This window comes from Balaenoptera musculus, chromosome 11, assembly GCF_009873245.2.
Source record: "Balaenoptera musculus isolate JJ_BM4_2016_0621 chromosome 11, mBalMus1.pri.v3, whole genome shotgun sequence".
NCBI lineage: Eukaryota > Metazoa > Chordata > Mammalia > Artiodactyla > Balaenopteridae > Balaenoptera > Balaenoptera musculus.
Genome location: NC_045795.1, coordinates 2,479,249 through 2,549,536, shown reverse-complemented (window position 1 = coordinate 2,549,536; position 70,288 = coordinate 2,479,249). Strand labels below are relative to the sequence as shown.

The 70,288-nt window shown below is 53.4% G+C and overlaps 1 protein-coding gene and 1 long non-coding RNA gene across 3 annotated transcripts; one reads left to right on the top strand and one right to left on the bottom strand.

The window, feature by feature from the left end:
• Positions 1 to 7,639: 7,639 nt before the first annotated feature.
• LOC118903891 lies at positions 7,640 to 16,149 on the bottom strand. Its single transcript, XR_005021893.1, has 3 exons — positions 15,493 to 16,149; positions 8,652 to 9,018; positions 7,640 to 7,817 (listed from the first exon to the last, which is right to left on the bottom strand). It is a non-coding gene; the product is annotated as an uncharacterized LOC118903891 (long non-coding RNA).
• A 22,117-nt stretch (positions 16,150 to 38,266) lies between these two features.
• PXDC1 (PX domain containing 1) lies at positions 38,267 to 64,039 on the top strand. 2 transcript variants are annotated; one of them, XR_005021859.1, is made up of 6 exons: positions 38,267 to 38,789; positions 51,666 to 51,757; positions 52,167 to 52,284; positions 59,188 to 59,299; positions 63,022 to 63,461; positions 63,570 to 64,039. XR_005021859.1 is itself a non-coding variant. In XM_036869108.1 (5 exons), exons 1-5 carry the CDS (start codon positions 38,534 to 38,536, stop codon positions 63,137 to 63,139), a joined length of 696 nt encoding a protein of 231 aa, XP_036725003.1. In that variant the 5' UTR covers positions 38,267 to 38,533; the 3' UTR covers positions 63,140 to 64,039. The 2 variants fall into 2 exon arrangements, 1 of the variants encoding a protein (XP_036725003.1); XM_036869108.1 differs by having other exon boundaries at positions 63,022 to 64,039.
• The last annotated feature ends 6,249 nt before the right edge of the window (positions 64,040 to 70,288 follow it).

The window sequence follows — 70,288 nt, the reverse complement described above, 5'->3', positions numbered from 1 at the left end:
TTTGAGTGCCTGATATAGTCCAGGGATTACCTCTTCAACCCTCACACCAGCCCTGGAAGGTAGACATCTGTTATAGACTGAATGTTTATATCCTCCCCAAATTCCTGTGTTGAAGCCCTAACCGCCCCCCCATGGTATTCGGAGATGGGGCCTTTGGGAGGTAGTTAGGGTTACATGAGGTCATGAGGGTGGACCCTCACGATGGGCAAAGTGCTCTCTCTCTATTTCTTTCTCTCCCTCTCTCTCTCTCCCTCCCTCCCCACACAAGGGCACCCAGAGGAAAGGCCACGTGGGGACACACTGGGAAGGCGGCGGTCTGCAAGCTGAGAACAGAGCTCGCACGGGAACCCGGCCTGGCTGGCCCCCTGAGCTCAGACTTCCAGCCTCCAGGACTGTGAGAAGATACGTTTCCGCTGTCGAAGCCCCCCGGGTCGCGGTGCTTGTCCCAGCGGCTGAGCAGACGTCTGCAAACCCTTCCTCCATCTTACAGATGGGGGTGTGGAGGGCCCCAGGAGCTCAGTCACCGGACTAAGGTCAAACCCCGGAGGGGGTGGAGCCGGCCTTAGTCCGGGGGTGTGTCCCACCCGCCGGGGGCCCTGCCACACTGCTGCCTGCTTCGCAGTCACCTTGAATTCTGGACCGTTCCTCAGTGATGCCACGCTGCACATGGTTCTGAAAGTAAGGGCACAAGTCGAGGCGCGGGGAGGGCAGGGCAGCCTTTGCCGGCCTTGGACTCTGCTCGGAGGCTCCTGTTTACACCCTGCCCCCGCTGCGGGCCACAGGAGCCTCTCCGTCCCTCGCCAGCCCTGCAGGGCCCTCCGGGTGCCCTTCGTGCTCCTGCCTGTCCTTCAGGCCTTGAGAAACTGGGTTCTGCCTAAGCCGTCCTGGTTAAGGGGGAGGAAGGAGGGTGTGTAGAGTCCCGGGGATGGGAGCCGCGATGGAGTCCTTGTCAACACGCCCTCGGCAGCTGTATCTGAAGGGAGGTGCTCACCAGCGAGGAAGGAAAGCACCGGGCCTCTGTGTGTAACGACCCAAAGCTGCTCGCGGAGAATCTCACTGTAGATCCGTGCTCGGCGGGGAAGCATTTGGGAAATGCATGAATGTGCCTGTTGTCTCCCTTGTCCTGGAGGCCCCCGCACACCGCCTGCCGCAGTGGGCGAAGAGGCGGGGGTGGGCTGAGGGCCGGTAAGGCAGGGGGACCAGGTGAAAGAGGGCCTTACCGTTCACGCTGTTCTGGCCCCAAGAGGGTGTGTGACCAGCAGGACAGAGTCTCGAGGGCCAAGCTGTGCTGAGACGAAGTGATCTCACGAGGCAGGTCTGGCACTTTTCCCTCGGGGGGCTGGGTTTGTCACGTGGCTGACTTTGTACGGATATTACTCCAGCGATGAACAAATGCGAACACGTTTAATCCCCCTTATAGCCCTAGGAAGTAAGTATCGCTCGTTTCTTTATTTTAAAGATAAAGAAACCGAAGTGCCGTGAGGGCCAGAGGCAGGGACTCAGCCCGGCCGGGAGCAGAGCATCACGTGAGGCGCGCTCAGCCTCGGCGGGGGGCGGGGGTGGGGGTGGGGCGGGGGCACGGGCAGAGCGGATCTCCTTGGTGGGCGGATGCACTGGACGGCCGAGGGAGGCTGGGCAGAGGGACTTCCGCTCACCTGCCAACTCCAGCCCAAGCTCGAAGGAGCCTGCCCGGCCCATCGCCCATGTCACCAGGGAGGGCCGGGCACCCGGCTTGGCAGAAGTTACTGCCTCACTGTCCCCTCAGGCTCCTGCCGCATCCTCAGGTCCCGAATTGGCCTGCGGGGGACCCAGACGGAGCCAGGTTGAGGACCAGCCCCCTTGGTGCTGACGGTGTGGCCTGTGACAGCGGCTGCAGTGCGGACAGCCCTGGCCCGGGGCCACTGGGAGGGTGTGATGGGTCTGGTCCCCATCTGACCCAAGGGGGCAGATGGTGAGAATTCAGGAGAACAGGCAGCCCCACAGGCCATAAGAGAGAGCCAGGGCCGGGGGCAAGTAGGGGCAGCAGGGGGCTGGAGGGGCCCGGGAAAGCCTGGCCCGGGCGAAGCCGGTCCCGGGAAGGCTGCTCGGGAGAGCCGGACAAGCAGAGGGGAACACTTTCCACCCTGGGGCCGCAGAGAGGGGCAAACGTCATCAGGGCTGAGCCAATAGAACCGGTGTAAGAACCGGGCAGGACGCAGCTATGCACATCGGGGCCCGGGTTCTGAAAGGGCCCAGCATCAGGGCTGCCCTGTCCTGAGTCACGGAGCTCCTGACCTACGGCTCCTGCAGTCCCCCAGCCCGAGGTCAGACCTCAGGCTGAGACCTGCAGGGGACGTCAAGGGCAGCTGTGAGGGCTTGTGGAGGCAGTTCGGCCAAGGAGGCCCTCCGTGGCCCACTCCCGGCCCTAGACTCTGACCTCCAGCCGCCCCTCCTGCTGTGGCACGTTTGCAGTCAGCGTTGTTCCACCTGTCTCTCGCCCGCCTGGCTTCCGCATGGCTGCCGTCTGGAAACGTTTTTCTGTCACTAATACATCCCTCAGAGGTGCTGCTGCTTCCAGACTTTCTTATTATTGTAAACAATTTGAGGAATTCTTTTTTCGTTGTTTTTTTTTTTTTTATGGAACAGTTAAAAACAACAGTGTAGATTACAGATGACAGAGACTTGGAACCTTCTCCAGGACATCTTGTGAGATGAAAATTCAAGTTGCAGGAAACTATTTTTATCTAGCATGATTTCAGTGCTATTATTTTTATGTTTGTCCGTGTAAAGATATATTTCTTTTTTGTTCGACATTTGTATGTATTTGGTATTTGTGTATATTGCGAAATGATCACCACGATAAATCGAGTTAACATTCTTCACCTTACTTAGTCACACATTTTTTTCTTGGGATGAGAAACTTTCAAATGTGCCGTAAGTGTTATTTATTAGCTATAGTCACCCTGGGTGACTGTAAATCATCATTTTGGCAAACTTTAGGGGTAATCTCTGTGGTGATTTCTTCCATGAAGAAAGATCTGCTCTCACAAAGATGTATCTGAACGAGAAGAAAAATTCATGTTTTTCTTCCTTGTGAAAAGTGTCCCGTCATGGGGGTGGGGAGGGAGGGGAGCAGGTGAGAGGAGGGGCGCCTGTGAGCTGGGCCCTGAGGGGCAGGAGGAAAGATCTTCCCCACCGGGTCCCAGGGACCCTGAAACACCGCTGCTAAAACGTCCACATGAAGTCCTGGTGGATTATGTTTAAAAGTCTGTGAGGAATAGTTTGGAATTGGGAGAGCATTTTTCGGTGGAAACAGTACCATCAGTGGAGGACTCACTTTGCAAACAAATCCACACAAATGCATTTAATCCACGTGGGCCTCACTGGCTGTGTCCCGTAGGGCGCTGGTGCACGTCTGCCCATCTGTGAGGCCAGGGGTCCTGTCTCAGAGGGTCGCTGGGAGGAGACCACGGGTTTCTAGCTGTGAAGCACTTGGAACAGTGACTGGCACATAACTAGGTATAGGTGTACATCTACCTTATGTGGGTATATATATACCTATGTGTAGGTATATATATACCCCTGGGGGGGCTCAGGGCCCGGGGTGGAGCCCTCAGAGGTGAGGGCTGGGGGCTGCACTCGCTCCTGGGGTCCCACGGCGGTGCTGGGAGGAACCACAGCTGAGAGGAAGCGATGGCGGCAGCTGCTCGGCCAGGGGCCAGTGGTCCGCTGCATCCCCGGCGCTGGGCCCGGAACTAGCGAGCTCGAGGACGAGATACTCCATGACAGAAGGGTGCAGGGGTGTGGGTGAGAGCCGCTGGCAGGACGGGCTCTGAGCACAGGTGTGGGTCTGGGAGCCACTTGGGCACCTGGAAGGGGACTGTCCCCCGAGGTGGCCCAGGAGCCCCGTCCTGCCTTACAAGACCCTCGACTAAGATGTCCCCGACCCATCTCTGCGGGTTGCACTTTGTGGCAAATGCCTCTGCCCAAGGCCACCAAGTGGCGGACACAGAGCCCAGGCTTCTGGGTTCCTGAGCCCCTGGGCCCCTGGGCATCCCTTCCAGGGCCTCTGAGTCACAGAGCACCAAGGACTCGGGTGGGGATGGGAGCGGGGGGCCTGGTTTCCCGGGGGGCGAGGCGTCTCAGGACCAGGGCCCGAGGGGCCGGGGGCAGGGCTGCGCCCCACGGGGGCTGGAAGGGGGGTCAGGAGCACGTCATCAGGCCCCCAGTGCGGGGGTCCAGCTCGGGCTCCTGCACCTGGTCTTGCCTCCCAGGTGGTCCTCCTCCGACCCCATCTCAGCCCTCAGCCCCGGCCGAACGTTTCAGTGAATCTCTGCTGTCTCATGTGCTTTACAGAGCTCAGCCTCACGTCCTCATCTGTGTAGATTTATATGTCCTAATACTTTGTATTCTTTCACACATGCACACACTTCTACCCTACCGTCTGCACACATAGCAATTCACACTCATAAACGCTATTTCCACGACGTTCCGGAAATGGGGCTGGCGTCATTTCGAAGGGTTTTGAGTAATAACGGGCGAGGCCTCTGAGGTGAGGCTCTTTCTCAAAGCTCCGCCCTGCAACACCGCTTACTTCGCCCACGGGTATGTATGAAGCATGCACTGGGTCATCCCCAGTTTCACGGAACCTGGCATCATTCCAGGTGAAGTGGCGTTTCCAGAATCACACAACTTGGTGTCGTACCTTTTCTTTGCGTCGGCTCCCAGCACTGTTAGTTTTTGTTTGTGGCAGGTGCTCATTTGTAGCGGTGAGTGATCGATTGTCATGACTTAGAACAGATGTCTCTCACTTCCTGTTTCACCCAGCTTTCACCCCCTCCCTGAAGTCAAACGAACTTGCCTCGAGCCCCATCCACTACGGTGGTAAAGATCCAGGTGTCTGATGTGGGGGGACGGCAGGATGGAAGTCTGCGGGAGGTGCTGTGGGTACCACTGGGTCCCCCGGAAACCTATGCTGAAGCCTCACCATGTGGGATGTTTGTTTTAGACCAGACGACACACCTCTCTCGCGGGTGCTGTCCTGCGCCTTGTGGGATGTCTAGCGGCATCCCTGGCCTCTGCCCACGGGGTGCCCAGAGCACCACCCGCAGTCATGACAACCAAAGATGTCTCCCGATTTTCCCCCCAAGGGGAACCAAGGATTTACATAATCCATCAGGAGGTTGACACTTGTGTGTGTTTATAATAAAGTTTTTGGCTGTGAACACAAATTATGAAATTTGTGTTGAATTGCATCCCCAGAAAGGTGGGTTGATGTCCTAATCTGGGTACCTGCGAGTGTGAGCTCATTTGGAAACAGGGTTTCTGCAGGTGTAATTAAGACCAGGTCACACAGAAGTAGGCGGGGCCCCCAGTCCAGACGATGTCCTTACAAACTGAATCTGGGAGAGGAGACAGCACAGGCCTGGAGCGGCTCACCTGAGGGCGGATATTCACAGGTGTAAACCCCCAGGTTACTCATCCTGGGTGGCGAGGTCCCCGGATTCAAAGCCGGGCCTGGGGTCGGAGCCCCAGTGCTGAGTCGTGATGAGAGCTGGCGGCGAATCCTTCCCCACCGAGCTGAGGATGGGGGTTAGAGCAGTTACATAAATAAGCAGAGAACCCACAGGCACGTAAAGAAAGCAGCCTTTTGCAGTAAGCAGGACACTGGCGTCCAGGATGTAAGCATGAGGTTGTGTGGGGTTTCTCTCCCCCCACGAGAGATGCTCTTCGCCGGCTGTCTGGGGCAGCTGCACACTTGGCCTATTGCTTGTTCAGAGCAGAGCCAGAGCCCCTCCTTCTGAAGCCGCCCTTACGAACAGTTGAGGTGACCAAGGCCTTCCTTCCTGGGTGTGAGGCTGCGGGTGTGAGGGGACTTTCTAGAGGTCTGGTCGTTTTACTCAGTTGACTTTCCACAGCATGCCTGTCTCCTCATTCCTGACAGGTGGCTCAATCTGGGTTTCAATTCCTTAAAAATAAAATCTACCTGCCCAGGGTGATGACTTGTATCCACGATAATGGCTAATCAAAAGAATATGCCCCTGGGTAGGTGTCACAAGCGCTAAAAATGTTCAGACCCTTTCACCAAACACACCACTGAGGGGATATCTCGGGTCCATGTAAGGGCACTGACACAGCAGAGGATTATTTATGATCAGAAACGAGAGGAAACTACACATTCCCCTGAAATGGGGACTCTTCAGTAACGTTTGGTACATCCATACGATGAAATACTCCTGAGGCGTTAAAATTTAAGTTTTAAAAAAAGGTTATGAAACACTGACATTGTAATCCCAAATCTATTACAACAAACACTGAAAGGATACGCTTCAATACAATGAGTGAGTCTAAAGTTCTCCTTTGGGCTTTTTTGTATTATTCATGTTTTCTACAATGAATATCTATATCCTTTTGTAATAAAAAATAGAACAAATCAGGTTGACTAAGGTCTACTCAAACAACGTAGCCCACTTTAAGTGTGCAGTTCTTTGAGTTTTGATAGATGTAGACGTAGTGTAACCACCGTCACAGTCAAGAAGTAGGACCTTCCCAACCCCAGCAAGCCCCCTCCTGCTCCTTTGTAGTCAAGCCCTGTCCCAGCTCCTGGAAACTGCCGCTCTGTCTTCTGTTGCCGTAGTTTTGCCTTTTCTAGAATGTCACCTACATGGGATTACACGGCACGTAATCTTTTGGATGTGGCTTTTGTTCTCTTAGCAGTTTCTTGAGATTCATCCATTGGCCTCCGCACTTCACATGAGATAATGAACCGTCTTTAATGCTTCAGCTGCTGTCACTTGGGCTTTCCATGCCTTGAGGTTGGCATTGCTCTTAACTGATAACGGTATTGGACACCACTTTGGAAATTCCACTCATTGTTTGAGGTCCTCCTTAACACGACTTCCTCCCCGGGGAGACTTTCATGATAGTTCTGCTCCCAAACAGTTACGATTCCTGTTTTGAATCCTTATGGCATTTTATGTCCCACCCCACACCCCAGAGACAGCCGTATTCTTCTCTGTAATACAGTTAACTGTGCTCTGGTTTAATCGAACCTGGTATTTCCAATCCATTAGACGTGAGGCTTCTTAAAGCCAGGAGCTATCCTACTTGACGGCAATACCTTCCGATCTATACACATCACTCTCTGCCGGTCTGATGTGTGAGAGCATCTGCCCTCTCTGCTCTGGTCATTCCGGCCTCCTCACTGCCCCGCGCGTGCCATGCTCACCCTCACTCGTGTCCTCACGGGGTACAGCGGGCCGCAGTGTCCTCAGGCCTTCTGGTGGCATGTTCGTGATGGGTCAGAAGGCCAGGTGTCTGAGCCTGGGGACGGTCTCTGCCCGGCACGTCTCAGGACAGGCTGCCTTACAACGTGCTTCTCGGCAGAGGTGGCCACGGACCCTTTCCAATTCTCTTCTCCAGCTGTGGCCTCTCCAAGCTTTGTTTTGGACCCCTTAAGAAAACCAACAACTCAACCCACGTCCCGTATGGCTATGCCATACGGGACGTGGGTCCCAAGCCACCCCAGGCCCCCCGAATGACTCTTGTTACTCTGCTGCGGGACTTCTCAGAACCTTCAGAAAACCATGAGTTTGGTGCATCCCCAACAGAAGGATGCCGTCGCCAGCCTTTCCCAAGTGCATTTAACCACAGACCCTGCCCCATTTCAAAAATCTTCACTTGGAAATGATTCCAGGCTCTCAGCAAGCTGCAAAAATAGTCCAAAGAGGTCCTGGGTTTGCTCCCGGTTTTTATTTTTTGTTGCAGCAATCTGTCAGACTCCGAGACTTTTGGAAACTGCCTTTGAGAATTATGCGCTGCTTGTAACCTAAGGTCTCCTGTCAACAAAGACAGAGAGGATTAATGAGCTCCTGCAAGAAACCTGAGGGGTGTTCACATTTAGCCATGAACATATGTTTATTTGTGAACCGCCCACACAACTGCTCTTTTCAAGCTTAGCTCCTATATTCCAAGGGCCAGACCCATAACATGTATGTTTCAATTTTTAGCAGGAGCTGCAGGCAAATTAAAACCCAACCAAAACACTGTATTTTCAGAGTAGAATGTGTGTCAGACGGCTTATTCCTTCCTGAGAGTTCGTGGCTGGCACTGGTCATCGGCAGAGGAAAGCAAGCCCTAATCACGGAGGGGCCAGGACGTGAGCCGTCGCAATGAGAGCCAGAGTCCGGCCACGCGCAGCCCCCGCTGCCCTACAGATCGCCACTTGCTCGGGAGTAACTTCTACTCAAGGGCAGGCTAAAAGGCTGGCACTCCTGACCTGGGTTTTAGGAACGCCTCTCCTGCCAGCATTCCAAGCTCATCACACATGCTCTGGCCTCGCCCTGAGTGTTTCTCTTTCCCTGGTCCTCTCCGGCCCTCCCCACACCTCCCATCACATCAGACCTGGGCCTCCCCCCGGGCCAGCCCCGGCCGGCCGTACCTCTGCACGTGCCAGGCTGCTGCCTGGCAGGGCCCCCACCTCTGCCTGGAGACTCCCTGCTACGTCTTCAGGCCTCAGCTGGACGCCCGACCGGGAAGGCCTCCCTGGTGCCCCAGTGAGAACCAGCCCCCCCTCTACCCTGCTTCCTTGGCCACATTTTTATCAGTCTGAATTGTCCTGCTAGGCCCGGAAACCCAACTCCGACTGACTTATGCAAGAGGGGGCAATTTACCGATCTTGAAGCCAAACTGCGGGAAGGACGGGGGTGCCAGGAAGCAGAGCCTGGGCAGAGGTCGAAGCTCTCCTGGCCTCTCTCCGAGTGTCAGCAGCCCGTGTCCCAGACCCCGTCCACGGGAGACCCCGCGGCGGCCGTGTTCCGACCCAAGTCCGCAGCCTCACACCCAGGAAGGAAGGGCTTGGTCCTCTCAGCAGCAGCTCAGCACGTCCCGGGGAGGACCCTGGGATCCCCACTGGGGCTGGGGGCACGAGGCATCCGGATGGGGCCAGGGCAGGTCGGGGGTGTCAGCGTCCGCTCAAACCACTGACAGCGTGGGCGGGGGCAGGAGGCTCGCGGTGTTGGTAGAAGAACCGGGAAAGTGCTGGAAGACGGAACAGTAGCCACCGGTAACGGGACGGTTCTGCTTCTATTAAGAGCAGGTCGCATCTGAAACAGACTCACAGACATAGAGAACAGACGGGTGGTTGCCAAGGGGGCGGTGGGGGAGGGCTGGAGGGGGAGTTTGGGATGAGCATATGCAAACTAGTCTATACAGGACGGCTAAACAACAAGGTCCTACTGAAGAGCACAGGGAACTATATTCACTGTCCTATGACAAACCATAATGGAGAAGAATATGAAAAAGAATATATGTATGTATAATTGAGTCACTTTGCTGTACAGCAGACATTAACACAACATTGTAAATCAACTAGACTTTGGTAAAAAAAAAAAAAAAAAGAATAGATCACATCAGATACGTCTGGACACACAGGGAACCTCTGTGCTTTCACTCTGGTCTGAGAGCTCTTGGAGGGAAAACACCTGGTCTTTCTGATCTTTCTGGTCCCCTGAGAGCAGCACAGTGTCATGCCTTACACTCAGGGGGCCCCAATAATGTCTGCTGAGTTGAATAGTCATTAATAAGGTTATTTTGCAGGGATGGACTTAATGTAACAGGATTCATGAAGTTTGTAAGATTTAGGATCCCTGCATATTGTCACTGAACCATGGGGGGTGGTCAAGGAGGAGGCTCAAGATCGTCTCTCCCCATAGCACACTTATGTACCCACCCAGAACCTGTCCTTAATTCTCTAATTAAGGTTAAAAAAAATAAAGCAAAGATCTACTGTCAAGCGGCTACTTTGTGAAATTATTATCTGTTAAAGATTACATTGTCTGATAGGGCTTTATTCTGGGTTAGTTCAGTCATGATAAAGATTAAGAAAAACACTTTCATAGATTTTAACTTGCCAAGTTCAATATTGCTACATTTTATATAAGTGGCTGACCCCCTTTTGAGTCCTATGGTAGCATTAGATAAAGTAGTTAATATTCCAATAAACCAGTAGCTCAAAAAAGAGATGTTCATTTTAGACATATTGTCCCAGGCTCTCCAGGACAAAAGGCCACTCACATTCATTCAGGGGTGTTTTGGAAAAACATATAGTTTGCCTATTAGGTCCAGGAAATGCTAGGCCTGGCGTGTACATAAGGGCGCTTGGGCTGGGAAGGATGTCCGTCCTTCCCTCTCCGGAGAGATATCTTGGGTCTTATCCCCTGTCTTTCTCCCCTTCTTTGTCCCCATTCTGCCTTGCAAATCCCACCCCCTCAACTTCACCAGGCTCTGTGCCCTTGTCTTTATCCTGATATGAGTGCCATGGTCTAGGTCTGCATTCTCTCCTCCGAGGCCAGGGACTGGCAAACTTTTTCTGTAAAGAGCCAGAGAATAGACATTTAGGCTTTGTGGGTGTACAGCTTCTGTCCCCGCTTTTTAGCTCTGTCGCAGTAGAAACGGCCATAGACAGCGTGTCTGTGAATGGAGGTGGCCCTGGTCCAATAATCCCCAGGCTGAGGGCTGCGTGTGGCCCTCAGGCTGTAGTTTGCCAAGCCCCAGAAAGCATTCTTCAGCCACCTCATTCCGACATCAGTGGCCTGTGTGTTTTTCGTCTTTATATCTCCAGGCTCTTACAGGGTGTCTGGTACCTAAGAGACATGCAATAAAAGTTTGTAGGAAGAGTGCTGAGTGTCCCAGCCCAAGCATACATGCCGAGGATGTCGGTCTGTTACCGAGCTGTCAAATATTATTTCAGTTTCAGTAACTTAAAAGATTAGGAGCTCTTTTTAGATTTACTAAAAATTAGAAATCCATTCCCCTTCTAACAACACAATTACATGTCTATTGCTTTATGAACAGTTGTTTCAGCAACATGGCATCCAGCACCTCTAATTATAAGCCTTTTAAAACGCATTCCTCTTGGTGGTAAGTTTGACCAAGGCTTGGACAAGAGGTGTTTTGTTTTTTGTTTAAACAAGAGCATCTCAGACACAGGTGAATGATGAGATCTGCTAGCTGCCAGGAAGAATGTCGTATCATTAAACTCGTTGTTGGCTCAGGCGTGTTTTGCTTATCTTCAGGGTTAATCATTCTTGGAAGAAATTCCTCACCTTGTTCCTCTAAGTCACAGCAAAAAAGCTTTGCTCTAAGTGTTTGCTCTTAGGAGGAGGGGTTGCCAGGGGTCACGCAGCCTCTCTCTGCCCAAACACAGCTCCATGCTGGGTGTAGGCGCGCCCCTGGGGCGGCACGAAGCCATGTGTCCTGTGCTAGGCAGGCGCAACCACCACCAGAAGGAAACCCTGTGTCAGAGTGAGATTTGGGTAAATTATCCACCAGCCCCATCAGCAATCTCCTCCAAGGCATTGTGCTTTTGAGGAACTATTAGAGGATCACAGAGCCAAAATTCCTCCCAAACAAAGCAGCTTTGGGGCTATAGACACCCTGTGATCTGCCCAGGAGCCAGGGAGGTGCTACAGTCCCTTCCACAGCCCTCGAGAGCCAACGGCACCCATCTCCCCGCTGTGCCTTCACACTGGCCACTTGAAACCAGCTGGGGGGGGGGGGGGGGGCGGGGAGCACCCACATGATGGAAATAGGCAGACACGATGAATCAGGTCCAGTGCGCCGCTAGATCCCGTGTCAAGTCAAGCCTTCTCATCCTCCCTCACTGGGATGTATTTAAAGACAGAGCAACTGACCAGCCCAGCGCATTATTTCTAAAACCATGGGTTTTAGAAAGATCGATATTATTTGGTTCCTGCCTTCAAGGGGTCTGTCTGGGAGATAAAACATGGACGTATGAAAAGATGACTAATAATGTCAACCTCTCAAAGTGACCTCTGTAAGTTTCTTAACCACCCTGCATCTCGGTTTTCTCATCTGTAAAATATCTCGCAGGAAACATAGGAGGTTAAATTAGATAATATATATAAGGCATCTAGCATGTAGCATGGCTGGCAGTGTGTGCTTAATTTAAAGTGGCCATTATTATTATTATTATTATCATTATTATTATTAATTAAGGAAGAAAGAGGTTGGAAATGAGGAGGTGGCAAAAAATTAAGATTTGAAACAAGTGAGTCGGTGGCGGTAGTTTCCGTCTACAGACCACTCAGCAGTTAAAAGGTCCGTGTCAGCTATCTGGTCTACCGTCGAGGCCCACGTAGCGTTAGAACCTGAAAAGGGAGAAGCTCTTGGCTCTCACACCGATTCTGCTGGTGGCTTCAGGCTTCTCTCAGAGCCTCATCTATCACAGAACTCAAAACAGGACCAAGAGAGAAACAGCTGTTACCCAAACCTACTCAGCTGGCCCTACACCAAGGTCTCAGGAACCTCGGCAACAAGACACGGAGCTCGCAGCGAAGCTGATGTCCACGGGAGCAGGAAGGAATCACATGACCATCGGGACACGTTCTGAACTGGCTGCATCTCTGCTGTGAAAAGGAAGCTCTTGCCATGGTAACTGGGTCACCCTGGACCCTCTGAGCAACCACAAAGGCAAGAAGAGCCGATCTTGTGTTTCCTTCCAGGAAGTAAAATAATATTTCATGTGTTTTTTAGGAGGATTCTTTTAATGATTTACTTGAATTTTATACCTCCCTCACCTTGGAAATCCAAACATATAAATGGAAAATGTTTTGATTTTGTATGCACTAGGACTCAGAGATGTGTCTACTTTATATGCTCAAAAGAGGTGGCGTGTGGGCAATTTTCTAACAGAGGGCTTCTCACGGGCAGTATCACCTGTAGCTAGCACTGCCTGTGGGTTATTGTATCGGTCAGTGTCCTTAGATGTAAGCGACAGAAACCGATTTTGCTATTTTAAGCAAAATGGGAATTGATTAAAAAGGTATTGAGAAGCTCAAAACTCTCTTGGAAGGATGGAGAGGCAGGCTCGGACGCTATGCAGACAGGAATGGCCTTCTCCACCCACAACAAAAAAGGCCACCGCTGGGATAGGGCGGGGAGGATAAATTAGGAGTTTGGGATTAAGATATACACACAGCTATATATAAAGTAAGCAAACAACAAGGACCTACTGTAGAGCACAGGGAACTCTACTCAATATCTTGTAATAACCTATAATGGAAAAGGATCTGAAAAAGAATTTATGTGTATATATATATATATATATATATATATATATATATATATATATATATAAATAAATAACTGAATCACTTTGCTGTACACTTGAAACTAACACAGCATTGTAAATTAACCACACTCCAATTAAAAAAGGCCACTGTTGCCGCACCAGAAGTACTCCTGACACGGACGTCACGGGCCTAGTTCCTGCTGCAGCCAGAGCCACGGCCCTGGCCTCCGGGGACACTGGACGCAGCCTCTCGTCCCCTCCACCGCATGGATCCTGCACCATCTCTGTTCCTTCACACCACTAGCTTCTGACACAAGGTTTGGCCTGGGTGCACGATTGGTGGAGCCCAGGCAGTGTGTCCGTTCTGAACTGCACGGGAAGCTGGGAAAGTGGCCAATCAGCATACTCAGCTTCTGTGCCGGGGGCTGTGCTCTGCCATTTCAGGCGGGAGATGCCGCAAACACAGGGGAAGGGTTCAGATCAGGAAGAATGCTTTTGGCTACAGCACTAGCATATCCAACTGTAAGCGGCTTACACAAGGACTTACTGTCTCATAAGGAGGAGTCCAGAAGTGAGTGGTTCCAAATATGTTAAATTCAGCCACCAAGCACGTTATTACAGACCCAGGTGTGTCCGTCTTTCTGTCCCACTGTCCACAGAGCACTGGTCTTCACTTCCAGGCTTGGCGCCTCGTGGTTACGAGACGATGGCCACAGCTCTGGAAGTTACAGCTTCACGTAAGCGAGTTCCAAGCACAAAGAGCCGGGTTTCTCTCTGCAGATCTCTTTTTACAAGGAAGGAAAACTTCCACCAGAGCTTATACAGGCGGAATACAAATCCTTGGCCAGGATTAGGACACATACCTATGTCCTTGCTGCAGAGAAGGCTGCGAAACCAAGTACCTGATACCTTCAGCCTCCAAAATGGGGTGTGGATTCTGGTAAGAAAGAGGAAGCGGGAAGAGCAGTTAGGCAACCGACGGGGTCTGCCATCGCCACCCTCCTTAGAGATGCTGGGTGGCTCCTGGGCTGATGTTATGGTGTGGGATTTCCACTGGGCTTCACCCTGCATGAAAACTCCATCTTTCAGCAGCACATGCCTGATGGGCTTCGCTGGGAAGGGTGGTGAAGCTCTGCCCGGGCTCAGTGGGAAGGAGTGATGTCACCCCAGTGCTGCCTGCCTGCTGTCGGAAGAACCGAGGAAGCGTGGGTACACGAGCCACCATGTGCCACATCCGTTCTGGAAAGAGGCCGGCCTGTCCTGGGGACTCCACGTCCTTGCAACGCTTTTCATCCTGCTTCTGGAGAGCTCGGCGCGCCGCGGTTAGTTCCAGTGGGGCAGCCGTGGGCCCGGCGCTCCTATGCCATCTCAGCCATCCACCTGCATCGTTCTCCTCCTGAGAGCCAGGTTATTCCTTTGCTTGTCATGCCTTTCCAGATGAAATGACTGGGACGAATCCTAAAGGCTGGCAGCCACCAGTACTGGCTGGGGGACGTCGACTGTGTTAGGCCCAGGAGCCAGTGCTACTTCTGCAAATGTTTACTGCACCCATCATGGCCACTCTGGGTGAATGTTAACAAGGATGTTAACAAGCAAAAAGGGGGAAACAAACTCACCCCTGGGTAAGTGAGAACAAAAAGACACAGAACCATCCTGCCACTGCCCAGGGGAAGAAACAGGCATATTGAAATCACTCCCACTTGGGCAATTACACAGAACTTCCCTCTCATATCACATTTTCCAGAACTGTGTCGGGGGTTACCCAACTGACCAAAGTTCTACACGGATTACCCTCTCTCCTTTGCCCATGAACTCAGTCCGAGGCGGGGGTAATATGGGAGGTTGGAAACATTTTATAGATTTAATTTAGGGAGACTATTCATTCCATGAGCCTCTGCAGAGGAAGGCACTGTCAGGGGACCCCTGCCACCACTGCGCGGGGACCATGGGGCATGCGGGCGGCCTCTTCCCAAGGTTCTTTATCAAAGCCCCCAGGCTGGCCTGCGCAGAGGGGAGGGAAAGACCCCAACGGCCCCGATCCTGCCACCTGGCGACGCAGGAATGGAGCTACACTGCCGGCCCCGGTCCCACCCCAAACTTCATCCGTGGAGCTAAGATAGGGCAGTGCAGAAGAAAGCTCCCATAATCGAAGTATTGTTTTGATAAAATACTTTTATTTTGGAAAAACCGAGACTTAGGAGCACTTCCAAGGGAAGGCGTTCACTTCACACTGATTTGCCAGGACAGTAGAGAACCACATAATTTCCATGGTGACAAGAGGAGGGTCCTGCTGGGAGGGGCCCTTTGATCAATCCTACTTAGGGAGATAATCCGGGGAAAACTCAGATGAAGAAACTAGACCCTCTGTTCATAAATGCTCAGCAACGTCCCGATTTGGAATATTTAGTAATAGAACTTACGTCTGAGAGTGAACGGGTGTGAGGTCACGGTCAGGGGGTAGACCCAGCGCCATGGAGGTCTCTGGACGCCTCCTCACTGCAGAGCTGGCCAGACAGGAGCAGCTCTGCTCACACAGCTGCCCCGTATCACTGGGAGGAAATGGGTCTCGAGATAATCCCGCCCAGAGCTTCCCATCCTTCCGTGAGGAGCAGCGAAGCACTGCAGTGAAGAGCCCACGTGGATTCTGGACTCAGGCTGCCGGAGTGGCATCTTGGCTGGGCCGTCACCACCCGGCAGTTGACCGAGAACCTTGCGCCGTGTGATTCGGAAGTAACAATGCACAGAGAGCAGGGAAAACAGGGCCGGCACAAGCACAGCTCAGTAGCAGCTGTTCACAGCATGCCTTAGACCCAAGCAAGAGGGGTCCTGCCTTGGCCCCAGGCTTCACGGGTCCCCGATCTAGCCCCGTGTCCGCTGGGGTGAGGATGTGTCCACCTGGAGCCCACGACTCTTTGTCTGGACTACGTTCCGGGTCATTGGGAGCCCGAATTTCCTGCCCAAACTGCCTGTTCCCACCTTCAGGGCCTACATGGACCCGTTCCCCGGGTCTCTCCTTCCGGGGTACCATACCCCAGGCCCTAGGGGTAAAGCAGGGCAGCTGTTGGCGGGCTGTGGATGGGCTGGGAGGCCTCTCGGGTGTTGGGGAGGAGAGGAGGCAGGTCGCAGGCTGAGAGCAGGCGAGTCCCGCCCCACTGCGTGTTATTAACCTCAAAGGGCCAGAAGTCCTAAATTTGAACCTGGTCTTCAGGTCATGATGAAGGTATATGTGCAAAGGCAGGAGGACAAGAGCTTGTTTTGCTCGACCATCTGATGAGTAACTTTTAAATACTTAGGCGGACAGGGTGAGGGTCTCTGCTCGTGCCTGGCCTTAGGCCCCACGAGCGTTAGGGCAGAATGACTCCCACAGTCCGTTGCGTTTCCATCACCAGCCACTGTACCAAAGGCCCCCGATGCTCCCCTGCTGGACACGAAAGTCCACTATGTCCTGGAAGCACACGTTTAGGGCTTCATTATGACATGTATGCTTTAAGGGAAGCTCGAACCCAACGCTGAAGAAACAACAGCACGCACAGGCCGCAGCCCTCGGGCAATGGCCATCTCTGCCCCCAGAAGGGGAGTCGGGGGCCCCTGCTCCAGTGCTACCCCCTTAGCAAGGCTCAGCTCCTCCCCGTCCCAGCTTCTCTCTGTGTCTCTGACACCGTCATCCCCCTTCTAGAAACTTACGCTACGGAAACAAGCAGGATGAGACTGTGAGCCCCAAGCCCAGGGCAGTGATGTCTTCCTAACCCCAGGAGGGTGCCTGGCGCGTCGTGGGTTCACAGTGCACGGTTACCGAACGTGGCCAAGGATCTGGGAAGAAAGACACTTACTGAGACATTATTTGTAACAGTGAAAATATGGAAACAATCTAATGCCCAAAATTAGAAAAATGAGGAAATGGAATATTGAACATCTAAATGATGGATTGTTGAGCAGTCGTTAAAAGTTATCTCTTAAATTCCAGTGGGATGGGAGAATTCTCACAGTAGAATTTTAAGCAAAAAAGCAGGATTTAAAACCATATATAGAATATAAAGCATAAATCTAATTGTGTGTGAAGAAACACACATACACACACACAAATACACACACACATCGACTAAATCAAGGTGTTAACAGAGTTGCTTTCTATAGTTGTGGAATTCTGAGCAATTTTTAATTTTCAATTCATTCTTTTGGTTATTTTCAAAGTTTTCTACAATGTCCATATGTGCATACATTACTAAATTAATTTTTAAAATAGAAAACCCCATAAACACAATTAAAAGTGAAAAAGGGTAGCAAAGAAAAATTCTGCAATATATGTGTGTCATAAAATTCCTATCATTAATTTATAAAGAACTCACATGCATCAAATAGCAAAAGATGAACATACTCTCATAGAAAAATGGGGTAAAGCCTATTGTGGCAGAGATGAGCTTTCCACCTGAATCCCTCACCCACACCCCGAGGTCCTGGTTTCAAGCTGGGTGTCTGCCCAGCTGCACTGCACGTCCTGGCATCCCCCGGAGGAAGGTGTGGTCCTGCGACCAGGTTCTCTCCAGAAGAGAATGATGAAAGTGGCATGTACCGATTTTATGACTGGCCCCAAAACCCTAGGGGTAGTTTATAAAACAATAGAACCCCATTTCTAAACTTAACGTATACTGAGCTATTAACGAGAGCTCAGCACTTCACACACATGATCACATTTAGTCCCATCAACAACCCCTTGGAGAAGTATTATTATTCTCCGCACTTTAGAGATGAGAAAACTGACACCAGAGACTGTTTATACTGTGGCATGTGGTATATGTATGTACAGAAATGGCCTGAAGAGTATATTCAAACATTTTAGTGGTTATTTCTGGATGTTCAGATTGTAAGTACCATATGTTCATGTTTTCTCAACAAACATATATTACTTGTATAATTTTTAAATGGTAGAAAACTTTTAAGTGACAATAATTCATTAGAATTTTATGGACAATAGGCTGCACAGCTAAGACATTAGCCAAAGAACTTTCAGAGGAGTATAAATTATCCTTCCTCTCTCTCTCTTTTATTTTTAGTACCTTCTCTGCACAAAAAACAATTTTCACTTCCACAATTGTAAACCAAATCTGAAAGCTTCAAAAGGAGGTCAGACGATCTAATAATTACTGCGACTTAAAAATGTACCTTGCCCCTCTGAGGGAGGGAGACCCTCTGAGTCACCATCATCTTATAATGATCATGACCTACAGCCTGGGTCATTGAGTTCATAACAGATATACCAGCATTAATTAGCACGCTTTAAACCAGGGGTTGGCATGCTTTTTCTGTAGAGAGCCAGATAGTAAATATTTTAGGCTTTCAGGTCATATGGTCTGTTATAACTACCCAGCTGGGCATGGCTGTGCCCCAATAAAACTATTTACAAAAATAGGCATCTGAGGGACTTCCCTGGTGGTCCAGTGGTAAAGAATCTGCCTTACAATGCAGGGGACGCGTGGGTTCGATGCCTCGTCAGGGAACTAAGATCCCACATGCGGCAGGGCAACTAAGCCCGTGAGCCTCAACTAGAGAGCCCGGGTGCTGCAAACTACAGAGCCCACGTGCCCTGGAGCCTGCACGCCACAACTAGAGAGAAAAAACCTGCACGCCACAGCTAGAGAGAAGCCCGCGCGCCATAACGAAATACCCCGTGGGCCACAACGAAGATCCCACGTGCCACAACTAAGACCTGATGCAGCCAAAAAACTTCTTTAAAAAAAGCATCTGGCCTCTGAGCCACGCCTTGCCAAGCCCTGTTTCAGACTCGCTATTCAAAGTGTGGACCAGCAGAACTGCATCACTGGAGAGCAGGCCAGAAATGCAGGATCCCAGGCCCCTCACAGACCTGCTCTTCAGAATTTGCATCTTTAGTAGGATGCCCTGGTGATTTGCATGTTCATTCAAGTTTAGAAGCTGATTCTCAAGCATGTCTGCTCACTGGTGTCACCTGGGGAGTGTCTGTAAAAAGCACTGATGCCCAGAGATGATCCTGATTTCTTTGGTAGGGGATAGAGCCCGGGCACGGGGATCTTTAAAAGCTCCAAGGGGATTCTAATGTGCAGCCGCAATTGCAGACCCACAGACCTGGTCACCTGAGCATCCCTAATCGTGACTCAGACCCAAAGGACACCGCCCATGAGAAAGACAGAACATTCAGAATCCCTGGCTCAGCCATTGAGAACGAAATGCGCCTTGTTTGCCCCTAACCCTGAGGATGAGTCCTGGGAGGACCCTTCCACCAAAAGGCGGAGCTGCCACTGCCGGTTCTCGTTATCTCTAGCAGGTTCCTGCGTGGCTTTCACAGACTTGGCCACGGAGTACGCCGGGCCCTGGGAGCTGGGCCAGCCACACACAGCGAGAATCCGGCCGCCATGATTCAGCTCCAGGAGAACACGGAAATGCCTACATGTCACTAATCCAGAAAGGACGGATGACCGCGGGAGTCGGGAAGAATCACGTGATCAGAAAGCCTAACCTTAATTTCACTGCAGAACATATTTACAAGAAGAACAAACGTAAAGATGCTGAATGCCAGATGGAGTCCTTCGGAAGTTTCTTGGGGGCTGGGGAGGGGGGGCGTGATAGCATGAGTTGCACCGCTCAGATCTGTTGGGGGACCACCCAAGGCAAGGCACCAGTGAGAGTTTACAGTTTATTAGAAAATCGGAAGCTGCTTGTGCAGAAACTCCAACTGGGTCAAGAACAGCAGTGCTACCTGGAAGTGATGCTCAAACCTGATCCACGGGACCCGAGACTGCATTGCTGTTTGGAACAAACCAACAGGCCAAGGTTCAAAGCCTCAGAACGACCCCTGCTGAGGTGTTCAGGGGCCAGGTGTCATAGGGGCTGCGACTTGTACTCAGTAACTGAGTCTGGGTGCTGCAGCTACTCTTTCAACTCTTCTGTGCCCTAGTAAATTAATAAATAAAATGGGCGGAGTTTAAAAGTCTTTGTACTAGTTATCAGGAAAATGCAAATCAAAGCCACAACGAGATACCACCTCACACCTGTTAGGATGTCCACAATCAAAAACCAGAAAATAACTTGTGTTGGTGAGGATTTGGAGAAATTGTGACCCTTGTGCACTGCTGTTTGGGACAGAAAATGGTGCAGCCACTTGGGATAACAGTATGGAGGTTCCTTAAAAAATAAGCAAAGAATTCCCGTATGATCCAGCAATTCCACTTCCAGGCATATGTGTCCCAAAGAAGTGGAAGCAGCGTCTTGAGTAGGTATTTGTGCACCGGAGTTCACAGCAGCGTCATTCTCAACAGCTGTAAAACACGACCCAGCGACCTTGGCCCCCGGTCAGCTCGTGCTGTGTGAGTGAGGCCTGCCCCTCCACTTACCTGTGCGTGCAGGTGAGGGCGTGTTCATTCATATTTGCACCTTCTATCTCTGTGCAGAGCTCCTGGATCAATTCAGTTGCTTGGAAGACATCTTAGATGGGAAGGGGTCAGGGAGTGAAGGGGACAGAAGCTTGGTTAACATCAATGTGGAAGTTTCCCACCACGTTCCAGGAAGGCCACAGAGACTGCTATGCATTGCAAAGCTTCCAGACTGGCGGGTAATTAGCCATGGGCCCCCTTGGTGCCCTGGCCTCCCTGGCCCCCCACCAGCACCCCCAGATCGCTCCATGAGCTGCATCTAAGGGGTCACCCGGCACAGCTGAGAGCCGCTGGAACCCTCCTCAGCCCACGCCCAAGCTGACCCTTGGGTGCCCCTGCCTTGCATGTTGTGGTATATTTTGCGGTAAAAGTTCCATTTGTGTTGATGGTTTCAGGTAAGAACAAACAGAAGAGAAAATAATGTCAGCTAGGAGATCCACAGGTGCAGAGTACACTGGCCTGAGCCTCTCAGGGCCCTTCCACCACGACCCAGCGGAGCCCTGGGCCCCGGCAGATGAGTTTCAGATGCTCACCCGCCGTGCAGAAGTGAGACCACCCTGGCAATAAGCAAACGGGGCGGCAGACTCCTGGCACGGAAGTGCTCTTGGCTCTGTGCCAGTGGGGTGAATCACACAGGGCTTTGGAAAGCTCCTGGAGAAACATGCACCTAGGACGGATGGTTCGTGACAAGTGCCGGCTGGAACCGGAACGACCAAGCGTTGGAGGGAGCTCACCGCTTGGCCAAGGGCAGGCTTGTCCCGCCTGAGCGGACCCTGCAGAGCGGCAGCTCCGTCGCCGCAGTGCACTTCAGGTCGTATCAACGTGGTGAGCACAAAAATAATGCATACTTAGCATTTTAAGAAGGAGAGCCATCGCTGTTTACCATCAAATGCAGACACCCGGAGTAACCTCAGGCTGGTTTGGACATGCAGGATGGGAGGCAAGAACCGAAAAGGTGGTTTACAGGATTAATTAAGACACAAATTAGTGCAATTTGTCAGATACTGCAATACTGCCTTGCACAGCACGTTTTCCAGGGCAGAGGCGATTAGGGGCTGGAAACCATGGCTGGAGTGAGGGGAACGTCGTACCCGAGGACCCACTCCACACCCACCGGGGGACGCAGTCCTAGGCCTTGTACTGGTACCCAAAGCTCAGCTCGTCCAGCAGGACGGGGCTGCTGGTGTCCAGAGCTGTGGGCAGTGTGAGAGATAAAGTGTCCCCCCCTCACTCACACACACACCTAGACACACACACACACTCACATACACACTTATATACACACACTCACTGTGAGGCCACGAGAGGTTCATGCCTGGATGGCGTATAGAAATAATAAGTTAACGTGAATGTGGTTTCAAACACAGACACCGATTTCAGTTATGAGTGAGGGATGAAAGTCGGCTGAACTGGGTTAACTCAGACTCAGACAGCCTTTCTGGTGCAGAAAGGCTCTGTTTTCGTGCCAAGCGGGCGGCCGGGGCAGGACGAGCTTCCTGAGGCTTTGGCGGCTCCCCCTGCCCCCCCACCCCCACGTCTGCAAGCGTCGAGCTGCGTGTACTCACACGTCTTGCTGACTCCACCTCATTCTGTTCTCTCAGAAGGAACTTCAAGCTGCTGCATGAAAATTACATGTTGGTGACGGGAAAATGAAGCAAACCCCCAAAGCCGCTTTCCCGACCAGCTTTCCGTGGTGGAGGGGGTCCTAGCGGGAGGCTGGGAGGCTGCGGAAGCTTTCTTCCTGCCCTGCTGGCAATCGTCACTTACTGATCTATTTACTTGGAGGAGAAAAGAGCTGACAAAAGAGGCTGTCTCCCGAATTCTGTGTTGAATAAATCAGCAGAGTGCACCCCTCCGGAGAAGAGGGGCGGCCCTCAGGGCATCAGGGCCATCACCCCCAGGCCCTTGAGGGAAGCTGCTGCTGGGGGGGGGCACCTCGAGGGCCCTGATGTGGGTCCCCCCGAGGCACAGAGCCGGAGAAACCCCAGCAGGCCCCGCAGGCGCTGACCCGCAGCCCCTGCTGTCCTGGGGGTCTTCAGGGCAGCTCTGCACCTTCCCTTACTTTCTCGGCCGGTTCAGGGGCCTGACTACTCCCCCCATCACATCCAAAAGACAGTGAGCTGGCCCGACGGGGCCCCAGAGCCGGACCCGCTGCCCTGGGCAGCTCCCCCTCAGGCCCCTCCTGCTCCTCGCGTTTCCCCCCCGTCCTGTCCTCTCTCTTAGACGATGTCTGAACTAGTGTCCGGAGCTCCAATTTCCCTTGAGCCGAAAGTTCGCCATCTCAGACTCAACCAAGCCCCACCTGAGCTCAGGGGCTCTCCCACCCCCTCGGGTGCCTCTCCCCCATCAGAGGTACCATCAGGCAGGAGCACAGCTCACGGCCCTGCTACCCTCCCCCAGGCCCCGCGTCTGGTCGGTGCCAAACCTGACATCAGTCCCTTTTCCACGTTCCCTCTCCCGCCCCTTTCCTTCTGTTTCCAAGCGGACTTTCTGACTCAATGGACTCCTACCTGCCCGCCCTGCCCCACCAGAGACTGTCCCCCAATAGTGTAGAGCACAGCTGCTGCCGGGGGTCCCCCAGGATAGGTCTGCTCATGTCACACATGCTCTCAACACACGTGCCTGGGCATGCACACACACACACCACATGCCACTCACCCACACGACATACACCCGACACACCCATACACAACCACCCTCCCCCAGCACACGTGCACACACACTCACCCACACAACATACACCTGACACACACACACAACCACCCTCCCCCAGCGCATGTGTACACACACTCACCCACACGACATACACCCGACACACCCATACACTTCCACCCTCCCCCAGCGCACGTGTACACACACTCACCCACACGACATACACCCGACACACCCATACACAACCACCCTCCCCCAGCGCACGTGTACACACACTCACCCACACGACATACACCTGACACACCCATACACAACCACCCTCCCCCAGCGCACGTGTACACACACTCACCCACACGACATACACCCGACACACCCATACACAACCACTCTCCCCCAGCGCACGTGTACACACACTCACCCACACGACATACACCTGACACACCCATACACAACCACCCTCCCCCAGCGCATGTGTACACACATGCGTGCACACACTGCTCTTCATAACATTCAGAATAACCCCTCCAAACAATGCCCAGCCTGGCATGGAAAGCTCCCACGTTAGCTCCAACCCACTTACCCAGCCTCCTCTCCCACGAGCCCCCGGTCCAAAGATGACACGTTTAGGCACCATTTGAAATAAGCCCATTACTTGCAGTGGAAGGAAGTTTTCCATGGAATACTTTGCGGTTGTTCATCTGTTCTGTAGACAACAACAAAAGCTGTATATATACACACCCACACAGGTCCACATACACAGACATGCACGAAATAGATGTGTTATAGATACTTTAATGTATTCTATAGGTTTCTATAGAATATATCTGAATGTACAAAGAAGGTGAAATTGCGCAAATGCCGGCTCCGCACCTTGTCACCTCTGGGACGGTGGCAGGGGTGAGGATGCCGTCGGCACCCCCGTCTCGGCTCTCAGCACGGCGGCTGTAACCCCTGATCTGCGCCTCTGTCCCCGACTGGATGGAGGCCCTTGGGGCAGGGCCACAGCTTCACCTGCGTGTTGTCAGTGGTCAGTGTGAGGCCGGGCACAGAGCCAGCGCTCAGGAACGCGTGTGGGTGGAGCTTGCGTCTCCTGTAAGGCACTGTCCTCAGGCAGGACCTGGGGAGCACTCTGTACTGGCGGGGGTGGGGGGCGTGGGGGTGACAGTGATGTGGGCGTGGCCTCCAAAACCTGCATTTGCAAGGGTGTCAGCTTTCACAGTAACTTGCAGGCAAGTTTCAAAATCCTTCAGGCAGAATGCTTTTTTGGGCGTGTGCGCTTTCCTTAAGCCGCTGTGGACTCCTTGAAGACACGGCGCATCGGGGAGAAGGCCAGGATCCTGATGGGGTTTCAGGCCTTAGGCCTAATTGCCCCCAAACTCCTTCCCCCGCTAAGCCTGTCACAGTGTCCGATTCAGCCCCTTGGGCTGCTGGCTCACGGCCACACTTTAGAATCACCTGCGGAGATTGATCCTGACACTGGAAGCTTCCACCAAAGAGTCTGGTTAACGGGCTGCGCTGGGCCTGGGCATCCATTTTTTAAAAGTTGCTCCGATGACTCTGATGGGCGGTCGGGACTGAGAACCTCGCTGAGGTACCAGGAGCCGCAGAGCCTCCCAACCCCCTCCCGGTCCCAGGAGCATCTCTGAACCTGTTCCAGAGGGTCACGTCATGGAGGTACTGCCAGCACCTGCTGCTACTTTCCTTTTAAAATCATAAATGAACCAAACAGCTATTCAGAGATTTCCCCTTTACTACTGGGCAGCTTGCGGCTCTGAGAACTCAGGAGGGAGGCCCCGTGGCGGGCGTGGAGGAGGGATGGGACTTTGTCACCCAGTTCGCTGAGAACAGCTGGCCGCGCTGCCTCTCCTGACAGCATTTACGTGAATTTTCATCTTAGTTTTGCACTGTGTGATTCATGCCCGCAATGGGCCATTGGTGAAATCAACAAAGCATTTGGAATACGGACATTTAAGTCCAAGTTTATGAAGAAAATAACAATCATTCCTCACATAAGCTTCCAAAATTTTACCAGTTATGTTCAATAAATTGAAATTCTTACAGGATGTCAGTTCAGTATCTCCAAACCATTGTCTAAAAGAGAAAAAACAGTAATCATTGTATCCAATTGCTTTTCCATTTATTGAAATTAAAGTTTAACAAAAGAAACACCCTCTCCCTTATCTTATCATATTGAAACAAAATATGAAAATTCTTTAAAAATTAAGTCCATGGTCCACTTTTGATGCCCTTAACGTGGTTAAATTTCAAGCTGCATTGTAATATTTGTTGTTTGCCCAAACCAAACACAATATAAAAATCATTTAATCATTGGTTTGCCAAAAACTGTGTGTTTTTTTGGTATAAAATTACAGTATGTTACATATCACAAGCCACTCGTGAAGGGAGAAAAAGTAAAAATGCATCTTACAAATTATGATCATCATTAATATTACATTAGAAATACTTTATGACATCCTTTGATATATTGATCTGAAATAAGATACTAAAATTAAAATGACTTTTGGCTAACATCATGTAAAAATTTTTTTTAATTTTGAAGGACTTTTTTAATTTTGAAGGAATTTTCAGATTATATATTACATGAAAAGGGTGCTTGGGTCAAAAACTTTGGGGAAATGGCATCTCTTCCCCAACTTGATTATTTATCAGAATTACACAAAGAAACTTCTGGGCCCCTGACCAACCCCCCTCCATGAATCAGAGTCTCCAAGAGATGCTGGGGCACCTCTATTTTTGGGGGGGGCACTTCTATTTTTAATAAGCACCCCAGACGATTCTGGTGATGAGCCTGGTGTAGAAAACGCCCATCTTGTCAGAAAGCAGGTCCCGAGGCAAAAAAAAGCCATAAAAGGAAGTGTCAGCTGGCAAAGCACATAGTTGGCAGAAGGAGGTTTGATGTGAGTGTGGTCTTGCCCTGGAAGGTCTTAGAAAACCGGCCTGAAGACACTGAGGGGATGGATAGACCCAGGATTGGGTGACAGTTGAACCTGCACATTACTGCAAACCCACAGACCCAGTGACTTGACTCTGATCCGTCCCTTACCATGGAACCTAGAGAAACTCATTTGCCTCTGGCTCCTCATCTGTATAATGAGGATAAAAAAAAAAAAAAAAAAAAATCAACCTCCAAGGATTGTGCTAAGGGTTAAACGAAATCATTTGGGCAAAGCATTTGGCCCCAAAGCAGCTAACCCTAAGTGAGAACGCAAAGAAATGGAAATGACTTGGAAGAGGGATTTTGGCTCTGCCTTTGACCTACCTCAGCGAAATTCTGATTGTAGTTTTTGCAACTGCAACCTGTCTGTTGTCCTATTCTTTTAGGGATGGACGGTTTCTTCATCGATCCCAGCTATCTGGGGTCCCATGCTGTTTCAGTCGGCTGGCACTTCAATCACTGAACTCTGTCTCCAAGGCTGCGAAATGGTTATTCTCTGGGCTGATCAAATGAGAGCGTCTCGGTGAAGGGGGCTAAACAATGCTGTATTAAGAGCGTAGTTCCTGCAAGGTTCTCTGGGCGAAGATGAATGTTCGAGAGAAAGGGGAGTTTATTCTCCAGCCTCCACTGAGCAAGCAGAGACGTTGGGCTGGAGGTAGGGGGCCACTCATGCTGAGATCTTTGATTTATTCTCCCCACAAGGCATGCTTTCATTTAACATCTTTCAGAGATGAAAATGTAATCGTTAGCTCAGCTTACAAATTGGAGGTGCGGTTCTAAAGCCTGGAGAAAAACTCAGCGGAAGCACACAGGCTGGTAATGAGATCAGAGGTGCAACATTCAGACATCACACAGAGTAAAATGCATATTCAGGAAGCCGGAGGTGGGGTCCCATGCGGACCAAAAATATGTTATGCAAATACAGTGTGTCTGTATTAGTCAGGGAAGTGATGCAAAATAGAAAGAAAGCAATCTCGAGGTCTTTGTGTTCCTTAAAGAGGAGGTGTGGCTGCTCCAGAACTGTCCCCCTGAGGGGATGCCTGGCTGTGCAGAACATGGACGGCTGGCTCTGGGGAGGCACCTGGGAAAGACCCCCGCCTGGCATTGAAGATGCAAACAAACGGCACACTAGGGTGAAAGGGGGGGAAAGAAGGAGACGGTTATTTTCATCTTTATCCTCGTCGTTCGCACGGTTACTCTCAATCTATTGTGAGAGCTGACTGTGTTTTCCTATCTCTTCCTTTCTTTCAGACACAATGCTCTTGACTGCTGAAAATTAGTGGTGCATTTCAGCAAAACTCTTACAGCAAAAGTTTACCATGCGGTGATCATTCTTTTCATCAGAAGATTGAAATTGGAAGATTGGGGACATTCCTGTTCATAAAGTGACATATCCATAGCTTCTCTCCTTGATGAGTGTTTCCCCTAGTCAACAAGCTAACTAAATCCAGGACAAGACATGTGTATGTGAATTTTATAAAGAGAACAGGAGGTATTTGCTATGACAAATTGAATGTGCTGCTCTAAATTTACTACACAGGTCCCACACGGGGGCCCCTAGAGATATCAATCTGTAAGTGAGCTCATTACCACAGAGAAAGGTCCCTTAAAATGGGGGAGAAAAATTGGTGCAGAAATGAATGGTCTGATGTCTGGGTGTGCAGCAAATACCCCAAGCCTTATCTCCAGGGTGCATTCTAGAAAAGGAATAGACAGCACGACCATCTACTAAAAATGAAACAGGGCTCTAAAGAGCTCACACCGATTACAGTCAGGGATGCGGCAGCTACTGCTTCCAGTCTGCCACAAATTTCTTCCACTTTGAAATTAAACCCTGGTGGCATTAAAAATTGATAGATGAACTCATCAGAGGTACCTGACCAGCTTCTGGAATATCATCTTCCCTCTCTCCCAGTCCTCAAGAGCCAGGAATTCCTGATCTCTTGGGCTAACAAATCTAAATTAAAAAAACATAAAGGAAGACTCACAGACATAGAGAACAGACTTGTGGTTGCCAAGGGGGTGGGGCTGGGGGAGGCAAGGACTGGGAGTTTGTGATTAGCAGATGCAAACTAGTATATATAAGATGGATAAACAACAAGGTCCTACTGTATAGCACGGGGAACTATATTCAATATCCTGTGATAAACCATAATGGAAAAGAATATGAAAAAGAATATACATATATATGTATAACTGAGTCACTTCACTGTACAGCAGAAATTAACACATTGTAAATCAACTACATTTCAAGAAAATTTTAAAATAAATAAATAAATAAAAATGAAAAACATAAAGGAAAACCCAGACCACCTGGTTACTTCTCAAGATCCAGAGGGATTGTTTACCTTTTCTGAAGAAGCACCAAAAGTTCAGACAAATTCCTGCTAATTTTGGTGCTGTTCTCACTAGATTTATGACCTGGCAATAAAAAATCTGTTGAATCAGTGAAGGAGTGAGTGGTGAAGATAGATGGACATGTGACAAAGAGGGACTTTTACAAGGAAAGAGAGATTGTGTTGATGAATATTTTAAAAAATTAAATTAGAGGGGTGAAAAAAATGACACGTAAAAAAAATAACTGCTTAATTGAGTAAAGAGTCATAAGTTTTGAACCTGGATTTGTAATCAGTGAACTGAAAAGAAAAAAACAAAAAACCAACCAAACAAAAAAAGCCTTCTCTTGAGATCACCAATAAAGTCACAGAAAATTTTAGGAGTTTCATTTCCTTAGGAAGTGTGCTCATTCATACCACGTTGTCATAGAAACATTTTTTAAAGTGTTTTCCGGCCATTTTGTTGTTTCACTAAAGAAGCAGGGGACCACCAAGTACTGGATACAGAGGAGACAGAAAAGTTCCCTCCTGCCCACTCCCCACAACTGAAAGAATTCTGGACTAGTTCTTTGACTTAAGAGTTCCTGGAAGTGCCTTTTGTTTGAAAACACTGACTGTTGCTCCCAGCTGGGAGCCAATTCAGAGGAAAAGTCCAGCTATTAAGGAACAAACCGTGGAGGCAGAAGGAGGTGGACGGTGCAAGCTTCCTGTACGACGGAGCATCTAATGCGTGATCATTTCGAATATGTGTAAATATTTTTACCCACCTTATTAAAATGCTTTTAATTCTAGATTTGTATATAACAGTTAAATGGTGTAAAAAATGGTCTAAATAACACACTTTAGGCCTATTTGTTTTCCTGTGAGCCTATGACTTAAACAGGGTATTCCCAGATTCCATGTCATTTTCCCCGGATGGTCATCCTTCCTCATTTCTTATGCCTCTTGGGGTGAAATGAACAGCCAGAGCAATGGGAAAATGAGGTGATTTAGGTATGCTCGGTTTCTGCCCCAAATCCTTAGCTGTCAATTTCATTCTTTTATTCGTTGTTTTGGAAGCCACTTCGAACACTTTTTGGAATGAAGTGGTTATAATAAGTAATTGAACCCTTGGTATGTGTTTGTATTCCAGGAAGAATTGCATTTTTCTAACATGGGACTTTAAATTGTTAGGATAAATTGGAAAAGAGTCTCCTCAATTCCATTTGCTCTCAATTTGAAAGATACTGACTACATGTCAAAACCCGTTTCCCTGAAAGCGACCAAAAGCAGCAAAATTAGTCACCAAGAGCTATTGTCATTGAAGACTAGACAGTGCCTAACTCTAGGAGGTCATGGTTACGGGGGTGAAGTATGTGGAGATCACGCAGACCTTGGCCGTTTGCCTGGAACAGGTCCATACCACCACGCAGGTAGACCAGTTCTCCCAGGGAGACGGCCTTTAATAACACCATCCTGCAAGGGACAGTGTGGGCTCCACCACGGCAGCTGCTTTGGGTGGAGTCTGTCTTTCAAACGTGTACACTTAGCAAACCCAGAAAGCAGCCTCACTTACTGTCAGATCTGGATCTGCTGACATTGAACTTGGAGGGTTACGAGTATAATCAGACTCAAAGGAGGTGCCGGTGGGCTGAACTTTAAATAGATTATTAACAAAGAGCAAAGCTTGACAGAGCAGTCTGCAATTGCTTGCCTTCTAAACTGCAGCTCAGCCCAGAGTTGGTCATCAGACTAGCACTGGTTTTCTAGAATATATGTATATATATCTGGGGAGGTGATGGTGGAGAGAAAGTCCCTCAAGCATGAACTTTCCACACACACACTCTCTTCTCACTCAGAGGGTCAATATAAGCAACTTAAGCAATTTTAAGTAAGGAGGAAGCAAACGTTCCACATATCCTGAGCTCATCTTCAATCACTGGCCCGAATCGGATGTTTTTGGAAAGCAGTGGTTCCTCCATCTCTTTAAAAATTTTTACTTATTTTTTCAATCTTATGACTTCTGCTCTGGGCCAGCTGAGGCCAGGTCATTTGGAATGTTTGAGTTCGGGAGCACTTGGGAAAAGAAACTTCCATTATTTTCCTGTCTGGGTGAGTGTCAGAACAATTCATCGTAACAACTAATGCAAATGTACTTACTTCTATAAAAGTCAACTCCTTGAACCGCGAGGTGGGCATTTGTGCCGTTGCCCTGAGCCTTTTTTCTGGTTTCAGATCACTGAATGCTTTGTGCCTGTTTAAGCCCCATTGGTGAGGTACTCACGGTCCTGAGATAACGGATAGCAGAAAGTTGGCAATTAGCTGAAATACTTGGGATGTGCAGACAACCGAGTGAAGTCACTGGGGCTGCCACGTGGAAGTCAACATCCAGGCTGATCAGAGAGTCAGAGAGAAGACTGAAATCAGAGGCTCTATGAACACAGCCTTGCCTGCACTGAGCCCATGTGGGAATGAAAATACAAATGCCCACAAAAGCCAAAGAGGAAATCAGGATGTGGGAATCTGCCTCAGAAAGGAGGGTCACCTGTGACTCCTGTGTATGATAACTTCAAACATGATCTTGATGGACATTTCCTCCCATTTCCTTAGACTCACCCTCAGGAAGAACTAGAATTGTCGTGTCGAGACGGCAAAGGGAAATGAACAAGGGTCTCCCGCCCCAGAAGGATGTTCTTGAGATTCCAAAAGGAAGGACACAGTGGGGCAGGAGAAAGAGTTTATGCCTTGGAAAGAGGGGAAAGGAAGAGGCTGTCACCTGGGGGGTGTGGCCGGGAGCGTGGCAGTAGGGATGCTCTGGAAGGTGGGTGCGAAGTGGGAATCCGGAGGACAAATGGCAGCCGGCACGCGCTGCCCGTGGAAGCCACGCCACGTGGGATTGCAGGTGGTGAGGAGCTGCTCGTTCTGTCCTCACCGGCTCAGGAGCCTCATGGACCCCTGCCTGCCCTCTGCTGTGGACAGGATGCCCACCTCTCCAAACACCTGCTGAGCCCCAGGACTGCCCCATATTTCCTTTCTTAAATGGCCCAAATCATATAATTTCCCCCCAAAGTAGGTCCTTGCTACTCAGCAATGCCGTTGGGGACAAATCAAGCCCCTCTATGTGGGTGAGACTGAGTGGCCAAATACATCCCCCCTTTACAAATTTCTGCTCCTTTTAATCAAATTTATAGACACTTACTTAGTCCACATCTTTTCAGAAACATCTACTGCATAAAGTGAGGGGCAGTGGGTTTCAGCCTTGGTCTTCTTACCTAGGAATTCTCGCTCACCTCGTGCTAAGTGGCCGATGGCGCGAGTGGATATGTAAGCTGCACAAAATTGACGGGAGGCTGGGGCATATAGACGTGAGCGGATGTCAAAGGACGTGAACATCGACCCAAACCTCCCCCGTTGATTTCTTGAACAAGCCGGAAGTACCTCCGTCTCCTTTTCATTCACTCATAGAAAGCAATGTGCCCAGGGTACCAGTCTAGACTCTGGGTTGTGAGACGCAACCGACACAGATACATCCAGGACAACATCGCTACCCCCAGGAGCATGAATAACTTTACAACCAACATTCACTACAGGTAAGTGATCACTATTTACTGTAACGTAATGTTTTACACTATGTAAATGTAAAAAAAAATTTTACACTGAAAAGTGTAAAACTCCAGCAGCCCTTCCCAACAGGATTATTTCGTGCTGTGACTAAGACAGATAGTCTTAAACAGTCTTGGGTTTTCATTGAGTTTTTTCAGTATCATGTTAAAAAATGGTGACTTAAGTTTATGTAAACACCTCAGCTGCAGCGGGGAAGTCTGTTCCTCAGGCCTTAAGCAACAAATTCCATCCTCAGAAAAGGGGTATAGTGGAACGGTATTCCGGGTGGCAAGAGCCCACAGAGGTGAGGTCAGCAGATATGAGATTAGGATTCCTTGCAAGTAACAGGGATGAGAAGGAATACATGGATGAAAAGACAGATTCAGAGAGAATTCACGCCCCAGTGAGGCACCGCGGTCATCCGCAGCCCAACCTTACTTTACAGTCTGGAAACTGAGACGCTGAACACAGTGACTGATCAGTACAGCCAGCTCAGCGTCTGTGGTGATAAAGCAGAAGTGACCAAGACAGAATCTGCTTAGATGAACTTTTAAATTTCCTTTGAATTACTGCAGCAATGCTCGCTTGTTGCATTAAATTTGGAAAACGTGAAAAGTGCGCAAAGGAAAATAGAAAGTCTGTAATCCCATTCCTAAGAGATGATCACCATGAACCCCTTTTAGATGGTTTGATGCCTGGGATTTGGGTCCCCAGGAAAATATGGATTTGATGATAAGACTCTGAAACCCTCCCACATGTCTCATTGCTGGGAATCGGGGGACGGCGTCGTTTTGGTGGGAGGAACAGGGTGGCTCAGTCATTCGTTTCCCTCACTCACTTTATTCATTCAACAGATATTTAGTGAGCATTTACCACGTGCCAGGCACTGTGTCAGGCATTGTCCCTGTCCTCATGGAGATGACATTCCAGCCAGGAAAACATAATTAACACTTAGTTACAATCATGAACCGATGAGGACACCATGAGATGGGACAACAGGTTGCCTGACACCAGACTTGCTCTGTCTGGTTGAGGCTAGAATCAGCCTTGCTACTCAGAGCGGCCTGCAGAAAATGAGCTCTGGGGCCTCCTGGGAACTTGTCAGAAATGCAGACTCTCAGGCCCCAGCCACTGAATCAGGATCTGCTTTTTCACAAGCTCCCAGGGGATTCACAGGCCTATTAGGGCTTGAGAATCACTGGTCTAAAGGATGTGGGACTCCGCAGTCCACGGGGGCGTTGCGGCAGGTAAGGCCCGCCAGGCCTGCGAGCCTGACACCCACCGTCCGCACGGGAGATGCTTTGGACCCAGCAGAGGAAGCCAGTGCGGCTGGACCACAGCCGGAGGAGGCTGTGGGATCAGCCGGGAGGCCTGGGTCTGGGGCCAGCCCTGGGTCTGGGAGCACTTCAGCCCCTTTTGGAGCCCCAGTTTCCTCATCTGCAGGGGCCGTTCTCCTCCCCATCCCTGAGGGCTGTCATGAGAGTCAGACCGGTCACTGTGCCGAAAACATTCACAGCGCTGAGGCCTCACCACTGCTCCTCATTTGAAGAGGGACGAAGAAGAGCTATGTTTGCAGGGCCTTCACTGACCCGCCTCCCTGTGGGCGGAACTCAAAGCGAATTATTACTCAGCCATAAAAAGGAACGAACTAATGCCTTCTGTAGCGACATGGACGGACCTAGAGACTGTCCTACTGAGTGAAGTAAGTCAGACAGAGAAAGACAAATGTATGATATCGCTTATATGTGGAATCTTAAAAAATGGTACAAATGAACTTATTTGCAAAAGAGAAACAGAGTCACAGATGTAGAAGACAAACTTATGGTTACGGTGCGGGAGGAGATAAATTGGGAGATTGGGATTGACATATACACACTGCTATATATAAAACAGATAACTAATAAGGATCTATTGTAGAGCACAGGGAACTCTACCCAACACTATGTAATGACCTATGTGGGAAAAGAATCTAAAATAGAGTGGATATATGTATATGTATAACTGAATCACTTTGCTGTATGGCAGAAAGTAACACAACATTGTAAATCAACTATATTCCAATAAAAAATTTTTAAAAATCACGGTGCCCCTGTAACTAGTTTACCCAACTCATCACAAGCACAGGCAGTGATGGAAAAGACGTTTTAGCTCCAACTTAGCATATGGCGGAGGTACCATGGGGGTGGGGTGGTTACGAATTGTGGAACCGGTGGGGTTAGGGCCCCGCTGCGGCCAGGAATGCCTCCCCACCCCCGTCTAACCTCCTGGCTTGAGCCCCCAGCTTCCTACCATGTTTTCCGATGCAGAACGAGGGGGACGTGGAGGGTGACCTGGAGTGACCACCAACCTTTGCTCTTTCTTTTCTTAACTGTGAGGGTTAGGGAGCAAGGACAAAGCTTACAAAATCGTCTAAGCCCAAACAAAACATCCACAGAAGAAAAGTAAACAGAAAAATGATCATCCCTTCAAAAGTAAAGGCCTTGAATTTCATGAAGTCTTTCTTTTATTCCCATTTGTTACTCTTAAGAATCAGATTAAAGTATCTGGTTTCCCAAGCGCTTGCCTACAACCAGGGCCCCTCCTCGGACATACCTTTGTAATTCTACCCACCTTGGCAGACAGGCAGGTGACCCAGAGAGCTTTGTTCCCCGGTTTCACATTGTATTATGTAACCTCAGGCACCGAGCTACCCAGTCAGCCCGACTTACAACCTGAAACCACCCGTCTCTTCTGTGTCTGTTCCTGACGTTTATGCAACACAGGTTCTCAGAGGTGTAACGGCACACTGCCTGCCCTCTATCATTTTATTTGTCCTCACAGCAGACATGGGCTTCTTATATTTTTGTGTTCAATTCCCGATACGTGGAGAGGCAAATCCAGGCAAAGAGAGTTCAGGTGTGCCGTGTGAGATGATACATTGGATTTGGTGGCTGGGCTGGACCAGAAGTCAGAAGTTCTAGTACTTATGTCAGAGATTCTTTCATCATCATCATCATCTAATATTTAAGTAACAGAAAAAGCCTGAGAAGAAAACCTCACTAGGACCTAATCCCACTTCCCAGAGTCAAGCACTGGGCACACTCTGGCTCTTGACTTCCAAACTCTCACAGCGCCGAGATACCCCCTTAAGACGTTACACAAGTAATACGTGCATCCGTTTAATTCAGAAATGTATACAGGAACACTACAGATAAAGCAAAAGTCCCTGTTGACATCTTCCCATCTTGACTTTGTTCACTACCCCATAGGCACCTTGATGGACTTGGCAGGTATCTTTCCATTTAGTATTGTTTTGTCATATATATCCATATAACTGTGCTGTACCCATAGTCATTTTCATTGACAGTTTTTTTTCCACTGACATTTTGTTTTTGAGATCTATCCATACTTTTAGGACTGATTCATCTTCTGTGGCTGTATAGTATTCTATCACATGTATGTGCCACTAATTTATTCATTCCACTTTTTTCAAGTATTTTTTTAATTGAAGTATAGTTGATTTACAATGTTAATTTCTGCAGTACAGTACAGCAAAGTGACTCAGTTATACACACATATATACATTCTTTTTTATATTCTTTTCCATTATGGTTTATCCCAGGATATTGAATATAGTTCCCCGTGCTACACACTAGGACCTTGTTGTTCATCCAGTCTATATTCCATTCTACTTTTGATGACCACTGAAGTCCTTTCCACTTTCTCACTGCGGCAAACACTGCGCATTTCTCTCAGTGCCCGTGTGGAAATGTTTCTCTGGACTTACTCCTAGAAGAGGAATTGTTGGGTCACAAGGGCTGTGCACTTTCAGTTTCAACAACAACGGCCAAACTGCCTTCCAAAGAGCCTTTTCCAACCCGGACGCCCCGAATCAGTGCGCGAGGATACGTGTCTCTCCATAAGCCGGCAAAAATTCCTGTTCTTGTCAGCCTTGCCCAAGTATAATTTTCCAAAGTTGCGTATGACTCTCAAATCTTTCTACAAATATGGCATGCACATGGGCCAAAAGTTTACTCACCTCATTAACTAATGAGGACATTTGTAAGATGAAAAAGCTGATTCAAAGACCATTTGGGGAAATGGGTTTACAGAGTCCTTAACCTATATTAAAATAAGATTGCTAGGCTAGATATAAACATGGTTCATGTCCTACAGGGAAATCATTATAACCTTTGAAGTTACCTTTTCTTTGGGACAAAAATTATTTGCATCTCTACCAGGCACAAATCTACAAGTCGGTACATAACCTTATAGAGACTCAGCTTTTCATTAATAGTAAATAGCAACATCAAACAACAGTACATTCTCCTAGAAAAGTAAGTAATCCTTGGGCTTTTAAACAACGCTTCAATACGAGGTTGAAAGGAGCACTGTCCTTTTGGTCTTATTTCCAGATTTTGGATAATTTCTCTTAATAGATTTTTAGAAATCTGTATCAATGCAATGGATTAAAAAGTGGCAGTTGTGTTTTACTCGGAATTTCTGTAATGATTAGTGACTTTTGGGCAGTTGTTATTTTTACTCTCTAGTTCCAGGTCTCTTTAACAAACAAATATTGTGGACAGGAAAAAGCTTCCTTCTCTTTAGTGACCAGAGTGCCTGGCACAACTTTAGAGCAGCCTCACAAAGTTAGGTCTCCTAGGCAACAGGGAAAAGAAGACCTGATTGCTTCTAGGACAGATTTATTGGATGCATAAAAACACCTTCACTCTGGTCGCAGAGGTTCTGCTCAGCCCAGTGGCAGTGGGAGAGGGGGTGTGTGCCCAGGGAGGATGCGAGTGGGGGAAGACCTCAATGGGGCTTTGTGGGGGACGGCAGAACTCAGCTCTGCCCGCTCCCTCAGCCTCTACCCTCAGGTCCCTCCTGCGGACTAGGTGGTGAGTCCATCAGTTACCAGCATTTACTGACTGTCGCCACGTTGGGGGGTCTCCAGGTTGTGGAAAACACCTTCTCTTCCCAGTTCACAAGGCAAATGGGAGGTAAAGATAAACTTGGATGAACTTTGAAGGTCTGATATGGGCAAGTCACTGGAGCAGTCTGAGTAAAACCTGGAGGCGGTGATGTGCGTGTGCGTGTGTGTGTGTATGTGTGTGTGTGTAGCAGTGAGACACACCTCTCGGTCTGGATCGAGTCACGTGACCGACAACCTGCCCTCAGTCTGGACCGAGTCACGTGACCGACAACCCCCGGGTCTGGATCGAGTCACGTGACCGACAACCTGCCCTCGGTCCCCATCGTTTCTGCGCCCTAACTGGGCTTTCGATACTTTCCAGGAGCGCAGAGCGCTGACGGGCCTCGCCCTGGCTCTGCCTCCCCAGCCTGGGGCGATGCGAGGTCACCCGAGACCCTCTAGAACCAACTTCCAATACTTGAACTAACCGGATTCTTTAATTATCGCTCGAAATTACCTCCCAATTAGGAGCAGCCTAAGGAGCAGGCGGCCGTGAATCCCGGTTCTCCACGGGGCAGCTTCCCCGGGTCCACTTCGAAATCTCTCCGGCTCACCAAGCGCCCCAGCTCACGCGGGGACGCTCTTTCCTAGGGGGCCCTTTCCCACCGCCGGCCCGTCCCACTTCTTAGCAGGGGGTCCACTCTCCTTTTGGGGGGACCCTGTGGCTGGCTGGCCCGGGCCTGCCGCGTCGTCTGTCCCGCCTCGTCCCCATCTGTCCCCAGCCGCGTCCGCGCCGTGGCCGGGCGGTGGCGCGACTGGAATGCGCGGGGGACGCGGGGCGGGCGGCTTCGGCCTCCGGCCCGGCCCAGGGTGGATGGGCGGGCGGCGCGCAGACGAGAACCTGGCCGACAGCACCGGCGCCGGGTCCCCGGAGCGGGTGCGCCCCGCCCTCGCCCCCCTCCCGGCACACGTGCAGCTTCCACCCCCGCGGGTCGGGTGGGGCGCGCAGCCCCCCGACCCGACAGTTTCCGAGGATCGAGAAACGGAAAGAGAGAAGTCTCCCCGGGAGCCCGCCCTCCCTGCCCAGTCTCGTCCGGTCCCGGCCGGCGGCTCGGGGCCCGGAGGGGAGGGAGGGGGCGGGCGGGGCGGGGCCGGCGCCCGGGTTTCCGCCCCTCCAGGCGGCCGGGGGGCCCCGCGGCCCCCGCAGCGCGGGCTCGGTAGGCGGCGCGGGGTGCTGAGGCCAGGCCCCCCCCCACCTCCGCTTGGCGCGTCCTCTCGCCCGGAGGCGGGGAAGGCGGACGCGGCCGCGGCCTCGACGTCGGCGACCGCGCCGCCCGCGAAGGGAAGCGCCTTATAAGCCGCCGCTCGGCCAGCCCCGCGGCTCTTCGCCGCCCCATCCCGGAGAGCGCGCGGAGGCCGGGCCGACCCCGGACAGACCCCGCCCGACTCCGCACAGACCCCGGCGCCGGGCAGGCCCCCGACCAGCGCCGGCTCCGGACAGATTCTGGATCTGTCCGACTCTGGACAGACCTCGGACGGACCCCGGCCCCGGACAGACACCCCGGCTCCAGACGGACTCCCCGCCGAGCCAGGCCCGGGCGGGCGCGCCCCCTGCCGGCCGGGGCATGCTCGGCCCGCGGCATGGCCTCGGCGGTGTTTGAGGGCACGTCGCTCGTGAACATGTTCGTGCGGGGCTGCTGGGTGAACGGCATCCGCCGGCTCATCGTCAGCCGGCGCGGCGACGAGGAGGAGTTCTTCGAGATCCGCACCGAGTGGTCGGACCGCAGCGTGCTCTACCTGCACCGCAGCCTGGCCGACCTGGGCCGCCTGTGGCAGCGCCTCCGCGACGCCTTCCCCGAGGACCGGCCCGAGCTGGCGCTCGCGCCGCTGCGCGAAGGTGGGCGCGGGCCCGGCCTGGGGGCAGGGGGGCGGGGCGGCTCCTTTGAAGTGCAGGGAGGGGGGCGCAGGGGCGGTTATTAAGCGGGGTTGGCGACATCCCGGCCCCCGGCACGGGACAGGGACCCTCAGACCTCCGCCCGCCCCCGGGCGGTGAAGTGCAGTGGCGGGAGCGCAGGAGTCGGCGCACGGGGCCCGAGGCCGGCCAGACGGGCGTCCTGACCGTCCCCAAGGCGAGCCACCGGCCAGCGCCAGTGTCGGGCGGCCCCTGCGACCCCCTCCGCGGCCGCGGCCGGAGAGGCCGGGGGAACGTTTGGGAAGAGTTAAGGACAGCGTCCAGCTGGGGCCGCGTCGTGTCTGGCAGCCCCCTCCGAGGCCTCCCCCGGCAGGGCCGCGCCTCTTGTCCCCGGTGACCGACAGCCCGAGTGCGAGGTGCCACGCGGCCTCCGTCCCTCCTCGGGAGGGGCCACCAGGGTGGGTCCGCATTCGAGTTTGATGAGCCCGGAGGCCTCCTCCCCGGCCTTGTGACTTTCCTGGCTCGCAGGGACTGCGTGGCTTCCCGTTTCCTCTCCTTGGCCCGCGGGCTGGACTTTGGAGGCTGCGCAGAGGAAGCGAGAGGCTGAAGCCGAGGCGCGAGGACTGGGGTCCCCCCTGCCCCCTCCCACACACACGCGTGACCACCTGCAGCGCTGAGAATCTGGTGACACTTCCCAGCGCCTTCCTCTAAGCAGATCCCTGGGGCCCTTTTGGGGGCATTTACTGAAGCTGCCCATCTGCCTGAGGTCTTGGGATGATCTCCACTCCGCCCCACGCCCCCCCTCCCCGGGACAGCTCCCACCCCAGTGTGTGAATTATATGGATAATTAGCTCATTCTCATGACACATTCTCGGGCAGACGCGTCACTTGGAAAGGCTCCCAAAGCCAGCAAGTTTGCAGGCCCTGCTCCCCAGAGTCTCACTGTGATGGCTGTTCTGGAGGGAGTTTAGTATTATTTCAAGCATGGCAGCAGTTTACCTTGATCTACTGTTTGGGTGTGTGTGTTGTTATATTTTTAATTTATCAAATGGATGCCCAAATCCGGAAAGCTTAGATGAAGGAACAGCTGTTTATTCAGTGACTTACATCCTTTCTGGAACAAGGCGGGCCATAAACAAACAGGAGCCCCTGAGAGCTGGTGGAGGGCCTGCCCCCCCCCACCTCCCCCTCCCCCCCCCCCCCCCCCCCTCCCCCCCCCTCCCCCGCCCCCCCCCTACCCTCCCCCTGCCCTCTCCCTTGCCCGCCCCCTGCCCACCCTCCCCTGCCCTCCCCCCGCCCCTCCCCACGCCCTCCCCTGCCCTCTCCCTGCCGCCCTGCCCTCCCCCCCATACCCTCCCCTGCCCTCTCCCTTGCCCGCCCCTGCCCTCCCCCATGCCCTCCCCTGCCCTCTCCCTTGCCCGCCCCCTGCCCTCCCCACACCCTCCCCCTGCCCTCTCCCTTGCCCGCCCCCTGCCCTCCCCATACCCTCCCCCTGCCCTCTCCCTTGCCCGCCCCCTGCCCTCCCCCATGCCCTCCCCCTGCCCTCTCCCTTGCCCGCCCCCTGCCCTCCCCCATACCCTCCCCCTGCCCTCCCCCCGCCCTCCCCCCATACCCTCCCCCTGCCCTCCCTTCTGCCCCCCGCCTGCCCTCCAGGTCTCACTCTGTCAGAGGACCCAGCTCAGCTGGGACTCCAGGCTGCCCACGTGGTTCCGCCCCTGTAACAGAGGACCTGACACTCACTTTTCTTGTGCGCACGGGAGTGCACGCTCAGTGTCCAGCAGTAGTAAGCCCTCCACAAATGTGGCTTTTGTTGTCACCCTCAGCGGCTTCTGGTGAGGGTCACAGAAGGTGGGGAGGAGGGCGGAGCTTCGGTCGCCTTGGGATCTGGGGAGGAAACCACCTTGCGGGAGCAGGAGGGTTAGGCTGCGCCGTGCACGCGCGCGCGCCCTGGGCTCTGCCCCCCCACCCCCGTGCAGGTTGTGCCTGGTTGGTTCTGGGTTTGCGAGGTGTCAGTGCACTGAGTGCCTCCACAGGGTGGGCCATCCGCAAGGAGACAGGAAGAGGGTGACCGCCAGAGAGAAAACAAGGCTTAGAAGGGGTGTGATAGCTGCTTTCAAGTGTCTAAAGGGAGAAAAATCAGCAAGAAATGGGTATTAGGCTTGGTGGGGGGCATGCGGGGGGGCAGTCAGATGAGGACCAGGTTGGGTGTGAAGGCCTTTCGAACAGCCCACGATGGACTGTGGGAACGTCTTCTCGGCTGGAGTCCTGGCCAGAGGGCCTCCTGCAAGGCCAGCTCAGCGCCCCTGGAGGAGAGGAGGTGGAGGCCCCGGGGCCGGAGGAGAGGCGACATTAACCCTCTGGTTCCTGGTTCTCTGCCTGGAGGCAAGCTGACCCCTCCCCCAGCACCACCTGAGTTTGTTGTACACCCAAGGGAAGGCCTTTTCCTTCCTTAGAAGGAAGGAAAGTCCAGGGAAGTTGTTTGCCAAGTAAAATACATCGCCATAATGCAAAAGAAGAGTTCACCTTATTTCCAGGTGGATTTACTATTTGCACAAACAGATCGTCTGGAGATACAAACCGTACACACAGAAGGCATCCAGATGTGTGCGCTGTTTTAGAGATGCCAGGTCTTCTCAGTGTAATTCCCATCAGATTCCCTCAGTTTAAATCTATTGCATATTTCTGGGCTCGGTTACATTGGCCCGCTCATCTCTTTAAAAAGCTTTGCAAGTCTAGGTTTGAGAGCTCGTGCTGGCAGTAGGCTGGTAGCTCTTGTAAATGTAGGACTGAACACCTCCAGAGGGTGGGAAAGCCTTGGGTCCGACTTGCATCTTTGACTCTGCGTGCAGTGAAGGGGATGCTGAGCGCTTTGTCTTGGTCCCTGGACTACTGCAGTGGGAGAGTGTTTCTGTGCAGAGAGTACTGTTCCTTGATTCCGCACATACACTGGTGCTAGCCTTGGCTGTCTGTCCGTGGAACGTGTATGTTTCCTGGTGACACGTGCGCAGAGATGTTTAAACCCCTGCGTGGAGTGGCGGCACGGGGCTCACTAGCCCACCTCTCTGGTCTTCTGTTTGGGCGAGGCTGCCCTCAGGACTAGTCTTGCTTCTTCTATCCTTTTCCTTGGTTGGCATCTTGGCCTCTCACCTTATGCTCTTCTGCGTCTGGATCTGATATACCCGTCCTTCCTTTCTTGTCCCCCTGCCTGGGGGAGGGAGGTAGCTGCTTTCCGTGCATATTATCTCTGGGTGACCAAGGTGTCTCCTTCTGCTCTTTCCACACTCTGACACAGGTGTGGCCGAGTCTTTGCCTTAAATCCCCTTTACGTAATACTTACCATGGTTCAGGGCTCCTGACCAGATGTGGCAAGGTCTCTTGCCTGTTGCGTCTCTCGTCTGGGAAGGTTCACACTTTAAAAGACAAGCATGCAGAATTTCCCCAATGACTGTTTGGGGCTCTTGGATTATTTTGATCCTTTTTTAAAAATAACACCCGTTTTAGGCCTTATGAAGTCATCACTGTAGAAACAGATTCTATTTCCAAAGTAGTCAGGTGACCTTTGATCCCTGATTACTGTCAAATCAACACTTTGGTTTTATATTCACTCAGCAAGTATCTACCAGATGCCTCCCCAGCACCAACATCTTCTAGGTGCTGGGGATGCAGCAGTGAACAAAACAGACAAACCCTGCCCTCATGATTCTATATTCGGGGTGGGGGAAATCCAATAATAAACAAGATAAGTTAAAAAAAAAATGTTAGAAGGTTCTACACCTTCAGAAGAAAAGAAAAGGGAGGAAGGAGAGGAGCTGTGACTTGCAGGGGCAGGGAGGGGTTCACTTTCAGATGGGCTGGTCCGGAAGGGCTCAAAGGAAGTGACCTGTGAGGAGAGACTGGGAGGAAGTGGGGAGGAAGCGATGTGGGTGCCTGGGGAAGAGCTTCCAGGCAGTGGCCAGAGCAAGTGCAAAGGCCTTGGGGCCGGCGTGTGCCCGGTGGCCCGGAGTCCTGAGGGGGCCCTTGTGGTTGGAGGGGAGAGAAGGGGGTGGAAGCAGCGGGAGATCAGGGGTAGGGAGTGGGCAGACCACGCTCCGCGTGGGGCTCTTGTCGGAGGTGGAGAGCTTGGAACGCGAGCGACCTGGTGTGAAGGGCACTCTGGCTGCTGCGCTGAGCATGGCTGGAGAAGGGCCGGGGGAGCCGGGGAGACCGGGAAGGTGTGAGAAGTGGTCAAGCACGGACGCGTTCGGGAGGGAGAGTGCAGGGTCTGCGGAGAGACCAGATGTGGGTGTGGGGAGCCTTGGGCGATGCAGAAAGCCCGCAGGGGGAGCTGACGGAGGGCCCAGCTTTGAACACGGTATTTAGCGTTTTCTCCAAATAAGGCCCCTCCTTGAGATCCTGTGCGTGGTGCTGGGGTAACGTCTGTTCACCCCGTCACCGGGGACGTGGGTCTGCCTGCGTCTTTGTAGACCTTCTGTTAGACGTGAGATGGAGGAGCAGAGGCGAAGGCGTCCGGCACCGACCAGAGAGGCCTGGGCGCAGGTCCGCCAGCCGGGACACCCCGCCTCCCCGCGGCTGCAGGGGACAGTGCTCTGCTCCCAGGCCCTGCTCTCACGTGGACGGGGAGAAGCTCTGCGCTTCCCCGAAACAGGCGGGGGTAGATCGCCGTCTGGTCTGGGGGTGAAGTGCAGAGCCCCGAGTCTCCTTTCTTAGTGAAAGTGGCTGAAAAAGAGCAGAGGCCGCCCACAGGTCGGGGCAGCAGATCAGGGGGACAGAGGCCGCCTCTGTCCGGCCTGACGGGCCCTGCAGTGGGCTGGGGTCCTGTCCTCCCCCCTCACAGCCCAGCCCCCATGCATGGCTTCCCTGGAGGGGGTCCTGCCCCTTCTAATGGGGAGAGGGGCAGTTTTCACTTCTCTGGGGCATTTTGGGTGACCTCTCTGACTCACACACCTATTCTTGAATCTCTTCCGTATACAGGGCTGCCGGGCTCTGCCGTCCGCCCGGGTCAGGTGCTGGCACCGTCCTCCTCCCGGGAGCCGGCTGTCTCCTCTCTTCCTAAGGTTTTATGTTTCTTTCCCAGACCCGCACCCTGCTGTCGCTCAGGCTTTGTTCCGAGTTCCCTGTCCGGACTCTCCTTCCTCCGTGAGTGACGGCGTGCTCCGTGGTCCCCTGGTCTCATCCGTCAGAGCTCAGGCCGTGCCGTGGGCCCAGGTGACTCAGGCTAACACCCAGTCAGAGAAGGAACGGCCAGAAACTCACAGAGGTTGTTCGTTCTGGAGCTTCTAGGCCTCGCTTACTTCCCACCAGATTTCCAAGGGGAAGCTTGGTTCTGCATCTCAGCACCGGGACCCGCTGGTAGCATCTGGCTGCCCTCAGGCTGACCCCCAGGGACGCCATCCTTTTCTCTTTTTAAAACAAGTCTGGGCCTGGTGTGCCTCCACTGTGTGTTTTTATACACACTTTTCCAAACGGCAGGAGGTGTTTCTGGTCGGGAGCAGTCAAAGCTAGGGAAGATGGGCGTGCAGCGAAAGGGGGCAGCAGAGCCACTGAGGTACGAAGCAGCGTCGGGTCGGAGTGCCCGCTCCGTGAGGCTCGGTGTGGAGCTGCAGGGCGGGCTGTGGAGAGCTGGCCGGGAGTGATGAGCCCCACAGGCGACCATGGGCGCCCCAGGACCGGCCCCTTGGTGCAGGGCGTCCTGCAGGGGCAGCGGCCGTCAGCAGAGTCGATAGGGGACAGCGAGTGAGGACGTGGCGTTACCAGGGGTTGACGTTGTCCCACTGAAATCGTTTTTATTGGTGTTTCTGTTCACTTTCACTTCCTTGGGTGACAGTAGACATCCACCAGCCCTTTCGGTCATCACCACCGAAAAGACGGTCCCCCTGTCCCTGAACGGGCCTGAGAAGCTTCCCCCCACCCCACCCCCCGCCGGGCCCTGGATCCAAATCCTCCCCGTGACGGGGGCAGGGAGGGGGCCAAGGTGAAGGGCCGGGCGCCTTTCTCTTCTGGTTGGGCCTGGGCTCCCTTGAACCGTGGCAGCACAGACAGGACGTGTCCTGTGTCCCACAGAAGCACAGACCATGTGCCGCGACGCTGTCCTCCAGGCAGACCCCGCGGGGCCCCGCTCCTCCCGCCCCGACGTGAGTCCTGCTGGTGAACACGACGGCCCTGCTCCGTTGCCGACTTACACTGCAGGTCGTGCTGCACGTTGAGGAAGAGACACCTCCGTCGTCCTCTGCTGGTGTGTGACTTACAGTCAGCAGGAAACACGACGAGCAGCATTTGGACCGAGGGTGGGGGGAGGGAAGGAGCGGACGTGGGATTAAGGCTCTTACTACGGTGCCTGCTCGCCACCAGAACCCGCCTGCTTCCCGCAGGGGAAAACCCAGGCCCTGCGAGACTGGCTGACCCACCTGGGGACACGAGGTCACGGCGGGAGGAGGTTGGGCTAAGCGGCCGAAAGCACCGAGCACTGAGCACCGGCTTTGGGACCAGGCAGGTGAGGATGCAGTTTCGGGCTTTGTCTCCTGCTCCCTCCCACGTGACTTCAGGCAGGTGGTTCAGCTCAAGCCACTGCTGCAGGATTGAGAAGCTGGCAGGGGTGGCGTTGCATGGCCGGCCGCCGTGAGCGCTGAAGCCGCGACAGCCTTGCTGGGCGTGTGAGCACCGTGTGATGCAGAGCTTCTGCCCTTTGCCCTGGATAGGCGGCGTCCCCTCACCCAGAGCCCTCCCGGTGGGGATGCGGTGCCAGCCCCCGGGTTGTGGCCTCAGCCTCCCGTCCTAGGGAGTGGGGACGGCGATGGCGCCTGAGAGCCTGGGCAGGGCGTCACCCCTGATACCTCAGTGGGACCCCCACCGACCCGGCCTGGGGCTTTGCTGGTCCAGAAATTGTGATTTGGTGCTTGGCGTGGGGTCAGGCTCGGGGCAGTTTCCGGGGCAGATGCTCTCTGTGTATATTTTCTGTGAGAAATAGAGCTGCCACGGGGGCAGAGCCTGGGTGGAGAGCCGGGCCCCCCTTGGCCCCCAGGGGTGTGTAAGGGCTTGTCTCAGCCCTCCCGCCCCGCTCTCGCCCTCACCCCTGCGCTGCTCCCTCCTCGGGCTCCTGCCTGGAGAGGCAGGTTCCCTGCTGGTTTTCCTGGTGACACCTCCCTGTGGTCAGTTTTGGCCTCATGTCCATCATGCTGGCCAGCATGTGGAGGCAGGTCTTGTCGCCCTGGTGCCCCCTTCGGGATCGAGTGCTTCCTGTTTTGAGAGCCTGGGACGGCTTGTGTTTATTCCCTAAATTCCTTCCAAGTTTTAAGACAGACTAAGGCGGAGTGAAGTGACTCCTTAGCCGTGTTGAGTCGAAGCTTAGTAAGGAATTCTGCTTGTGGTGGGAGAAGAGCGAGGCGGCGGGACCCGGAGAAGGAGGAACTCGGGGAGGGAGGGTGGTGCGAGGGCGGGCATCTCACAGGCCTGGGAAGAAGCGGAGGACAGAAGTCTTCCCGCAGCCCCTTCCCGGGGCCTCCGGACCCGTTATCTTGTCTCTGCTCTTCTTTCTCCTCCGCCTGCTTTCCCTGCCCTGCCTGCTTCTCGTCCTTGGCGAGCCGGCGGGGAGAAGTTCCTGTCCATCAGTGTCGCCTTGGGCATCACTGGGCCTGGGGAGGGCGATGGGGGCAGGACCGAGCCTTGTGTGCAGCGGGCCGGGCATGGGGGCAGAGGGTGGGACCCCCATGGATGGAGCCTGTGAGGTCAGAGTCGCCACGGGTTCCCAGGGAGGGCCGCGTCGCGATGCCTGAGTTCAGCAGAGAATAACCCCCTCGGTTACGCTCTCAAGCTCATCGCTGAGTGAGTCCTTGCTGGTTTTATGTTGACTACCTATTTAGAGAACAAGTATTTGGGAAGTAATCATTGAGGGTTTTCCTGGAAATTTTGAAATATTTTATTTCCAAAATTTGAATGATGCTCAGCGTTTAAAGAATATATATCTCGTGACAGTGCCTTCCTCACCTCGCCCGAGCTGTCTGCTTCTCTGGGCTCTGCGTGGATGGACTTTTGAACTATGCCTTCTTTGGCTCAGTTGGAAAGTCCACATCACAGAAGCTTTCCCTGGGCTCTGCCATGGGAGTCTCCTCTTAAGGGACCGGCATCCTCTGGGTAACGGACACTCCTTCCCAATTGACCCGAGAAGCCTCTGTCTTCACTCCCAGAATTACAGCGGCAGAAGGCGTTCAGCCAGATTCAGCCCTGGGTCTGTCCCTGGAGGTGGGGACGGTCACCAGAGATGTTCAGTCCGAAGCCTCCAGCCACGGAAGTAGGACGTGGGACCAGGTGTCTGAGGTCAGGACAATGGTCTGTGTCTGCTCTCTCAGCCTGACCTTTGTGCTGATACAGTTTGGGTTCGGTTTGGGTTCCGAGAATGAGTCCGGTGTTTGTGTTTGTATAAAGACCTAACCCTGGAACTGACAGAAGCTCGTTTGGAGTTCTCCATTTTCAAGGGTAAACTAGTTTAGACGGAAGGGGTACCCTGGCTGCTCAAGGCTGAATTTCAACCCCCAAAGGGAGGTGAAATTGACATACTGAAATTTACGTAGTCGTGTTATCAATCTTATGGTTTCAAATTTTTGACAGTTTTGGGCTATATCTGGATAAATTTCTCACCTCACAAATTGTGTAGAGTGAAATTTTTTAAAATTGACATTATATTAGTGATGACGCTTTATCAGAAATTCGAAAATTTCCTGGGGCTGTGAAGTCTTCTGAGTCAGTTTCCTTAGAACTTGGGTGTGGCAGGTGGACCGCATCCCTTCCCGCCGTCCTCGCTGGACTGCGTCCCGAGCCTTCCATGGACTGCTGGCGCCTCCTGCTGGCCGGCCCTGGAACGGCAGCCTCATAACCAAGGGGGGGGGGGGGGGGGTCTGAGTTTTTCTGTCCAACTGTGCAAATTTACAACCATTTTATCCGCTTGCAGTTTTTAGAATCACGATCTCAGATAGTAAAACTGAGTCAAACAAGATCCCCACAGTTTTCGTTCAATCAACAATATTTGGAATACAAAAGCTAAAAGTTCTAGATAATCCTAAATATTGTACGTAAGCCATTTTGAAAGTGAAGTTTAAAATAGTTACTGTAAGCAAGTGACATTTGGAAAGCTCTGCCGGTCATCAAAGCCAAAGCTCTTGGGTCACCAAGGAAGATACAGCAGGTAGAACAGAAAGCCCTCCGACTACCTGTACGTCGTTGGGGGTCTCCATACGCCGTCTCCTGGGCAATGATACAGGCCCCAGATGTCGGCTCTGCTCACACCACGCCTGGTGCCGTGTCATTTTGAGAATTGATCCTGGTCTTGGGTGTTGCCATCAGGTGTCTCGGCTTCCAACAGTTGTGAACTTGAGAACCTGATGGGGGCGGACCTCAGTGGGTTTTGAGACATGAAATTTTAAAGGAAGATTTATTTCATTTCTGCACTGTTTTGGGTTTGTGTGTTTGTTTGAATGTTTTCCTTCCGCATTTAGTACACCTCCCTGTTTAATGGGAAACACCTTTAAAACACCTGAAGGAGGGTGATTTCCAGGCCCAGGAGAGGCGGGAAATGTGGGTGCTGGCGTTTGAAGAGGGCCAGGCCACTGGAAGCCCCGTAGCCAGTGGTGACCCCTTCCTGCCCTGATGTGGGGTGAGGGAGGGGCTCTTTGGGGGCCAGGTAGCCTTGGGGGCCGCCCGTAGGTGGATGCCAGTCAGCCTAGCTGAATCCATAGCTTCACGAGTCTCCACCATTGATTCCCTCCCCAGGGAAGAGGTGAGTGTCCTTGTCATTCACGTGGACGGGTTTCCTTGGGGAAAGGAGGACGCACCGTGGGAACGCTGATCCCGTTCGCCTTGGTTGTCACCCAGAAGCCACTATGCCACGGGGAAATAAATTATGAAGAAGGGCCCCGAACCAAAAGCCAAAGCTTAAAAAACTATCCCCTGTCACTCTGTTCTTGCAGGAGGGATTCCAGCATGTTCTTTCGCCATTGAAATGTTTTCAGCCCCTCTTGTTTTGAAGCATGTTTTCATTTCCAGAGAGCACCATTTGGCTTCTCCTCAGAAGCATAAAGGCAGCGATAAGGTTGCAGCTTCCACAGACAGAACCAAACAGGGTGGCCGGCAACTCAGTGGGTTTGATGCCACCTTGGTCTTGGGCAGCTCTCCTGTGAGGCCTGTGACCTTGAGCCTGCTGGCCGGGATCCGGCTGGGGTGACGCCGAGAAGCATGGGATGCAGTTGGCACCCATAGGCTGGTGGACACACACAGATGATAACTTGTCCTTGACTCTGTTCTCTTGTGCAACTTTATTCCATCAACAGACGGCCAGCGACCAGTGAATCCCCTGCGGGTGTCGGTGTCAGGCCCTGTGCTGACGGCTGACCGTGGGCACCTCCTACACTCAGCTTCCCAGGTGGGCTGGGGGAGGCCACAGGGGAGGGAGCAGCTCTGCTGCAGAGCGGTGAGTGCTGCAGAGGTGGGGTGGATGGAGCTCTCCCAGAGCTCAGAGCAGACCGAGTCCCGCCTGGTGGGTGGGGGGCTTCACAGAGCCGAAGGCGTGTCCCACGCAGCCTTTAAGGGATGCTGGGATTTTCCCACTCGAGCCTGGAGGTGGGGGAAGGCCAGTGGGAATGGGTCCCCCAGAGGCAGTGCTGTGGGCGTGGGGGCCATGTTTTGGTGGCTTGGACCCGTTCCTCGGGGTTGGGATGAGGATGTGGTAGTCACAGAGCAACGGAGCTGGTGAGGTGGGCGAGGCTGGGATCGTCAGGGTCTGTGCGCTGAGCCTAAACACTTACGTGTTCCCAGAGGCCTGACCAGGTACTTCTTGCCTTTCTCTGCTTCATTCTGGAAAGCAGGTCACCAAGAAGATAGGGTTGCCAGGTAAAGTACAGGACGCCAAGTAAGTTTGAGTTTCAGATAAACACTGAATAATTTTTTAGTGTGTCTATCCATACTATTGCATTATTCATGGTTTATCTGAAACGCACCTTGAACTAGGTGTCCTGCTTTTTACTTGCTAATTCTGGCAACCCTAAAAGAAGATCAGCATAGAGCAGAATGTATTTATTTGACTGAATGGTACCCTTGGTGGTTATAAACCCAACCGTGGGCTAAACATGCTTTACGTCCTAGAAAATGGGTATAAATATGCTATATGCCTTGACCAGACAAGAGGCTAATCCTATAAATTGTCCTTACAGAATACAAAAACACAACTACTGTGTCATAAACTCGAGTGATTTAACACCAGTATGCTAGATGTAGTAAAAATTGAAACATGACAGTAGTTTTGCTTGTCTTAGAATAAAGAAGCTCTTTGTGGGGATGATTTACATAATTGTCCTGTCTCTAAAAACAACTTTTCAGAGTCCCTCTTTTCCTCTGTAGACTTGTCCATAGCAAGCAAGAGGTCACAGAGGGGTGTGTGTGCGTGTGTGCGTGTGTGTGTGTGTGTGTAATTCTAAACAAGGAACTCAGGGCTGAGACTCTGGCACCCTGGTGTTTTCCTTCTCCCTTCTAGCTGCCCCCAGCCTGCAGGGTGGTGGGTGGGCCAGGCAGCCTCGGTGAGAGGGGAGGAGGTGGCCCGGGACCCTCTCTCCGGCGACGGCTGGGGAGTCGTGCTGAGGTTGCTGGTGCAGGCTGTGTGGACCGAGGCTTGGGGTCTTTGGCTAGCTGCCTGGGCCCGTGTGGCTTGGGGTAGGGTGGGCAGGGCCAGATAGCCCACTGAGAAGCAGGCCCCCAGGTGGCCAGGTGAAGGTGCACCCAGCCTGTGCTCCAGGAAGTCCAGGGACCGACTCCTGGCCTTGACTGGACGTTCTGACCCCAGCTAATGCGAGGGACCCCCTGCTCAGCCCAGGTCTTCAGAAGTGCCCTCGCCCTATGTCTGGGGCGCCCCTGGTTTCCATGGACCACGTGTTCTGGGGCCTCTTAATTTCAATCACGTAGTTTAGGAGGTTAATTTTAACACTACGTGGACTTAGTGAGCTGCCTGCAAAATGAACAACCCTTTCACCTGTAAAACAAAACCAGAACTTCTGAAAACTGGGATTCAGTGACTGAAAATAGTTCTGGGATTTCAGCCTCTGTGGTTTGGTCGTAGCTCGCCGGGACCAACATCCTGGGTCACGTGAAATGCCCTTGGGAATCTGACTTGCTCCATCCCTGGGAAGCTGATGTGTAGAAGCTGTGCTGGGAAGGTCTGTGCTCTGCACTGCTCAAAGGAAGGCAGAAACGCACCCCGAGTCTCCGTGCCTCTAGCTCTCGTGTTTTAGAGACAGAATACTGCGCTTTTTAGTAGCCAGTCGAGACTTCCGGTAACCGGAACGCGGGTAGAAGCCGATTCCTGGAAGGTGCTGAGTCATGCCCACGCTGGTTTTCTCTGGGTAAAGATGTGATTTTTTCCCTTCCAAAGCCGGTATCTAAATGACTTGTCTAAACACAGGCTCCGTTTCCAGGGGGCCTGTGGTCATCTCAGCTGGGTCACTGGGGGCTGGTGGGTCCAGCCTCCCCCAGCTACGGCCACCACGCTGGCGGGGGCTGAGCTCTGGCCTTGTCCAGGGTGTGGATGGAGCGTCCCGCTCGGAGAGGCCTCTGATGGTGTCCCTGTGGCTTTCAGACGGACAGCGTCCACTGCAGCACACGCGTTAATCACTCGTTGGGTCGTTGAAACTTAAAACGAGGTTGAGAGCCGGGCTTTCAGGGCAGGGCTGCACGCACGTGAGGCCGAGTAAACCCCCCAGGTGTCTTTCGTGGAGGGCGACGTCGGGGTGGCGTCCCCGTCGCGGGATGCCTGTTGTCCTGTATTTAATTCGGGAGCACACTTCTTGGTCTGTTTTTCTGACGGAGGCGTTTCTGTCTCAATCCCAGGGCTGGTCGCCATAAAGGACGCCCACGACATCGAGACCAGGCTTAACGAAGTGGAGAAGCTGCTCAAGGCCGCCATCAGCATGCCGCGCAAGGTGGGTGTGCAAGGTGGGTGTGCAAGGTGGGTGCGGGCGGACGGGCGGGGCCGGGGCGCGCTTCCTGGAAGCGTCAGGTGGGGTCAGGTGTAAGCCCAGGGAGGGAAGGCTCCTTGGGCTCTGGGGGCTCCGGTGCTTTCTCCCTGGGGAGGAAGCGGAAGTGACGGGCTCGCGGTTTACTGGAAAGTGAGGGGAGACGGACGCGCGTGAACGCTGGCGCAGACCAGGCGCGAACTGTTCCCACTGTCCCCGTCCTGTGGGCCTCGAGCCGCCGGAGCACCTGACAGGTGAGTGGGGAAGCGGCCCCGTCCGCGCTCAGTCCCGCAGTCTGAGCAGTGCGGGGCCACCAGCGTCAGACGGGCTGCCTCGCGGGAGGAAAATGTCTAGGAATGAACGTGTTTCTTCCCAGTATTCCAGGTCAGAAGTTGTGCTCACCTTCTTTGAAAGATCTCCCCTGGATCAGGTGTTAAAAAATGACAACGTCCATAAAATTCAACCCAGCTTTCAAAGTCCGGTGAAAATATCAGGTGAGAGCCACAGGGCCACCAGAAACCTTCCCAGCCCACTGTCCACGTGCTGGACACACCTCCCGCCTTGGGACCCAGAAAGACAGCCCAACAGAAGGGTGGAAGGAGCAGGGGAGGGCCCGTTTCCTGATTTTTAGGAAACGGTGTGTTTCTACCTACTGACCTGCAGTTTACACTCTTCCTACTTCCAAAGCGAGTTATCTGGCGTATAAATGGGAACGTACTTAAATGGTCTATGATGAAAGCATCAGTGAGGCATTTTGAAGTGAATTACTGGAATGCGTCATCCAGCCTGCAAAAATAAGAGTCCACCTAGCACAACACTGACTTTGTTCTTGGCTTTAGGGCGGGGGCACAGAAAGGGACACACGGTGTAGGTCTCCTTAGCGTGGACGCTGGGTTGAGCCTTCTGGCAAATGTCAGCAGCGCTAAGAGGGGATGGCCAGCCGTCCTGCGGGTCAGGGGGGAGCGAGGGAAGCCTGGGTTCAGCCCGGTGGCAGCTTCCTCAGATCTGGGCCGTACGTGTTGTTACAACATTAGACTCTGTTTTTGCAGTGCTGTTGGCAAAGCCTCTGAGGGGCATTTTGTAGGAGAAGAGGTCCGTCTTGGAAGTCTCAGGTACCGGGCTTCCCCAGGCAACTTGTCTGGCCTGAGTGAGGTTGTGTGGGCGTTTGCCGGGCGCAGAGGGGATACAGCTCGGCCAGCGGTGACATCCCACAGGCCACCTTGATGTGAGGGGAGGTGGGGGGGGGTCCCTGTGTCCAGCACCTGAGTTCTGAGTGGAAGGAAGGAAAGAGGAGGGAGTGGAGGAGGGGGACTCAGAGGGAGGTGATGGGGAAGAGTCAGCAGGTGAGGGGACCTGAGCCCAGAGCCGTCACCTGAAAAGGAACTGGGTCCCGGTGATGGGAAGATGGAGGGGGCACGTTGGGGTGACGGCTGACGTCACTGGTATAAAAGTGTCCTTACTGAGTGATGTACCACGGCAAGGATGAGATTCCTGAATTGTGTGCTGGGGCGAGGCGGACGGGGCTGGCAGGTTCTGGGAACCCGGGACGGAAAAGTTACTTTTCGCTCTGACCGTGTGTGAGCAGGACAGGGTTCGGCCTGGGTTTGCGTGTCTGCCACTTTTGTCATCTTCCCAGGAGAGCTTCGTGTGTGTCCTTAGGAAGATGAGCAGTGGGCTGGGGGCCCCTTCTTAGCTAGCGCCTGGCGTCCAGAACCTTCTCTACAGGAGGGTGAAAATGGCGGTCATCCCTCCTGACCGGATGTCCGGGGACCCCAGTGTCCAAGGCTCAGAGAGGCTTCAGAGCGTGTCAGGCTCCGTGTGCTGTCACCTGGAGCGTGGGCACCTCTGCCCTTTAGTCTTGCACGGAAGAGCCCCAGCACTGGCATCTCCATCTTGCTTTATTTCTTTCTGTTTTGCGCAAACAGGAGAACCGAGAGCCGCAGAATCCTTTCAGGGCCTGGGGTTGGTGGCAGGCGCAGGTTGACCCCAAAGGCCCCAGGGCGTGAGAGGGACAGCCGGCGCTGCACGCAGGTGCTTCTGATGGCGACAGCCTGGCGTCCCCAGCCTCTTAGTGCCTTGTCTTTACTGCTGATGCGGGTAAACGCACGACCCAGGTTTACCCCAACGCGCTGAAAGGAAGGAGACAGGATTGAACAGGGGTAGCGCTGGGGTCCCACGTCGGGGTTTTAACTATGTTCTTGTGTTGTTTCGAGGACTGAGGACAGAGGTTTGGGGTCCCTCCTGCCCACGAGCCCAGGAGGCCTGGCACGCGGGTCTGGGAAGGCAGGGCCTTGGCCTCCCCGCGCAGGCCGGGAGCCCAGGTCCTGGGGACATCGCAGGGGGCAGTCCCTGCAGCCACCGCGGCTCAGCACGGAACACTTGGTGACACGGGGCTGCCTGACAGTGGGGTTGGTAAACAGCTATCGCGAGTCAGCTGCAGAGAGCCTGAAGCCTCGCGCCAAGACCACGGCCTGAAGGCAGCCCTGCGGGGAAGCTGGCGGGGTCGCCCCTTCCAGAGCTGAGAGTCTCCCATGCCTGGGGTCCCTCCTCCTCGTCCGCTCTAATCAGTCGAAGGGGTTCTCCCTCTGCTCTTCGCCCCCAACCTCGCTGGCTCTCCCTCTGCCTGAGCGCGTGTTTCCCGTGTACGGGAGCGTGGGGCTGGGCGGGGGAGTTCCCACGGCGTGTGAGACGTGCTTTCGTTGTGCACTGAGCGAGGAAGTAAGGATACTGAGACAAGGATGTGGCAAATTCAGAAACACTTCTAAAGGAACCGTTCCTTACAGGAGCGCTGCCAGCCCCGGAGGGCCTGGTCCCGCGTGGGCAAGCCCTGCTCCTCCGTCTGGGCCCGTACTTGCGCTGCGTATGGACTCGGGAGCCCCCGGGCGCTGGGCCTCAGGACCCGGAGAGCCGGGCGCCCCGAGGGCCGAGGCTCCAGCAGCCCAGCCTCCCCCCGGGATGTGTCCTCAGTACCGACATGGGCCACCCGGACCTGACTTCCTGGCTCATTCATTTATGAATTTCCTGTCATCCTGGGCATGTCAGGCTGTGGTCACTCTGGCTTTCCATGTCACCGTCGACCCCTCTGCTCCAGGCCCTGGGCCTCCTGCTGGCTGGGCCCTGTCTCCTCCCTCCCCACAAGCCCTGCCGTCCACGTCCACTGCTGTCCAGCTAAATTCCACTCGTGCGTGGAAACGGCCGTGCCCGCTGTCACCCCCTCCCCCAGACTTCTCAGCACCTTCTCAAGCCTCTGATGTGGCATCCTGGGAGGTGGTGCCGTGGCGGACAGCCCTGACCTTGGCCCACCCTCAGGCCTCCTGCGGTGACCTCTAGGTTGACCGGCTAGGGGTCAGGGGCTCCACTAGATGGCGCCAGACGCCCATGGTGTGAGAACCAGCCGCCCCCGGGGCCACGATTCCGGCGAGTGCTCTGGCCTCTTAGGTGATGCTTTGGACCAATGCAACCTTAAACATTCTTCATCCCGTGTTAATCTAAAAGTTTATTACCAGGTCTAGGAAAACTTAAATTTAGTTTTCTACGCCATGGCTGTGTCCGTGCAGCTTAAAAGAAAGCATAACCCTCAGCCTCGGTCTGGCTGCTTGGATTAATCGATATTGGCCCCCAAAATCATAGTACTCAGGTTTGGGAAGGCTGGAAATACAATTTCAGTTTTTAGTAACCAGGCATCTGTACGGTCTTAACCTTAATTTTCACCACACGGGGAGAGTCCTGGTCTCCAATTAATGAAAAGGCATGGCTTTGGGTTTTGTTCCGTTGCCGGAGACATTGAAAGTAAAATAGGAAAGGGGATCAGAGAGCGTGTGAATGCTTTCAGGGCTGAGACTGTCCGCAGAAAAAAAAGAATAGATGAATTAATGAACTGAGTTATGGTGGCATATGGGGCATGTGAAAACAGGGCTGCAAGTAAAAAAATAGCAAATCACCACCAGCCAGACACTGGTCATTGTTGCAGCAATGACCACTGGTAGAGGCTGAGATTAGTGGGTGAAAGTTTAAGGAGAAGCAGGATTTGCCCTTGCATCTCCACCAGGATAGTTCTTAACTACACAGAGAGAGATAGTACCCTCATTTTGGAGAAAACCTCCTGACCCGAGAGATCCAGACGACATCCCAGGAATAAGTAAGGCCTGTGGGTATCGCACTCCTGATCTGATGCCCGAGGGAAGGCAGCGTCCCTGCAGGTTCCTGCCGGACCGTCCACCTCTGTCCAAGCACGGAAGCGCCAGGCAAATTGAGGCACAGTCAATGAAAGACTCACCAGTCCGCGTCCCAAGTGTTGCAGCCAGGAGAGATGAGGCAAGACCGAGGCCCTCGAGGCCGTCAGGGGTCATAGGAGGCTGAACCACCGCCTCTTCCTGCCCCGAGGGATCCGGGCCGGGCCCAGGACAGACAGAGGGACATGGGTGAAACTCAAGTGCAGGAGGTTTTAGTTTAGAGTATTGTGCCGATGTTCATTTCCTGGATTTGCTTGTCGTACCATGGTTATGTAAAACGTTAACCAAAGGACAAGCTGCTGTGCAATCTGTGAAAGCTCTATACTGTTTTTGCAACTTTTCCGTAATTCTAAAATTAGCTCCGAAAAAGTTTTAAGAAATAAGAAATGGCAAAGCAGGACTCTTCTTCATGTGAAAAAAATTCTGTACGCAAAAAAATGGCTTGAAAAGGAACTATTTCATGGAACTGGCCATGTATGTGATTAAAGTCATTAAATGGACCAGTGATTTTGGCTGTAGGTACTAAGCTGACTTCTAAGACATTCCCATTTTCAGTATATTTGAAGGTAGGCTTCAGATGCTGAAGTTTTTCAGTAAGCGTAACATTTCCTTTGGTTCTTTTTATTTGGGTGACCCAACAGATATGAGGACATTTGGAACAACGACAGCAATAACTACCATTTACGAGCCCCAGCATTTGTTAGATTCTTTATAAAAACCGTCTCATTTAATCCACACCTGTGCCCCTTAGGATAGCTGGATACTGTTATTCCCATTTTACAGACTAAAAAGCTAAGCAAGGGGTAACCTGCTTCCCACGCTTAAGTGGCAGAAGTGGAGTTTCCTGGAGGGCCCAGCTGGCCTTGCAGACAATTGGCTTCTCTGCACAGACAATTAAGGAATGATTTGTAACAAATTTGTTTTGGGGGCTGGTTCCATTTTCTAGATTCCACTTTCTAGAGCTCCAAATGTCACATTTAAGAAAGATTAGGAAGTTCCTATACAAGGTGACTCCTGGCGACATTCACAAATGTTTTGCAGCACTGACGTTTTTTCACTTGTGGGGTCCTCCCCTCCAAATTCCCTTGGGAGGCGGTGGGAGAGAGGATCTGGGGGCTCTCAGCTGGCTGTCCTGAGGTCCCTGAGGTTTTACGTGCTTCCTGGGACAGGTTTGAGTCAGTTAATAAAAGCAGTAAAGAAAGTGGTTCTGTGCCGTTGTGCGTTTTAAATCGTGAAGCAGGGGGATCTTAATCTCTCTTATTGGGGTGTCGTCCTCTGCAGTGTCTTGTCTGCTCACTCAGGCTTTGGTCAACATCTTCGTGCTGTTTTTGCACCTGGTGGTGTAGTTGACCCCAGAGGTTCCAAGCACTGACTTTTCGCTGGTTTTCAGCTCCTTCTCATGACTTACAGGCTGTCCGAGGCGGGTGGGCTCCGGGTGGGCTCAGCCGGGGAGAGGAGGTCGGGAAAGAGCCACGTGCTGATGCCACGTGGAGTGTGACCGACCTCGAAAGGCCGGTGAAACGAGCGCTGTCACTTCTCCAGAAAGTCAATTGGAAATTTTAGCCATTACTTGGCAAATCCGATTGATGAATAGTCATTTTATCCTGGGGGGCAGAGGTAAGGAGGAAATCTTCTACTTTTTCTTCTTCTTTTTTTTTTGTGTAGTTCCCCTAAGTGTCTTCACATAGAGAGAAATTCAAAGAACTGAGAATCAAATACCCAGAAAGATGAAAAGTAAATAGGAAGTTACAGTTTCACTTATTAAAAAAAAGCAAATCTGTACATGGGGATAAAATAATCTAAATTATGGTACGATGTAAGCAATAAAACAACCCCGCAAACAACAATAGCATCAGATGCCCGATGGGACGGGGCAGCACGGGACATCCTTGTGGCCTGTGCCAGGGCCAGAGGAAGGGCTGTTTTGAGCCGTTTCCGTGCATCAGGCCCCAAGTGGGAAGATGACGATTATTGGATGTGAGAACCCGGCAGGAGCTTAGAGTCTGTTTGGAGCACGTTTTTAAGGTGAGGTAAGTGAAGGCCCTGATTTGACGGGACAAACGCGGCCCTGAGCGCGGAGTTCGATGACCGGGGGCTGAGGTTGGGGATGAGACAGCACACGGGGAGCGGGAGCCCTGGTGACCCTCCAGGTCTATCCTTGGAGAGTCTGTGATCCACTGAGGGAAGGGAAGGACGCACAGTCCCCGGGAAATGTCAGTAAGAGCTTCCCCAGGTCGGAGAGGGGAGTCAAGTGCACTTACGTTTAAATGGACCAGATGACCTGATGGAGCCTGGGAGCTGATAGGCTCTTAGAGCTGGAAGGGTCCTTGGAGATCATCCAGGACAGTTTTGAAATTTCCAGTTAGGACACTGCGTCCAGTGTCTCGGGGTTCCCTGCTGGGCTGCGCCAGGGAGTCCCAGCTCCCAGCCCGGTGCTGTTTCAGCTGCCCACGCCTCCGCACACACGTGCACACACACACACACACACACACACACACACACACACCCACAACCCCGCCACCACCACCACCACCGATGCCCGGGCTTCCCCGTCCCCCCTCGCCTTCTAGAGCTGGTGAGCACCAGACTTTACACTTGGAATCTAACCGCACAGCCAATGTAGACACACAAAGATGATCTCTTTGTTGCCCTTTTAAAATTACCCCAAGTTGTACTCGTTGGTGAGAAGTCAGTTTCTATATAGGATTATATAAAGTAAAAGGTGAAGTCACCCGTTTGGTTGAAAACGCACACGGATCGCGCTGGATCCTCACGGTGACCCTGGGCCGTGTTATCTTCACCTGAGACACAGGTGAGAGCTTAGAGAGATCGGGTGACCTGGGCAGAGCCCACGTCGTGTGCGGTGGTCTTGGCCCGAAACCCAGCCTCTTTCTGCTCCAGCTTCAAACCCACAGGGCGGGCGTATGGCGAGAGCGCTCGGACTGCCAGAGCGCCTTTCTGCGGGGGAGAGATGCCCCTCTTGACTGGTGTAGGGTCGGCAGGTGTGGCCCCTGGGTCTGGGCGGCGGAGCATCCTCTAAAGTGTGAGAAAGGAGGGGGCGCAGCAGGAGGAGGGGGCTGTGAGGAGATCAGTGTGAGCCCCAGACCTCAAAACTTCAAAATCTGATCCCCTTCTGAATATTTCCCTTACTGCTTTCGCTTTCAGAAATCATGAGGTCCAATGGATTTTGCTTAGCAAATACGGAAACAATCGTTATTGACCACAGTATACCAAACGGAAAAGACCAGCACGCAGCTGTGGACCCCTCGGAGCACCTGTAAGTGCACTGATTCGAGTGTCGTTTTACACACGAGGTCCCGAGCCGTCAGCCAGCGCCCGGACCAGGTTCCCTGCCCGCTTGGGGCTCTAGGAAGGGGACAGAGTTTGACCATGCGGCTGGCAGTGGGGAGGGGGGACGTTCAGCAGGAGTTGCCTGGCTTCAGGTCTGGGCTGTGCTGGGCCCTGGGGGGTCCGGGGCCACGAGCCTCCTCATGGGGGCCCGGTCTCCTGGGGTGGGGGGGGGGGGGGGCGTCAGCTGCATGTTGGCCTCTCGTCGCCTCCCAGGTGGCTTCTGTGGCTCACGGGCCTGCCCTGAGCGGGGGAGGATGCGTTGGCTTAGAGGAGGTGGGCGGCTGAAGACCCCCCGCCCTCCGTTCTTCCTTCCTCGGGCGACAGAACTTGGACCACGATGGGGGCTCTAGGAGAGCCACCTCGGGCGCTGCCAGCCGTCTCGGGATTATCGGGCAGGACCCGGCCCTGGTGACGGTCCAGGCCACGCCCGGGGCTGTCCCTGCTGTGCGAGCTCAGGGGGTTCACGCCCGGGGCTGTCCCTGCTGTGCGAGCTCAGGGGGTTCACGCCCGGGGCTGTCCTGCTGTGCGAGCTCAGGGGGTTCGTTCCCGTCTCCTGGCTCCTCTTCGCCCCGGGTGGGACCGCCGTGCTCTCGCAGGGTCTCCTGAAGGCTCAGGTGACGAGAGTGGACGCCTGACTCTGGGACCCCCAGGCAGCTCTGGAAGCGCAGGGTCTCCTGTGGGCACTTGACCGGCACAAGCCTGGAACCAGGGGGCCTCTCAGAGTCCGGGGGTCCCTCCGCACCCCGTCAGCCCCACGTGAAAGCGGACCAGGACCGACCCAACTGCCGCCATGCCTCGCGCTCAGCCGGGACCACGCACGTCGTACGCACCGTGTGTGTGCAGACAGCTCCCAGCCCGAGGGTCCCCCGAGCCAACTCGGAGCTGGCATCGTGGGTCCGAGCATCTGCCGACGTGGATTACGCGGTGACGGAAGGAGGTTCTGCTTCATGGGAAGAGCTTCTGGCCGGGCCTGTCCTGGTGGAGTGGTTGGTGGACCACCAGGGGCTGCAGGATCCCGGCTCTGGCTCTGCATCCCAGGGACCCTTTCTGTCTCTGAGAGGCCCCGAGAGGCCCTCTGCCCCTGGCATGAGGCCAGCTCTGAGAAGGAAGTTCAACCATGAATCGTTTTGGAGGAGAAACATGGAGAGAAAGCAAGGGCTGTAATGTCACTTTTCCAGCCAGCCCGGGGCCCTGCGTGGCCAGGGCGACCCACCCTCAATCTGCAGCGCCGGGTTGGTGGGAGAGAAAGATCGTGCGGAAACCTCTGCGATCCCAGGATAGCTTAACAAGGAGATGTCGGCCTCTGAGCGGCCCAGGAGCGTCTCCAGGGAACTTGGGCTTGCCGGGCATTTCTCCAGGTGCCTGACCTCGGGCAGCCCCGCAGTGATGGTCTGCTGCGGTCTGTCTCTCGGGAGGGTCTGAACAAACACTCCAGGGGACAGGAGGTCACAGAGAGAAGCCTCTCCTGGCCACAGCTGTCCTCAGTGGTCCTCGACAGCGACTGTGTGGCCCCAAGGCTGTGGAGCAATGCTGCCGGGCCCGCTGTTAGGACCTGTCGGTCCCCACACTGTCCCTGGGGGAGAGCAGCTACAGTACTCAGACCAGAGACCCCCCTGCACTCAGGGACCAAGTGTGTGTGCCTGGTGGCGGTGTGAGAGCGGGACGGCTGGGCCTCCGCCTTGTGACCACCCTGGTTGGCTGGAGGGGTTGCCAGGCTCCGGGAGATTCTGCCCAGGCCTGGGGCGAGCCCCGACCCTGTCCTCACTGGTTAGAAACGGGGATTTGCCAGGCCCGCTGAGGACCACGGGGGCTGATGGGGACCCTGACTCGGCCGAGCATCCCAGGTCCCCTTCCTTCCCCAGTTCTCAGGGGATCTGAGGGCAGGAGGGGTAGCAGGGGCAGGAAGCAGCTGGGCAGGGCTGTGTCGTGGCCGCCACCGGGCCCGTCCCTCACCTGCCCGGAGCCTTTCCCTGCACCTAAGGGCCCCCTCTTGGCCTCGCTGCCTGCGCGGATGCAGGGCTCCACACATCTCCACACACGCCCGTCAGCATGGACTTAGAGGGAAACCCGCCTCCATGCCTTTCCTGTCTGATTTCGAAGCTGCCGTCGCCGCCTCCTCCGCTTCCCCCTTGAAACTTAGAGGCGGCAGGCCTCCCTGGGACCCCATTCACCCCACGTGCCCCGGATGCTGGAGGGGGGCCCCCTCTCCGCCCTCCCGCTCCCCCCTCCCGGCTGGCTCCTCAGCCAGTGTAGCCGGGCCGGCGGCTGTGTGGTTTGGGCGCCTCGTGCCCTGCCCGTCGCTGCCCGGCTTCCCGCTGTAGTTGAACCCCTGTGAGGCCTCAGGGCAGGGGCAGTGTGGACAGTGTGCTCGGTGGCCCCAGGCCCTCTCCGCTGCCCTGGGCAGGGCCTGCGTCCGCCCCCTCTGCCACTCCCCTTTGTTTGGACTGGTTCTTAGCTGGGGACAATGGAAAAGGTTCAGGCAGCATCTGTTTCCCCTCCTGGGGAGAAGGTCCTCCGTGCACTGTTTTCTCTGTGAGGCAACTTTTAAAATTTGTAGTCCTTTTTTTCCAGCTTAAGCAAGTGTGCTTAAGCCGAGGCTGGGTTAGGCAGGGCGTGGAAATGGTTTCCATTCCTGGGGAATCCATGTTGAGAAGGTATTTAGGTCACCTCACATTTGGGGCACAAATCCTTCCTTGAGTTCTTCCCGTGCGCGCCATGTAACGCCCCACATTGAATGCAGGACCCAAATGAAGGACCCTTCCCTCCGCTAACCTCCTCTGCCCTCACCCAGCTCCTCCCTGGACGACTCCTGCCTCCTTGGTTGTGTGTGCATGTGGCCCAGGAAGCAGTCAGGCTGGGAGCTGGGACCACACAGCCTTCTTCACCCGTCTTTGCCATGGTCCACAGCCCCAGCACGTGGCAGGTTCCTGTGCCTGGTCCACTCTGTGTCCCCAGAGCCTGACCCAGAATAATCCCCAGATGGAGAGAGAAATACTCACTGTGTGAATGGATGGATGAATGGATGGATGGATGGATGGATGGATGGATAGATGGATAAATGGATGGATGGATGGATGGATGGGTGGGTGGATGGATGGATGGGTGGGTGGATGGATGGATGGGTGGATGGATGGATAGATGGATGGATGGATGGATGGATAAATGGATGGATGGATGGATGGATGGATGGATGGATGGATGGATGGATGGGTGGATGGGTGGATGGATGGATGGGTGGATGGATGGATGGGTGGATGGATGGATGGATGGATGGATGGATGGATGGATGGATGGATGGATAAATGGATGGATGGATGGGTGGGTGGATGGATGGGTGGGTGGATGGATAAATGGATGGATGCCTCAGTATTGGTCAGTGAGAGTAAATCACAGTCTCTAAGGCAGTGAAAACCAAAGCTGTGATGGCTTTGGAGTCAGGCCCATGTGACTGATCAATTTGCAATCACGGTTCCTTCCACACTCGCTCCACACGCAGCCTGGTGGTGGATGGGCCGGTGTGGTGGAGAGCCCTTCCGTGCTGTTTGATCCAGAGACCCTCCTGCCAGTGACCGTCTGCCCTCTGTCCACTTCAGCGGGGCCGGGGGTCAGTGAGCCAGCCCCGGCCTCACCTCTGCTTTCCCGTTTCAGGTTTGAGAACGGCGGTGAGTTTGCCTCCGAGTTGGAGGATGGGGATGACCCAGGAGCTTATGTCACCAACCTGTCCTATTACCACCTGGTGCCTTTCGAGACGGACATTCTGGACTGAGTCTCCACTGGGCCCCTCCTCCCCCAGCTGGTGACCGTGGCTCCGCTGAAGTCCATCATGCCAGGGACCAGGCCTGCCCAGCCGCCCGCGCCCATGGAGACCCCAAGTCTCCGACAACCAGGAGTCAGGTTACGGGGGTCCGGTGCCCCTGCTGCTTCTAGGGGTCTTCGCGGCCTGTGTATGCATCCCCGGGGCACGCCCCCTCCACGCCTGGAGGGGCCACAAGTGCCTGCAGGACGTCCCGGGCCGGGTCTGGACAGCTGCTCCTCCCCCCGCGTTCCCTCCCTCCACAAGCGCACAGAACATTTTGCGTGGCATCTTGGTGAGCCACCAAGTTCTGGACAACGCAGCCGGGTGTGTTCTGTCATCCAGGATTTCCCTGGAAACCAGGATGTGCAGCTTCCATTCCTGTTTTTTATCTTCTATCCAGAAACTGTGGGCTTCACGTCAGCCAAGGGAGTGTTTGCGGAAGGTTGGTCGTGAATGGGGTTTTGGCTGCGGGCACAGGGGAACCACTGACTGGTGCCCGTGTGATGAACTCTGCGTGGTGACGATTCTCCCGAGAGGAAGGAGTTCCCCCCTGGGCTCCTACGAGGGGTGACAGCGCAGTGGCCCCCGGGTGGCTGAAGGTCCCCCTTCCTGCCGGTCACCAAGATCTCAGTGATATACTCGCCATATCCACCTGAGTGGACGGGAATCGGGAGGTCACCGAGTGTCCCCAGCGAGCCTCCCTCTGCCTTCGGGGAGGGTCTGGGTTCTGCGTGTTCATCTCCTCACAGAGAATACTAACGACCAGAATTTCTCGTGTAAATAATAGTAAATTATTGAGAATCCTAATTCTTTTACACAGTCTGTTTTTTAATCTATTTTAATTAAATAAAACACATTACCCTACGTTTATTGGTTTAAGGTGTGGCTCTTGTTATCCCTGCCCTACACGCTGCGCCTCCGGGCTGCCCCCAGCACTCCCGTCTCGTTGTCCTTTAGGAAATGTGCTGTTCTCGCCCTGGGGAATGATCTGTCCAAACTGGAAAGTAAACAGAGTGTTCTTTTGAGTTAGGGTTTCCCCGTCTCCATGCTCCTCGCTGGCAGCCACGGGAAGCCTCCTGGAACCCAGCTGCGCAGCAGATGGGCTCCCCGTGGCCTTTGCATCCCCCTCTGCTCCCGGCTGTGCTCGGCTGGGTGCAGCCTGCTTCCAAACAGGCTGTCAGGCGGCCAGTGGGGTCGACCAGTTGCCCTCTGCTCTTGGGGGTAAAATTCAGGTCTGTACAGGACGGGGCCCCTTGCCTGGCAGGGTTAGAATAGATCACAGCTAACCACCTTCCAAGTTCCAATCATTGATTCCTGGGTTTTCCTCGTTACCCACATTCTGCAGGGGACTTCTCCCCAGCTCTGGGACCACAGTGATGGCAGCTCCCTGAGCGCATCTGCTCGCGGGGGCTGTGTTACCCCCTCACGGCCCAGCTTGGCTCCCCAAGCCACACTCCCCCCCCAGCTTTCATGCAAGAAGCTTCACTGTTTCCAGTCAATGCACAGTGAGATCTCAGATGTTGGGATATTTATTTTCCTATAAAACACATCAGAGTGTTCTCTGGCTTCTTTTTTTTTTTTTTTCTGGAAAAACATGATCTTCTAGACCCATTTGTTATGTCCCCGCACTTGAAAGATGTCGCCAACTTTTCTTCCAGAGAAGTCTTACCCACCACCAGGGCCTATGCCGCGGCCTCTATTGATAGAAATTGAGGTCGTTTCAAGTATTTCACAAAACAAGAAGCAAAGGATATATCTGAACACACACAAAACTCCTCATGAATAAGAATGAATTTGTAGAATAAGGTGCCTATTGATTTGTGGGAGTTTTTTTACATGTGAAAGATACGTAGGAGTTCTTTTTATGAAGGAAATTGGCCTTTATGTCACTTAGCTTCTGCAGCCTCATACAAGGTCCAGACTTAGCGACCGAACAGTTCTGGGGTCGGCAGTGTGGATTGGGCTTAACCAGGTGGTTGGGGCTCAGGCTTGGTGATGCTGGCCGGGCTCACTGAGGGAGAGCTGGTGTAGGAGGGCCTGGCGGGCGGACCGTCATCTCTGCATCCCCTGCCCTCCATCCTCCAGCTGGCTAGCTCGGGTTTTTCACACTGCGACTCACCATTCCAGGGCAGACAGAGGTCACGCCCCAAAGCGCAGGTGCTTTTCAAGTCTGTTTCCATCCCATTTGTTACCTTCCCAGAGGCTTAAGCCCAGAGTCAGTGTGGGAAGTCAGTGGGCACAGGGAGGTGTCGACAAGTTGGGGCCATGTTGCAATCAATTCACCTCATCCCGTAAAGGCCTGATCTTAAGTCTCTGCTTTAACAATCTGGGTTTATCACTCTAGTCCCTCTTGGTGGTAAAGCCAGGTGCAGTGTAGGATGGGGGTAGGAGAGTTATGGTCTCCAGGCCCCCGGTTGGGTTTGGAGCAGCTGGTCACACAGCTTCAGGTCTAGAATACAAGCTTCTTTCCACTAAAGTTCATTTTTTCTGAAGAGAAGTAGGTCTGGCTAGAGCGATGGGGCCCTTGAGACCCAGGGACAGGGCTGCTGAATGCAGGACACACCTCCTTTTGGTGGCTTTGAAAATATATTCTTATTTTCTGAACAGTTTGCTTTCCTTCTCTCTTTTTTTTTTAAATTTATTTATTTATTTATTTATTTTTGGCTGTGTTGGGTCTTCGTTTCTGTGCGAGGGCTTTCTCCAGTTGTGGCGAGTGGGGGCCACTCTTCATCGCGGTGCGTGGGCCTCTCACTATCGCGGCCTCTCTTGTTGCGGAGCACAGGCTCCAGACGCGCAGGCTCAGTAGTTGTGGCTCACGGGCCCAGTTGCTCCGTGGCATGTGGGATCTTCCCAGACCAGGGCTCGAACCCGTGTCCCCTGCATTGGCAGGCAGATTCTCAACCACTGCGCCACTAGGGAAGCCCTGCTTTCTTTCTCTTTAAGGGAGCTTAATGACCAGGTATCCCTCTGGTGTTCCACCCCAACCAGCAGGAAGGGTTTGATTTTTGCCTATTTCAGCTGCAAATGTGTTTAATGGAAATGGACAACATCAAAACTGGGGCTTTGAGAAACTGTAACAGCTGGATGAGGGGGTTAAAAAGTCCTCCAGTGACTTGAAATGTTGACTCATTGACAACATTCTGATCGACCCTTATCCTCCACCCATTGTATTTTTTTTTTTTTCATTTCATGAGTGGAGGTGATTTGACTGAGTCAGCCCGGGAGCCTGCTGTTCTGGGGAGAGAAACTTGCAATAAAATCCACGACATTAGTCTTCTGAGCACTTAGGCAGAGCTGCCGTGACTTCCCAGCCCTGAGGCAGGAGTGTTGCTGGGATGGGACTGGTGTCACCAGTGCCCAAGCCTGGAGACCAGGCACGGGGAGCAGGAGGGGGAGAAGGAAGAGAAGTGACACTCGCCGAGCATCCCCAACGCCCCAGGTACTGCGAGGGGCGATGCGTGTACAGGTGTGTGTGAAGGGCCGTCTCGTTTCTGAGCAGACGTCAGCCAGCAGGTGGAAACACACAAAACAGACAGAGTGTGAAGGAGGACGAGGAGGAGGTGGGTAAGCAGGAAGGACAGCAGTTACAGGGAAGTAAGGCCAGTGGCAAGAGCTGCCCGGGGGCACCGGCGGGTCCTCTTGGACTCTGTGGACAGGAGGGCTGACTGCTTCGGTCTCTGGGGAGCTTCACACGACAGTCAGCTCACAGGACAGTCTAAGTCCACTCCTATTTTGGGGCAGGTTGCCATCCAGTCTGGTCCCAGCTCGGACTTGAGTTAGAGCTGCTTTCTTCAGAGCTGGACTCCCCGGGTCTGGGCTCAGCCTCCAGACAGGAGCTGAGCAGCTTGTGGGGACCAGGAGCTCCTCCAGGGCCCCGGGAATCTGGTCAGATGAGCTCAGAGACCTGGCATGGTGTGGTCACCCCCGTCATCCCAGCCCCACAAAGACGCCGCACAGGGCCTCTGTCTCCCCAGTGGCTGGACAGGTTAGTACCGTCCCCCCAGCACCCCCGGGCTGGGCAGTATTTGCTCTCTCCGGAACCTGGCTCCACTGGGTGGTCAGGTGCAGGGTGGTAATGGGGGATGCTCGTACCGGTCCCTCCCCGGGAAGAAAATGAGAAAAAAATGAGGAAGTGTCATTGACGGTTTGTGTTTGGCACAAAGGAAGACAGTTGGGCCTGGGCCCTGAGGATACCAGGGCCCTGGCCGTGCTCTCCGGGGTCCCTGGGGATGGGTCTTTCGGCTTCCTGGGTCACCAGCAGCAAGGGGGAAGTTTGGATTCGGAAGATCCCAGTTTGTCGGTGGGGGGGGCAGCCGGATTTGGGGGAGCCCTCCCCACGGCAGGTGGGTTGCCATCTGGGTGCCCACGTTGCTGCTGCCTTTGCCCCTGCCACGTTTGCTCACAGGGGAGCCTGGGTTGGGTCTGGGCTTGCAGCAGCTCCCAGGCTCCTGGCAGGCAGGCCTTTCCCCGTCCCGCCCGCTCTGTGTGGAACCTTCCTCCGGCAGGGCCCTGCTCCCTAGTCCACCTACAGCTGGAGCCCCGGCCGCCCCCGGCCCCAGACGCACGGCCCGTCCTCCACCATCACCGTGAGGGGCTTCCGGTTACCAGCGGACTCGTTACCTCTGGGTTCTGTTTACAGACCTGCGTCTCCCCAACCCCCAAACACTCGGCTCAGAGCCCACATAATCCATCCTGCGTGGCTGGCTCTGCACAGGGAGATAAAAACCAGTTCGGGGGTGAATTGGACAGAACATTCCAGAAAGTTCTCTTTTCACAAATCTTTTCCAAAAATCTAAGGAGCCTGATTCGACGTCACCGTTTAGTTTCGTATCTTCTCGGTGATCAGTTTTAAAAATTGACTCTGACCAGGGCCAGGATTATGCTGGTCCTGGGAGGTCTGCAAGTGGCCTGGTGCTGGGGGTCACCTGTCCTTTCTGGAGCCCAGCTGTTGCCTTCTCTACACAACGTAGCCAAGCCCGCTCGCGGTTTCTTACTGTCACTCTCTGTCCTGATTATCCACCTAGAGTAGGTTCAAGTGCTATTACTATTGTTAATCACTGTTCGTAATTGTTATTACACATTAGGAGTGAAATGGTTCAGGCTGTAATTCTCCTCTTACAGTTGTGTATTAGTGATGAGGGTCAAAGCTGCTGTGATAAATCACTAGGCAGCGTAGACTGTAGTAGCTGTACTGTCTTTGGAGCCAGATGGGCGGAGGTTCAGATCTCGGCTACACCACTGAATGGGTAGCTCTCAGCCTGTCACATGACCTCTCTGCCCCTCAGTTTACTCAGCTGGAAACAGGAGAGATCATAAGTCCTTCACAGTCTGTTATGAGGATTAAATGAAAGAAGGGATGGGAAACACTTAGCAATGTCTGGAAAATAATATGGTCAATAGGTGATAGATTCTGGCACAGGACATCCATTTTTGGAGCAAGTTATAGTAGAATTTGGTCTAGAACAACTTATTTGTTTCCTTAAAGACAAAGCAGGCTGCTCGTGTTCATATTCACAGGTACAAGTTTCTGTTCTGAATGAGGACAAGGAGGGTTGGAACGATTTGCAGTTGGTGGTTCTGAGGCTGGTTTCAGAGGGACGCTTAACCAACAAGCACACGGCATCGCCGGGCTCTGTGCTGGTGGCCGTGAGCTGGACGGATCGCTGGCCTGACCAGTGGGCATTTCTTATGTTTTCACGGATAATTCAGATGAAGGTGCCCAGTACGTGTGTGAGGAATACACTCGAGGAACAGGACAGGGAGAAATAAGGTGAGAAAAGGGTGAAGGGCATTTTGCCTTGATTTAATCAACTTTGTTCATCACTATTCAAACCCACAGAAGCACGGCCTTTGGGGTCGTGCAGAACTGCATCCTCGCACGCAGGTAAACGTTGGTTGCGCCGTCTCTCCATCTGGCGGTGCACCTGCTGTGTGCCCCCCCCAGGCCCCCCCAAACATTCTCACGGGCAGAGTCAGTCTCCCATAAAACCTTCCCAGCTTTCCTTCGCCTCATGAAACCTGCCACCAGCCTGCTTCCTTACCCCAAGGTACAGAAGCCTCGTGACAGTATAAGGAGGCATCCCTTCCCTGGGTACTGGAAATGTTACCAGGGATCAAAATCTCAACCCCAGGGAAGGGGCTCTAATGGTCGAATTCCAGAGCTCAGCTGTGGGCGGGAGAAGGACAGGGCTTAGTGTCAGGATAACACCCAGAAGCTGCCCTGAGTTGGAGTGTTGAGTGCAGACCCTGACTGCTCTCAGCAAAGCTGTGATGGGGTGCCAGGCTCTGCCTCAGGGCCCATGAGATGGGGGCAAGTGGGCTAGGAGAGCCGTCACTCTGCTTCATCCCCAGCTCACAGCTCTGGGAAGTCTTAGGACACTAAGATTTGGTTTTACATAAAGCCATCAGTATAGGCTGCGGTCACAACCTCAAATGTCCTCCGTCTTCCCCTCCTTTCCTCCTGCTGCAGCTTGAAGGAACGAGTTTGGGCTTTGGAGGCTGACAGATGCGGGTTGAAACCCTCAGAGCTGCATGCATTCAGTCAGCCACCCAGTACCGTGCCCGGGGGTCTGGAGGGAGGGGGTGCAGGGAACAGCAGCCCAGGAGAGGGAACAGCCCTGCAAAGCCCTCCAGCAGAAGGAGCTTGGCCTTGAGCGACCGGGCACTTGTGTTGACCAGCTTCTCCCCCAAATCGTCCAAGAGCAATGAGGGGAAGGAGACAGTGAGACCTCGCCATGCTGGCACAGGGCAGGTTCGCCCCTTTCCAGGGCCATGGATGCCCATCTTCTGATGAAAGCCCTAGAAAATCTTGCTCCCCTCACAAAGAGGGAATGTTCTGGAATTTAGAAGGTTTTGCAGCAACAGGGATCCAGGAAGCCAGAAGCCCCACACAGCAGGAGGAGCCACCCACCCCAGGACTGGCCTGTGACAGAAGGGGGAATTGCTGTCCTTCAGCCGGGGGCAGGCAGCAGGGGCAGGGAGAGCCTCACCTGGTCCCTGCAGGGCCGGCTCCCTGGGGGTGGTTCCTGCTCTGTCCCTGCTTTGTCACACAGGGTGAGAAAGCCGAAGGACTATAGGATTTCTTCGCCGTAGGCCCCAGCTGAGCCTGAATTATTCATA

Bases quoted from the DNA above. Each gene is read 5' to 3' on its own strand.
- PXDC1 (XM_036869108.1), top strand. From the start codon at position 38,534: ATGGCCTCGGCGGTGTTTGAGGGCACGTCGCTCGTGAACATGTTCGTG. The intron at 38,790-51,665 runs GTGGGCGCGGGC...TCTCAATCCCAG, and splicing joins GCTCGCGCCGCTGCGCGAAG to GGCTGGTCGCCATAAAGGAC. The intron at 52,285-59,187 runs GTGAGAGCCACA...TTTCGCTTTCAG, and splicing joins AAGTCCGGTGAAAATATCAG to AAATCATGAGGTCCAATGGA.